The sequence below is a fragment of the Saccostrea cucullata genome, unplaced genomic scaffold, assembly GCF_032062105.1.
Source record: "Saccostrea cucullata isolate Sc308-1 unplaced genomic scaffold, CSIRO_AGI_Scuc_v1 ctg3517, whole genome shotgun sequence".
NCBI lineage: Eukaryota > Metazoa > Mollusca > Bivalvia > Ostreida > Ostreidae > Saccostrea > Saccostrea cuccullata.
The window spans coordinates 1-53,830 of record NW_026933014.1 but is presented as its reverse complement, the minus strand read 5'-3'; the positions used below and the strand labels follow the sequence as shown (position 1 = coordinate 53,830).

At 31.8% G+C, this 53,830-nt stretch overlaps 2 protein-coding genes across 2 annotated transcripts; both read left to right on the top strand.

The window, feature by feature from the left end:
• Nucleotides 1–22,766: 22,766 nt before the first annotated feature.
• LOC134237018 (multiple epidermal growth factor-like domains protein 10) lies at nt 22,767–26,235 on the top strand. The gene is made up of 6 exons (XM_062719101.1): nt 22,767–22,860; nt 23,943–24,083; nt 24,183–24,323; nt 24,469–24,603; nt 25,267–25,395; nt 26,111–26,235. Exons 1-6 carry the CDS (start codon nt 22,767–22,769, stop codon nt 26,233–26,235), a joined length of 765 nt encoding a protein of 254 aa, XP_062575085.1.
• A 3,200-nt stretch (nt 26,236–29,435) lies between these two features.
• Nucleotides 29,436–50,758, top strand: LOC134237019 (receptor-type tyrosine-protein phosphatase alpha-like). Its single transcript, XM_062719102.1, has 16 exons — nt 29,436–29,581; nt 29,842–29,929; nt 30,040–30,127; nt 30,330–30,355; nt 30,472–30,569; nt 32,113–32,241; nt 34,942–35,087; nt 38,395–38,530; nt 40,335–40,484; nt 40,719–40,812; nt 41,046–41,116; nt 41,402–41,536; nt 41,746–41,865; nt 42,185–42,333; nt 42,878–43,013; nt 50,258–50,758. Exons 1-16 carry the CDS (start codon nt 29,540–29,542, stop codon nt 50,327–50,329), a joined length of 1,680 nt encoding a protein of 559 aa, XP_062575086.1. The 5' UTR covers nt 29,436–29,539; the 3' UTR covers nt 50,330–50,758.
• Nucleotides 50,759–53,830: the final 3,072 nt, after the last annotated feature.

Here is a 53,830-nt window from a genome sequence, read left to right as displayed (position 1 = left end):
CACCCTGCTGTAAGCTGCGTTAAAGATTTGAATGATCAGACCTAGAAATACATGTCGTTGTGACTTTTATGAATAAAATATTTCTACAATTGTATTTTTTTTCTTTTCTATGTTAATGGAATAATAAACAGTTAAAGTTGTATCATTTTATAATAAGGGTGGAATTTAATCCGTTATTGTTAAAACCTGCAAAAATGAAATATATCAAAATAGGCGGGATAGAAAGGTTTTAAAAGGACGGATTCTTTTTTTCTGCTGGTGAGATGTTATTAATTTTCATTGTTTAAAACTTGTATTTCTAGAGCTTTAAAAGAGACATAGACACAGTTTCGACTAAAATTTTTGTAACCAATTTTATTATTTACAATTCCTAACCAATACAATTCTAATGATCAGCAAAAATTTGAACACTATTTGTTGATTTACAAAGGACATACAGAACTTAAAATTCTTCATAATGTAAAAAAGACTTGTGTCTTATTTTTGTTTTTATACAGAAAATTTAATATTTATAAGGAAACCAGATTCAGCAAATCACTATAAACAATCTAATTATTATACCCCCCGCTTGAAAAGCAACCGGGATGTCCGTCCCTCTCTTACGCTTTGGGGTACCCAACTCTTATCCGCAGCTCCACTCATACCAATGAATGAAATTTGATGAAACTTTCAGAGAATCTTTATTATATATTGCCATTGTGCATCTCCTACTTTTTTTCTATCCTACACATAATTTGGGTTTCCTTTAGCAGAACATGGACACTGCCATTAAATTCATATGGGAAGCGGGGGTATTATTTAGTAAGCTCATTGCTCACATTGCGCACCTCTAGTATTTAGAATTAACTTCCTTATTGAAGAAATCTACTTTTAACGAACATAAACAAGTTCATTGAAAACAAAAATCATGGTATGGTCCCTGCTTACATAATTAGGGTTTTGAGCTCTAAACCTGTCTCATCTCGACAACAGTTTTTCAAATTTTTGATGATCAATAGAAACACTCAAGTTATACATTTCTAAACAAATAAAAATGGAAAAATAAATTTAAAATTGTTTAGCTGCAACTATGTCCATGTCCCTTTAATAGGCTAAAAAATGTTGGACTTTCGTTGGTGTTTATAGGTGAAAAATGCAGTTGATCAGAAACTCAAATTCTTTCTCAAAGGTAAAACTAGGGTTTTGAGAAAAGTTATCTTCTTAACAAAAGTTTTGATGGCTTACCACACAAGTTAATGATAGCTTTTATTTGTCCTACTTGGGGCTTGTACCTGTGTATTTCAAATAAAATTTAAATAAATATCATGATTTCCAAGTAAATAAATGTAAATCTTTCACACTCTAGCTCAAATTCAGATAATACCTATGATGTAACGCTTTTGACAATTGTCTTCAAGCAATCCAAACTGCACTTGATTTGAAGATATGATAAACTTGAAAAAAAAGATTTCTTACAAGTTTTGTGTAAAGGATTACAGTAAATTGACAAAGCATCTGCTTGGTTTCAAAATATGCATTAGAGAGCCATTTTCCAAATTTGTTGCAATAAAACTATTCCTCTTTGACTCGTGATTTACTCTGCTAAATACTACTGTTTCCATATAGCATTAATAGATGTCGATTTTATTTTAGTTTTGCTTCAATTTTAAAAGCAGTATGTTCATAAAACAGGGGTACCCTATCGAAAAAAAACTATTGTAAACTATAGTTAACTATAGGTTACTATAGTACGAAGGTAAAAACTTTGGCCTTTTGAATTACTTTGTCGAAAACTTTGGAACTTTGATTAACTTTGTCGAAAACTTTGGAACTTTGTTTTACTTTGTTGAAAACATTGGAACGTTGATTAACTTTGTCGAATACTTTGGAAATTTGATTTACAATAGTAAACTATAGGAAACTATATAGTTAGAGTACGCCCCTTAAAAAAATAATTTTAAAAAGTTAACAGATATAAGGACTTTACAGGACGTAAATGCATAAAAATATCCTGTCCAAGTCAATTAATGACAGGAATGAATATTTTAAGTCAACAGTGAAAAAGATTATAATCTATTTTTAAAAAATGTCAACTTATTGTACTTTGTTTCATTTTGAGATCAAAAATATATGATTGTGAAAAAGGGGAATAATACGTTATTATTTATGATAGGAATAATAAAAATTGCTTTGACGATTAAGAAGAACGCATATATTTTAATTGTTATCACTACATACTTGGACATGTACCTTTATACTTGTTGATAAAGAATCCTTTTGTGACCATTCATTGAAGTATTTTATGGCTATTTTTTTAAATATAAATTTCCAAAAAAAAGTTTCAAGAATGCATAGTCAAGGTTTTAATTCGGGCAATTTTAGCAAGTCGGTTGGGAAAGGTACACCAAATATTTTTTTTAAAAGATATTCGATTATTACAATAATTTTACATATAGCTCTGCTTCACTAAGACAACAGAGCTTATGCGATAGTATGTGCCCATCGTTTGTCTGTATGCCTTTCTGTCTGTGTGTAAACAATATTTCAAAAATGCTACCTATCCTACAGTTTTTGATTGATCTAAATATAAAGTGGCACGCAGTAGACTTAAATAAGATATCGACATGTTATTTAGTGCATTGGCCTCTAAGTTCCATAGACTTTGCTGATATGGTTACTAAAAATAAATATATCTGCAATATTCCTTGTAAATACAAATTCTCCTACAGTTTAGGTTTAAATCTAATATACGAGGACTGGGTAATAAATAATGTCCTCGGTGTTTGGACAGAAACATAAAAAAACGTTTTTGAATGATTAAGACTTAATGATTACTTCGAAATATTTTCTTTAAATGAAAACACATGTCCGTAACATTTAAAACGAATTTCGTCTTGTTTTAAAACACATTCATGAGTATGGCCTTTCGTATACTGGGAAATTGCAGATCCTTTGATCTTCTGGACTTGTTTCTTCTTTCTAAAAGCTGTTTTTTCATGTTTGAAAATAAAACTTAAAGAATGAATAAAACTCCTATGCAAATCACCCAGAATTTTTTTTAAAATGCATCAATTTATCCACAGGGTATGTATACTTCTAAAGCATTTCTCATTTTTTAAGTATGCAAGTCTAATTTTGGTTAAAATGAAAGTAGATTTTTTTAACCTTAATTATACGTACATGTACATGTAGCTTTCAATTGTTCTTGTGAATGTCACAGGTTTCATTTTCCAAGAAAAGTTTGTTTCCATTTATTTTTAATATGAATAATATAAGTACAGTATACAGTAGAGTATAATAGAACAAATAAGACCCCGCCCCTAAATGAGATCAGAAACGGGTTAACTCTTTACAACTTACTAAACTGTTATGCAACATACACTTAATGTCCACGTCATAGAAATAGAAATTTACCATTTCCCCGCAAGCACCTTTTAGCGTGGTACACGTTTCTCTAAAGTTTAGCGTTAATAATATTCTGACGTTATATTTTAATACAAAAATAACTTTTCTTATTTTATGAGATTTTTGCAAGTTTAAAATAGAATGATATTGGCATTAAATTAAAGATTAAATGAACGTTTTAAAGTGCGTGAAAATGCGTGATTGCGGGGAAACGGTATATGCGTGATTTTGCGTTAGAAATAGGAAATGGTATATGCGTTAAAATGCGTGACTGCGGGGAAGGGGGTTAAGGGACGACCAATTGATTCTGTGGTGGAGGGAGGGATGGACTGGCAATTTGTTCTAAGTAAGATTACCTATTTACCTGCCGAAGAAGGATAGATGATTTATTTCTAATAAGATTAAGGATATTTTCTATTTTTTCTACACTGAAAAGAAGTGTAAGCCAAAAAAATTCAAAGTCTTACTTCTAATTCGGGGGGAGGTGGGATAGGGGGAGGGGGATAAACACTGATCATAGACAGACTATTTATTCATTTATTTCTTAATTGTCCAGTCGAAGACATATTATTCATTTTTAGCATTTTTTAGGGCAAATTATTTCCAAAAACTGCCACCCCCCCCCCCTTTAAAAAAATAATCGTCACCATAACAAATACAGGAGAAAGTATCCCCTCTGCCGTCCTTTTAGTTACTACAACTTAAAACTTTTAGCCAAGCTTAACATAAAAACAGGTTTGAAAGCCAATATATAGTAAAACTAATATGGGAAAAAAAATCTTGGGAATTTTTTTTATTAACATAAGACTTGTCTTGTATATGTAGTAAGAGAGGGCACAGAGATATTTAATAAAGATATTGATGGAGGCTATTGATTGCCTATTGAATACAATATATTTCCATTTTGCTTTACCGTCGACCCTTTACAGCTGTTTTATGGATGCTGTACACACAAACTTTATACCTACATGTGCATATGTCTTTGAGGAAATGCGGAAGGTGTGAAAGACGTGTTGTAGCATACAAGTATAATATAGAAAACGGATACACACAAGACAAGAAACGTAAATGATGTTTTATGCATACCGTTTTGATGTAGTGAAATACATCTCAGCGCAGTCTGCATATATATTTATTGAAAATTTTTGAGGTCAAGAAAATCAGGTACTACAAAGTTAGCTTCCATATTTGGTCAATGATGCGTTTGAAAAGTTTATTTAAATTGACTTTTTTAAGATTTCAATTTTCAATCAAAAAGTGCAAGGGCAAGGCGACAATCTAGAAAGTAAATTTATATCAATTCAATTATTGATTATAATTAATTTATTTCACTGTCAATTCAGTGTGTAAATGATGGACTAACACTTAGTATGAAAACGTCAGTCAGCATTTGACTCTTCAATAAACTTTATTTGCTGACAAGGTCATTGTATCGAACATAGAACTTTTTGTTTCATCAACTTGTTTGTCCATAATTTACCCCGTTGTTGAAAATGTCCCTACGTAGATCTTGCTCTTGCATATCTTATCAACTGAGATTTGTAAACCCCGTATACAGGTGATGAAGGTACATGTATATTGTTGCATAAGTAAGTGAAAATTGACGATAGAAAAGTTAAAGTCATCAAGTTTATCAAAGAGCTTGGTTTTAACGCCTTGTTTAAGTGAAATATAATGTATTTAAATATGAAACAGATGTGTCAGTCTCTGTGGTATCTTTTATCTCAAGCTCACCAGGATATATTGTATCGACATAAGAATGGAAATTTACCATTATTAATTGACAGTACGTCATCGATATATCTAAATGTCTAGATAAAGGCTGCAGCAAGTGTTTCTTTTCATGAATAAGATTTAGCAAAAATTCTGCTTCATATGAATACAAGAATAGGTCTAGATCTGCTAATAATGCAGCTCATTTTTTGTTTGCATTGCCCTTTCATAGTTTCAAATCCAAGTGCTATTTTTCTTTTGTAATACATAGGAACCAGAAGATCTAATCAGACTTCTGTTTTTAAGTGGTAGCTTTTGTATTTTAACATGTATGCATTGTATTTTGTTTTTAGACTAGCAAGCCTTTTAGCACAAAGCAGAAACGACTCACCATATTTTAAATTTATGATAAAGTGCTTGGTTTGACTTCCTTATCCGTTATTTAATTCTGGATCTCAAACGATATGAATTCTGTTACAAGTGCAAATCTAAAAATTGTCATATTTATATTTGGATTTATACAATTGTTTGGTTATGGTAAGTAAAGTTATTATTTTTTTCCCTAGAACATTCTAATAAAAGAGGTGCTTCTGAGACACACAAACACACACATCCTCACACACACACAAATCCTTGATAAAAATAAAACATTACTGATTTTCCAACAAACCTTCAAATTTATGTTTTGCAAGTTTAGAGTTAACAAAATGATTCTTTGGTTAATTTAATCAAGTCGTCCGTTACTTGTGAAATATTTTTCTCACATAAAATTCAATTCTGGATCACGTCGCACAAGTTCATAAGATGCCATTCACAAAACGCAAAAAGATCCCCAAAACGCAAAATTAAAATTTGGTGTGTGGTATTGTTTAGAAAAGCGATACACAGAAAATTGTCGTTCATCTTAAACATATTTTTAATTCATTTACAAATTTAGTCTTTAATGGAGCAAAAAATATCAATGACTTGTATAAAAAATATTAAGAAAGATGTCCTCTCCTCGTTGAAAACATCCAAAAGGTTTGCTTAATTTATGGTTATACAGTGGCTGCAACGTTATTGTTGATATTTACACGAACGATTCCGCACGATTAACGCACGATAAACTTGTTAATTACACGAACGATTCTTAATGCACACAATTCTACACAATACACGATCTTACACGATTGCTAACGCAAATGAATGATTCTTAACGCAAAGAAAAAAAAATAAAATATTAAGATTCATTGATACTCTGAAAAAGGGATACCTCTTAATGACATAATTGCCAATTATTCCTTTATAGATTTGTAGGATTAATTAAAGTGTCTTTTTGTCCAATTTTGTCCCGCAAGCTATGCTTTAATTGTTTGTATTTTACTTATAAAATACAGTTCTTTTGGAAAATCATTAAGGTTCTAGCACCATTTTATATGTTTATTAACCTTAAGGAATTAATAATATTTTCAAAGCGAAATAAAACCTAATACTTATGTTCAAGTTCAAATAAATATTGACAACGACTTAAAAAAATGGATGTTTCTTGAACTACACTGTAGATAAATATGAGACATTCATTATTTTAGACTAAAACGAATTATTTACGTTAATCTTCCACTTAAGAAGACTTATTATGAATATTTTTTTACAGTGTATTAAAAAACTAACATGTTAGCCAACCGTGAATTTTGTTTTAAATGGGTTTCATAATTTGCAGAAAAAGGGGGGGGGGGGGTAAGATTGAGATAATGGCATTAAGATGCATTAGACTATAAGTCATATCCATGTTTCAATTTGTGAATCTCTAAAATTCAACAATTATTTTACAAATCATTTTTTCCCAGAAATAATCAATTTAAAATAATTGAAAGAAGGCTCCAGACACTAAAATTATCAAAAATCCGACAATCATGTCGTGTAAATGTACTTCGAAATACAAAATATGTACGCAATGCTTATTGTTAATTAATTTATTCATTTGTAAAAATATCTATTTTCGATGTACATGTATTGATTTTAAAAATATCTTGACCGCAATTACCAGTTAACATAAAAAATGTACATGAAGAGACAATTCCAAAATATTGCAAGTTAGTCAAATAATCATATTTCTTTCCAGAAAGATATTCAAGCTTCTTTATTATAAACATATTTAGGTTGGGTGAATTCTGGAAATACAAAAATTGCACCCGTAAGCTCCGAAGCCTAAAGCTTGACTGATTAAAAATGTTGAATGTAACATATAAATAATTAAATTAACATACCATCTAAATTTAGAAATATTTTAATTCTGTGCATGAATGACATATGTTTTGAATAACCAATGGTATGATGTGTAAATTATTTGAAATGACACAGTTTGAGTAACATAGTAACTACATGTAGCATAAAGACTATCTTGGTGTTGGAGAAGTTATAGTTGTTTGAAATAATATATGAAACTCATCTAAAACAGTACACTTAATTGTTTTCATCAAACAAGTCACGGTAATAGTTTTCTTTTTTAAAAGGAAATAATTCTTTACATTAGCTCAGTCGGTAGAGCGCTCGCTCCCTGACCGGGAGGTCGTGAGTTCGAATCTCAGCCGCGACTGACATAAGTCGATAAAAATTGGCAACAACTGCTCCTTCATCATGCGCTGGCCACTTGAAGTAAAAGTTGCGGGTCCTTTGATAAGACCTTAAAAACCGAGTTCCCGTGTCACGGGAGGCGTTGGAAAAATAAAGATCCCTCACTGCTCAATGGTTCTAAGCGCCGTAAAGGTCAAAATTTTAAGCCCTTCACCGGTATATATATATTGACGTCACTACATGAGTGAAAAATTCTCGAATGGGACGTAAATCAACATACAATCAATGAATCAAAAGTCTCTGACAAAACTGTAGTGTCAGTGGATAATATTTATTACACAGGGAAGAGAGGAGATGCTTTTGCATTTGAAAATTTGAAATAGCAAAGAAAAAATAAATTAAATTAAAAAAATATATCATTGCTTTAGTCATGTTCTTAAAATTACAAGATTTATTGAAATCAGACCAAAATTGAAGGAAAAGTAGTATTTTGAAAAAAAATGTCTATCTTTGGTAACCGTGATAACATCATCGCAATTAAAAACCGATCAATAGAATTATTTCTTTTAGTGTAGTCTACTTGTGTGTTATACATGTATCAAAATCAAACCGAAACTGTAGGAAAAGCAGCATTTTGAAAATAAATCAAAGTAAATTTTATTTTATGTAATGATTATTCGTTAAAATAAAAGAAAAGATCAGGGATCAGGGATTTTTACATCATAGACTGATTTATATTTTTTTCTCTTCAGTGCTTCACAATTTAAAAGAAAATACTTCGTTGAAAAAAAATTAATCATTCTTATTTTAATGCAGTCCTACGTATATGGCGCTAAATTCTAAGATTTGACAAAACAAACGTTTATATGCGTAACGGAGAACAAAATTGAACAGAAGAAGATTTGTTAAATTCTTCACAAAATGCAAGTTAAAATTATACTTTGGAAGCTTTTACCTAACAGTTGCTTTGATATAAAGAAAATCCCTGAATTTTTTTATATTTATAATCAAGTAAGGAAAGTACATCCCCTTTAAAGATGATTTATCACACTGCAAATGGTAAAAATTGTTTTAAAAGGGAGACCCTTGTGTTACATGAGAACCTCAAATGACTTCCAATTTTAACAATAACAAATATTTTGTTTTTAATTCAGATGACTTATCAGTTGGCAAAACTTCCAGTCAGATATTAATGCGTCCTAATCCTCAAAACAATGCAACTTATTATATTGCAAACAACGCAGTTGACAGAAACCCATCAACATGCACGGGTAATCAAGTCATAGGAGGAACCTCCGTATACAGGAGTGTATGGTGGAGAGTTGACCTTGGGGATATCTACAGTATACACAGTGTCAGGATACAATTCAAGGATTATGGTCCAGATAAAGGCAAGCCTTTATTGCCATGAATCTTGTGATAGTATTTGTTTTTGCCCGCTACATGTATGCAAAATAAAAGCTGATTGAACATATTATACACTTATCCACTGGTTTTGAAAGGGATAGCTCTTTATCAAACCCGCGACAGGGAACTTTTCCGCGAGGACTTGCCCGAGGTGAATATTTCCTCTCAAGGGTTTGATTAAAGGGCTATCCCATTCACAACCAGTGGATAAGCATTTTACAGTGTATTATACTAATGTATTATATAATTTCTGAGGTTTAAATTCTATTTAGAGTAAGATAATACTGCAAGTATAATCCTGATGACGCCACAATGCTACTGGAGTCATTATGACATCATCAGTCATTAGATTTATCGCTTGAATTCAAAATTGGAGGCAAAAATTACATGATGGTGGATAGCAAAAACTATACCCCGGGGTATTACTTTGCTATGCGTGAACTTAAAAAGATAGCTATTTTACCTTCTGAACTTCATATAGGAAACATTTTAACAGAAGTATACTAATTGAAATTATCCATGTAAAATCCATTATTCTAAATATTAGTATGTAATCATAAAATCAGGTGCATTTTTGCAAGTTGATTTATGATTTTGTTTTTAATCTTGCCTCCTCAGAGGTCTGCCTCCGGCGTGTAAAAATATTTTTTTCAAAGCATCATATACTAAATACTGCAACAACACAGACGAGAACACTATTTTGGATCATTTCTTTCTCTTTATATTATCAGGTATTTTACCCAATCACCGCCTCAAATCTGTCAAGTTATAATACCCCAATGATATTATATTTGAATTATTCCCTTAGAGCCCCTACAATACATATTTCAGGCTGACAATCCTAGCCCGCTCTTAAAGATAGTTGTCAGGGATAGAAAGTGTAAACACATTCTGAAACCTCGGAGTTTTCTACCGGACAAAAGAACTCCCTACAATAAATGTAATTTCGGATTACAATGTAAAATACCGAAGTACATTTGTAACTATCACTTTTTTCCCGACAACTGTCTTAAAGAGTGCATTTGGTTTGATTTCTATTACAAAATGTGTGCATTACAGAAATTTCAAAGGGAAAATTCAAGCATTATATTTATTATTATAAACATTTTTGTTCCAGTCCTGAGACAAAGAGGACGATTTGCAGGATTCTCCATTTATCTTTCGAACACAACCAACAAAGAGGACTGGGTCCTTTGTTACAAAGACGGACCAGAACTACCTCCTTTGGATTTCAACACAACTTGCATGAAATATGGGCGATACGTCATTTATTTTAACGAAAGATTGAAGGGAATAACTTATTCCGAAGAATTTAGTTATACAGCCTTATGTGAAGTGATAGTAAATGGTAAGCAAGAACTTTAAATGTTCAGTTTATGATTGGTTGGTAACCGATTTTGAATAGAGTTGCACAAAAGATTCTTAACTACTGATTCATTGGTTTTAATAAGCCATTGTTACGACATACAGGACAATCACAAACATTTAACCCTCCAAGACCTTAGAGGGACCTTTTGTAAAGGAAAGTTAATTTTTTTCAGTTCTATATTTCATAGTTTTAAAATACGCAGTCTTTGTACTCTTTTTTCATAAATATCCGTACTTCAGTTTTAATATTTCAGCTGATTTTTCGTATTAGTCATCGACCACGAAGCCATTTGATTGCATATTGTTTTACGTCCCTGTCGAGAATTTTTCACTCATATGGAGATGCCACCATTTGCCAGTGGAGAGCTGCAAATTTTGTCCTATACTCGGCACTCAGGACCATTGAGCAGGGAGGGATCTTTTTCGTGCCAACACCTACTGCGACACGGGACCTCGGTTTATACGGTCTCATCCGAAGGATCGGTCTTCACGTCCCACAGTGGGATTCGAACCCGCAACTTAAGGATTGACTCCTTACTTCGCGACTCTAGAGCAGACGCTCTAACCACTGCGCCACGCGGGCGACCGAAGCCATTTGAAAGAAAGAAACAATTCAAACCAAATCTTAAATATATTTAAATCATTAATGATATTCGTTTAAAATTAAAGATTTCGATATTGTATATTGTATTATGATTGTTACTTATCTGTACATGGACTCTATATTCATAATCTTGTGATTGTAATTCCTTAAACCTATTACTATATTATATATGATGAATTGTACCCTGTATATTTTTTTGTATTTGATATATATAGAAGGCCGTCGGGTAGAATAGTGCATGCACCAACCAGGTTACCTTCTTTAAATAAAGTATTTATTATTATTATTATTATTATTTTTATTTTTATAAACATTGACTATCTATATCGTCCTCAGTCATAATTAAACGGGTTAAGGAATAAATAGATAATTCAAATAATCTAACAGCTACCAATCTGAAACAGAAACTTTTAGCTCACCTGAAACTAAGGCTTAAGGGAGCTTTTCTGATAACATTTTGTATGGCGTCTGTCTGTTTGGCTAACTTTTTCACATTTTCAACCTCATCCTCAAGAATCACAGAACCAATTTCAACCTTTGGTATATCTAAAGCAGAGGCGTAGTCACAAACTTAAAAGTGGGGGGGGGGGGCTCAACTCCAGAAATTCTTGGATAAGCAAAAAAAAAAAAAACAAAACAAAACAAAAAAAAAAAACCAAACTTAAAAGTGTGGGGGGGGGGGGGGGGGTCAAAACCAGAAATTATTTAAGAGCAAAAAAAAAAAAAAGTGAAAGTTCCCCGAACTCAAAAATCCTATTTCGTGGGGGGGGGGGGGGGGGGGGGGGGGAGTAGAGGCCAACTTTTTCAAAGGCAAGTTACTGTCAAATCCAGTTATACAAGGGTCAAAAAGTGGGGGGATCCATTCAATGAATATTTTCTATCGTAAAGGTAATGTTGGGAAAAATAGCTGGGATTTTGATCTTCTTTTAAAAAGTGGGGGGGGGGGCACAGACATACTCTTGCCCCCCCCACATCTGAAAGTGGGGGGGGGGGCTAGTGCCCCCGCGGCCCCCCCCCCCCTTGTGACTACGCCTATGTAAAGTATCTTGCCATAAAATATCCTTGGGAGAAGGGGATTCACATTTGTTAAAATGAAGGGCCACATTTTAAAGAAATAGTGAAACATTAATGGTATCTTTTAAAATCTTCTTTTCATAAAACACTGGGACAGGAAAGATGAAACTAATATGGAAAAATCCTCATGTCGTGCAAATTCAAATTTGATCATAATAATTATGGTTAACAATTGACAATCAAAGTTTTACATCGGAATAGATAGGATTTTTTGCAATATCTTCTTTTTCCAGAACCAGTGGGCCAGGAAAGATGAAACCTATGTGGAAACAGCCTCATGTAGTGAACATTCAAATTTGTTCAAATCATGAACTCAGGGAATAGGGCGGGGCCAAAATGGACGATCAAGTTTTACATAGGAAACATCTTTATAAATCTTCTTCTCGAAAATAGCAAAGCCATGATTGATCATATATATATAAAAGTATCCCCAGGTAGAGTAGATTTGAATCTCATATGACCCCAGGGGTAGGGCGGGGCACAGTGGATTGTCAAAGTTTTACATAGCCCTTTAAAATCTGATGATGAGGAACAGAAAAGTCATGGTTGGTCAGATTTATATGCAAGAATCCTCAGGTCGGGTATATTCAAGATTGTACAAATTATGATCCCCCGAGGGTAAGGTGGGCCACAATTGGGAATCCAATTTTTACATAGGAATATATAGGGTAACAATATGTGTTTGTAAAACACTGATGCCACTGTATGGCAACATTGCAAAGATTTAACTTTAATTAAAATTTTAAAAAGTAGGTTAAACTATAAGATCAAGGTCAAAGGGTCAAAGTTCTTGGTATCCAGTGAAGGGTCTTCCCACTAGAATAACAGGACACATGAGATCACTAGCTCTTAGTGTTCAAAAGTTATGGCCAAGGATAAAGATTTTTAATCAGTACAAAAAACTCAAAGGTCGGATTCAAAAGTTCAAGGTTATTGGAATCCAATGAAAGGTCTTGCCACATAAAATACTTATATAAGGTATGGTAGCCCTAGCCCTTACCGGTCAGAAGTTATGGCCAAGGTTAAAAGTTTTTTTTGAAAGTGGGTCAAACTCCAAGGTCAAGGTCAAAGTTCCTGGTATCCAATAAATTGTCCTTTTACAAGGATTACACATATGAAGTATGAAAGCCCTATCTTTTACCGTTCAAAAGTTATGGCTGAGGTTAAAGTTTTTTTTACAAGTTCAGAAATCTCAAAGGTTAATGTCATAAGTTCAAGGTTGTTTGTATCCTATGAAAAGCCTTTTAACAAAGCATACATGTGTGAAGTGGTGATGTCCTGGTATTTATTGTTCAAAAGATATGGATGAAGTAAAAGTTTGGAATTTCAGTGTAAAAGTTGGCCACAGTCCAAGTCAAGGTCATAAAGTAAAATTTGGTGTAACCCAAAGAAAGGTCTTGTCACAAGTAATACACATATGAAATGTAAGGGTCATAGCTCCAATAAATCAAAAGTTTTGGGCAATGTGAAAGTTTTTGCGGACATTCAAATAGAGAGACAGACAGACAGACGGACTGACACGACAAAAATTATATACCTCCGCAACTTCGTTTAAGGGGGCATAAAAATCATTCAAAATCTTCTTCTTGATAACAGCAAAGTCATGGTTAGTCGTATTTATATGGTAGTAGCCTCAGGTAGGGTAGATTCAAATTTGTTCAAATCATTACCCACGGGGTAGGGGCAGGACCACAATAGACGATCAACGTTTTACATAGTAATACATTGGAAAAATCTTCTCAACATGTTCAAGAACAGCAAAATCATGAATGGCTATGTTCTCAGGAAAAGAGTAGATGCAGATTTTTTAAAATCTTGACCCCAGGGACCACAATAAAAGTTCAAACATTTAGGGAAAAAGCAGTTACAGTTAAAAAAAATATGAAATCACCCTTAGTTAGTGTAGATTCAAGTTTTTGTAAATTCAAATTTGTACAATCATACTTTAAGAAGTTGGGACAGCTTATGCATATATATTGAATCGACTTTTTCTTGTTCCTAGTTAAAATATGGCCCATGGGTCTCTTGTTAAAGTTGCACTTGAAATTTACAACCACGGCTGTAATGGGTCAAACGTGCCTGCCAAATAACAAAGATAATGTGATAAAAGATATAAAAATAAATTTAAAAAAAAAATGTGATAAAAAGATATATACGTAGATAAAGTCATTTGTAAAAGTAATTTTACATCATTTATCTTCGCAAGCTTATTAGGTCATTAATTTAACTGTTCAGATAATTTATATTCATCTTGAAAAAAGCATGAACGATTAGTCAAATACTCCTGCATCTATCACAAAGTTTTTGAAATTCTTGTACAGGTTGTTCTAAAAAAGGAGTTTATGGAGTTAACTGTGTCCAAGCTTGCCCTATAAACTGTCAAGACCAGAGATGTCACATACGTTACGGAAGTTGTCAATGTAAGCCAGGATACACAGGACACATGTGCGATACAGGTATAACGGTAGTTCATTGAAAACATATTCACATCCCCCCTAAAAAACTTGATAAATATAATTTTAAAAAAATGAAAAATAGCATTCTTCAATGTAAAGATTCCAAATGTAGAGAAAAAAAAACATTCGCAATTTTTAAACGTATTGTATATATTCATATAAATTCTTTGAAGAATTTTAAGTAAAATAATTAGGCCTTTCAAGATTTAATATACAATTTTTCAAGGAAAAAAAAATAGTTTTTAAAATGAAATATCTTTAGAATCATTTTCAGCTTTTAGTTAAATTAAAAATGTTTCCAACTGATTTGAATGATTCTTCAATAGATATGTTATAAGATGTTTTGATAACTTTTCAACAAACAGAATGTCCGAATAGATCTTATGGACTAGATTGTAAAAACAAATGTGAAGGACATTGTAAACACGACAGTCCTTGCCATCATGAATTTGGAAACTGTACAGAGGGATGCGCTTTGGGATGGATGGGGACCAAATGTACTAAAGGTAATTTCTTTTATAAATTGGAAGTTTTATTCTTATATCTCATTACAAATGTACCATACATTGATTAAAATTAATATTTTCATTTAAAAGATTAAAAGTTTAAAATTTCAATATCTCATTTTTGTACATATTAATCAAAATGTATCAAACCAAAAACCATATTTAAAATAAAAGAGAATCAAAAGGAAGTGATCTTCAGGCAAATTAAACCAATGCAGTATAATATTTTAAAAATCGAACAAGCGCTTAAAAATAACCCGCGTGCAAAAAAAAAAACCCCAGCTATGCAACCTTAATTATTATTGCAAAGTAAGGCAAAAGTATTTTGACGGAAGATAGACGCTAAAAGCTCTGATATGTTTTATTTTCTCGTTAAAGATTACAATGAGGAAGAATTTATAAGAATTTAATTTTCCCAAATCTTTTATTATAACGTTAGGTCTCCATTTGAATTTCTCAGACCGAAAGGTTGTCATCTCAGGTTAATTTTGAAAGTCACAACGCCAGAACAAAAATATTAAATTTATCTTTTTACATGCGACTATTGGAGATTTAAAGAGGGACGTAAGTTATTCTACGTCAAAGCAACGTTATTTGAGGTCACACTGCCTACCTTTTTTTTTTAATTTTACACCGATGGCTTTTAATTAAATATGTCTGCAGCTGTATATACTCCAGTAACTACATGTACCATTGTTAATAGCCAATATTCTACATAATTTACGAAAGAAAATAAATTTGTAATAATAACAGTTTTATTTGATTATAGTTAAGAGTTATGGATAAGAATGCTTTTTTACGATTGATAACTGGTAGCAATTTCAGTTGAAGAAACACCACGCTATTGTAAGTTGTAAAGATGACTTAGATTCAGAAAGAAATGATTATAAATTTATTATTTAGCAAATTAAATTGTCAAACTATTTAAAACTAGATTGTTCCAAGGAAAACGCATGTCTACACACAAAAAAAAAACATTTACTCTACAACGTATTTAAGTAAATAGCAATTCCAATCTTAACTTCATTTACTGATTCCCAGTATATTTTTCTCTTTTATTGATAACAAACAATGATATGGATAACACACAAATAAACCACATTGCATTGACATTTGATAATTATTTTTACATAGAATTCAGAAAAAAGAAAAGCTATAATCAATTTGAGACAATAATAAAAATGAAATTTATACTAATAATGATGATAATAATAGATAGGAGAAGCTATGACAAATTTGATAAATATACTGAACAAAAAAAGAAAGGTATATATCTAAAAGTGATTTTGTTTTACTTAGATTTGAAAGTAAACTTTTTACAACGAAAGGTCTTATATAGGAGACCTAAGCAACAGTCTATTGTGATAAAAAAAATCCTGATCATTCAAGCGTAACACCTTTAAATTCTAAGTGAGTACAATGGGTAAAAGTCCGTGCTCGAGAAAATCAGACCACGTGTATCCGTATAATTCTAGGTGTAGAAAATCCTTGTCTTTAGTCGTCAAAGAAAATTAGAAATTTGGTAAAATTTCTGCGTTTGTTGAAATGCCCCGATTGTCTAAAGATAAACGTGAACGTTCCATAGGGATGCTCCAAGCAGGCATGTCCCAAAACGCTGTTGCAACGACTGTTGGAACAACTCAAAAGACAATTAGCCTTCTCTGGAGACGTTTCCAGACCACTGGATCTACTGATGACCGGCCCCGAAGTGGAAGACCTAGAGTTACCACCCTTAGGGAAGATCGTCAAATCCGTTTGCTTCATCTACGAAACAGATTTTTGACTGCGGTAGATTCTGCTCACAATGCTTTAGGGAGGAGGATTAGCCCTCAGACAGTGCGAAACCGACTGAAGAGTTGCGGTTTGAGAGCCCGTAGACCGTACAGAGGGACAGAACTAACAGATCGGCACAAGACCTCGAGACGCATTTGGGCACAGCATCACTTGCGATTTCGATTGCAGAACTGGTCCAGAGTACTCTTCAGTGATGAGTCCCGTTTTAGTTTGAAATTTGCCGATGGAAGAACCCGTGTCTGGAGGAGATGTGGAGAGCGTTTTGCTGGTTGCTGTGTGACGGAAGTAGACAGATTCGGGGGTGGTAGTGTAATGGTTTGGGGAGGAATTTGTGGAGGACACCGCACAAGACTTGTTGTAGTGAATGGTACGCTGACAGCTCAAAGATACAGAGATGAAATTCTCTCTCCAGTTGTACTGCCGTATCTGCGCACCAATGGTCCTGGTATAACATTCCAGCAGGACAATGCAACAGCACACACAGCTCGAGCAACCAGAGATTTCCTGACTCAAAACAACGTGAATGTTCTAGACTGGCCCTCAAAATCTCCGGATCTCTCGCCAATTGAACATGTTTGGGATGAGTTAGGTAGGAGAGTGAGGATGCGCAGACCCCAGCCAAAAAAACTCTTGCAACTGGCGACAGCACTAGAAGAGGAGTGGAATAATATCCCGGGACACGTAATTCGACGATATGTAACCTCTATGCGTCGCAGATGTGTCGCAGTGCTGCATGCAGGCGGTGGTCATACACGGTACTGACTTGTGAAATGCAATTAAAACCCCTGGGTAGATCAGAGACTTGTTATTTGCCAATGTGTGTATTAAAATGACATTTTTAAAAAGAATATTGTCAGACAGTGGTATCTTGTTATTTTTACCAAATATTGTTTTGATTCTATAACTTTTCATAAATTTGAAAATAAATTATTTCTGATATACCTTTCTTTTTTTGTTCAGTATACAATCATGTATAATGGAACTATAAAGAATACAATATGTTCCTATGTTAGCATGATAGGCCACTTTCAACACTTTCAAGAGTCCATAATGCCCTCATGCTACTAAGACTCCACAAGTGTTTTTGTTGACCTGCTGGTAACATATTTTTACATTTACAAATTGATAAAAACTTTTTTCAGCAATTTGTGAATCTGTACATTGTCATATGAAAATTCATATGCAATATACTGATATGTATTTAAAGATGATGTGACAAAATTAAACAAGGAATCTTTGTTACACGTTGTATCTGTCAATCTACTCTTCAAAAATTTTCAAGGCAAAAAAATATCAATATATTCATGCCATTGGAAAAATCTGTGTGTTCATGAAAACCTATTACAATATGTTTCCATCTTATTTTGAAATCTAAATTGTACTTATTTGAGTCATTACAGTTAAATAGAAGATGTATTATATTTTCAATATCTCCACAGCACAATATTTTTGTACATTTAGATTCCATTTGCTCACACTCAGGTTATTGTTTAATAATTTATGAAATAATTTATAATTAAATTCTGCTATATGCTTATCAGACTTTTTCCTGATTTTCACATGATAAATGGAAGTTCTTTGATACCTGGGAGTATCAAACAATTCACTCCAGTAATTTTCCGCTATTGGTCTCTTTTTTTTCGATGAATATTTTAAAGAAAACAGATGATTTATTTGTTTATTTATTTGTGTATACCTGTTTCCTTTTAATAGTACAGTAGTGTTGCGGCTTATATTAATATACTGTGCCTTTTCACAAACATATATCTTTGAAAATTTATCAAAAATAGTCTTCAGAATGAGGTATTTACACAGGATATTATTGTTTAAAATTTTATCATATAAATACCTAATATCGGGGAATATTCCATCTGCGTCATACAGGTCTTTTATGTACAGAATTCCTGATTTAATCCAATTTTAAAAACAAATTGATTTGCTTTTATGTGTAAAAAGTTTGTTTTTCCATATAAGAAAAGATTGAAATTCGTCTGTGGATATCTTTAGAAAATCTTTAATCATTTTCCACTCATTGAACGCACAAATTGATTCTTTATAAAATATGGGAATGTTTTTTAGCTCTTCATCTACATTTATTAGAGTAGTTTTCAAAATATATTCTAATGATAATGTTTCTCTATTGAATTGGTAGTTTAAGAATGATACAAGTCTAGCACTTGTATTTAGTAGCCTTGGAATCCAAGATGCCTTGGATGCCTTAAGTTTAGATTCAATGTCTATGATATAATTAATGTTAATACCTCCTTGTTTTTCATCCTCAATAAGTGTATTTCTTTTAATACGGTCTTTACTGTTCCATACAAAGTTAAAGATTAGTCTAATTATTTGTTTAATAATTTCTCCGGGTGGATTGGGAAGAATGGTTGCATTATATTGCAATTTCATGTGTTAATTTTTTTTCTTTTTTTCAAAAAATTGTTAATTTTCTCTTCTCCCACGATTCTAATATCTGTGACATTTTATCTATTTTTTCTTACCATTTTTTTTTCTAAACATAATCTTTTGTTGTGTCCTACAAATATCCCTGATGTTTTTACTGAATCGTTGGTCACTTTTATCGTTTCTATACTATTGCACGTATTTCTCAGTGGTCCTAGTAATAAACATTCTGATTTATCAATATTAAGATTTGGTCCTGCTACTTTCGAAAAAATGTGTACCACTTTAATTACATGTTTTACAGATTCTATATCTCTAAGAGGATTTGTAGAATCGTCTGCTTGCTGTAGCATCTTAATTTCATTATTATTTTCAATTTTAAAATCGTGTATATCCTTCGAAGAGTTGATGCGCATAGCTAATATTTCTTCTGTTATAATGAATAGTAAAGCAGATATTGGGCAGCCTTGTCGTATCCCTCTAATCATATTACATGTTTTAGAAATAAATCCATTATTTTTTACTCTACATTTGGGGGTTTAATATAATATTTTTATCCATTTCATAAAATGTGGTCTAAAATTCAGAGGTTTTAATGTTTCAGACATTAAAGACCATTCAATAGTATCGAAAGCTTTTTCAAAGTCTAAGAAAAGAAGAATTCCGTTTTCATTTTGATCCTCACAATAATTAAAAATATTCTGAATTAATCTGGCGTTACATCCAATATATCTACCTTTTATAAAAGCTGACTGGTCATTGTTGATGAGTTTTGAAATCACTGTTTGTAGTCTTTTGCTAGTACAAATACTAATATCCTACAGTCACAGTTAGTCAGACTTACAGGTATATAGTTTTTCAGAATAGATTTGTCCCCTTTTTATGAATGAACCTCATAATTGACTATTTTTGTGTCGAAATTAACTCTTCAGCCTTAAATGATTTTAAAAAGGCATCGTACATGTAATAGTATGTTTTATATCATTCCAAAATAATTTATAAAACTCTACTGGTATCCCGTCTAGTCCTGGTGATTTATTATTTTTCATATTTCCTTCAAAGTGGGAATATCATCACAATAACTTTTTTCACTGTCTGTCAATTTTGATGAAATTTTCTGTTTCTAAAATATAGTTTGTGATTTCTTCTTTTTAGGGTTTTTAGATGTATAAAGATTTTCATAAAAATTACATAGTTATCCTAAAATTTCATTGTTGTACATGACGTTTTTCCCTTTTCAATTATTTTTTCAATCACGTTATTTTGTTGCTGCTTATGTTCTAAATGCAAGTAATGTGGTGTACATTTCTCACCATATTTGATCCAATTAGCTCTAGATCTGATGTATTCACCTCGTGATTTTCTCTCATAAATCTCGTTTAATGCTTTTTCAAGCTTTTGCTTTTTTTGGTTATTTATTTCATGAAAGGGCCGATTTTCAATGTCTTTGATTTTTCTTTCTATCATCTGAACTTTTTGTTTCAAGTTTCTGTTTTGTTTTGTTTTGTTTTTTTGTTTATGAAGTCTATTGAAAATTTTTTTTATTAAGTATTTCAAAGTTTCCCATCATACGTGCGGACAAACTATTTCTTTTAGTTCAGAATCTTTTTCTTTAAGTATTTTTCAGAGTTTACAAGTATATTCTTTATCTAATAAATTAGATGAGTTCATTTTCCAATATCCTGACTCTCTTTTATTTAAGATCAATGTGAAATCTACTACTTGGTATATTTTGTGCATTGCACCAAGTGAATCCAGATTTGTTTTCATTTAAATTTCTTCATGCATCAATCAAGTGAAGTTGTTTAATTAATGAACAAAATAGAAGTGTACTAGTATCAAAACAATTATTTTTTCATCTAGTTTACAAATTAAATCTCCGCCAATAAATAAATTGTCTTTATTTAGAACATATTTTCGTACCCATGATTTAGTTGTAATAAAAATATCTTTTCTATCGAGCACATTTTTAGGAGCATAAAGGTTTACTATACAATTTGTACAGTATAATTCGTCCTTACTTTAAATATTAAGTAAAATTTTTCGACCATCAGATGATCTATGACAATTAATGAATTCAAATTGAAAACCATTTCTAATAAGAATAGAAACTCCTTGACTAGAGGATGAACTCAAAAAACAATAATAGCTGGTTCCTAGCCATCTAACATTATACACAAATTCTTTTGATTCAATATAATGGGTTTCTTGAAGTAGAACAATATCAATATCTAGATCTTGTAGTCAATCATATAAAATTGTAAGTTTCTTATAATCATTCAAACCTCTTACATTAAGGGAAAACATTTTCAATCGATCAGCGTTCATTATTATTAGTTCACAAAAATACCTTACTCGCTGTCAGGTTGCTGGCTGTCGTTCTCTCCACAGAGGCTATCGGGTGAGCGTTTGGTTGGGCCGTCTTTCAGCTGACTGACGAACGAAGTTATCTCTTGTTATGAATTTTCCGGCGCTTTTCGTGCGGGTTTTCTCGGGACTGAGAAACTACGACTTGGGCGATTTTTCTGGCGGTGTTTCTGAGCCACAGACATGATGAAAACCTGACCCAACTCATTTAAGCAAGGCCATGTTTTTGGTTTGGTATTCAGTGTAGCATGTTCATCGAGTCCACTTCCCCAGAAATCATCATAGGTGATTCCCTATGTTTTGATTGCACGAGAACAACTTCCAGAAAAAGTTTAAACATCGATAAATTTTTCAATAAGAACTACTCTTCTGACCAATCTTCTAGGCTGTTGTAAAAATAATGAAATGAGTAACTTCTAGTCTGTTTAGCTAAATTATGATTACAAGAAACTTAACATTAAATGAAACGAAAATGTCGACAAACAGGACCGAAAGACGATAATATTATGTATATGTCACCGTCGGATCACGAGTGTGAATTTTAAAAATCGCTCGAAGTTCGATCTAATACGAAGCAAATCAGCTCAGTTTGTATCGTTGTACGTGATAGGGAAAAGAAACGTACCTCAGACTCTTGCCTTTTAATTACACTGTATATAAGCATCAAATTCATATTTTCACATCCTAGGCCTACATTCTCCCTCAATCCTTGAACATATCAGAGTAAATCGAGGGCTTGTCGGTCTGCAACTTTCGCGCCGAGAGTTTTCGTTAATGTCAACATGGTCATGGTCAAGGACGATTTATTCTGGAGAATACTCTTATTTCTGATATATACGTCTTAATCAACATTCGATGATTTTTTATAAGTTTATTTATTGATTGTTTTGACTATAAGTTGAATTTCTATCGAAATTCATCTCAATTACTTTTCTCTACGGCATAAGTATTCCTACACGGCATATAAATAATGGGTTGTATGGAGACCTCAAAGTGAAATGATTTTAAAAATTCGTAATTGGAATTATAAGAATTAAACGTTCTTTTTCAGAATTTATCGATGTGTAAACTCTTCGCACTTTTATTCAGTTTGTGAGTAAATAGGCATGAGTTTACACATCGATAAATTCTGAAAAAAGAATGTGTAATCCTATATTTTACAAGACCTCTAGTCTTGTTGAACCAGACGACGACTTTCTCCGTAATTTCCGAGGCCATATGACGTCAAAGCCTAGTATGTGTCTCGTGCGGTTTGACGTCTGACGGTAAAAAGAGGTATAAGTCGGCAAGATGTAAAATGATATCGTTCTTTTTGTCTCATGATGCATACAAAGTCCACAGCAATAAAATGTTTGATTGCATGTTTTGTTGGGATCAGTTTTTTTCGAAACGTTACATCCTGTTCAGATGTTTTTGTTACTTTTGTCCCAGAAATCCCGGGGAATATTAACATTTTCCGACTTTTTCTCTAATGGACATTTAAGGAACTATGGCTCTTTAGTTTGTAAAATTACAACATATTGCGCCTTCGTTCTACTTGCAGGATTTTAAACATTGTTGAATATCAGTAACTGTGTCAAATGTCAAAACTACAACATTCAAATGGCGATTGTCAAATTCAAAGAATTGTTCTATCTGCCCTGAATATATCATAATGCGTTTTGAGGCGTAAATAACAAAATTTGGGGAGAAGATGGTCAAATGTTAAAATGAAACTCTGTTTCAAATACGACTGGAAGAAATTTTCAAAGAAAAAATTATCTATAGATATCATAATGGTGTATCATTCCCGGAATAAAATCAGCTAGTTTCTTTGAAATCGAGCGTACTAATGTTAACGATAACATAAGGAAAAAACATCACATTTTCCCGGCGAAATCGCATAATCCTAACCTGAAGAATAAAAGTACCAAGGTCTTGCACTAAAGAACTTTAAAATGAAAAAAAAAAAAATAACAATAAGATTTCTCGCAGAAGACTTAAAACCTGAATAAGATTAACTTCGAGCATAGAGATATCTGACAGTTCCTTGTTAAAAAAAATAGCATCGATCCGCCGAAAGTTTAAGTCTAGAAATAAAGATTTTCCTGCATTTCCCTAGGCTGTGAGGTAAGAACATGATAAAAATTTACAATTATTTATGCCTCGATTAGGAAATGCAAAACAGTTGTTCTGACCAAATACAAATCATTCCCATTATTTTTTTTAACATTATACAATTTTTTTTCATAAACTTTACCTGTTGAAAATATTTTGGAGTCTGGAAGATATTAATACATTATATGCTAAATGGTAAAAGAGATATTTTAATTATAGAGTGTGAAGATGGAACCTTCGGCCCGGGCTGCATTCACAAATGTAGTGGGAATTGTAGGGATGAATCACAATGTAATAAAGCGACAGGAGTTTGTGACTTTGGCTGTAGTCCGGGCTATACAGACCCTTTTTGTAACACGGGTACGTTTGGAGAAATGTGTTTTTTTTTAATCAAAATTAAGAAAAATAACATAAAGTTGATTCTACTATCGGTAAAATTGAAATGTTTGTTTTGGACAGCATGTGTAGATGGGAAGTTTGGAATCCAATGCAAAGAGGCTTGTAGTGGTCATTGTCTTAATCTCACAAAATGCAATCATATAGATGGAAGCTGCAGTAAGGGTTGTGAAAATGGATATACAGGAGATAGGTGTAACAATCGTAAGAAATAAATACAAGAGTATCTTCATCCTTTTACTTTATTTTGTTTTGTCATTAAAAGTACTAGGTTTTTGATTCAAAAAGGAGGAAAAATGTTCTGATAACAAATTCAGATTTTATAACTAATATATACTATTTGTTTCAGCATGTGAGGATGGCTTGTTTGGTGTAAATTGTTCTCAGATATGCCCAATAAATTGCCAGCAATCTCAGAAATGTAATAACAGAGACGGTTCTTGTATTTGTTCTCCTGGATGGACTGGACAACACTGCAACAAAGGTTAATTATCTATATGAAGACACTGAAATTTTGGTTTTATGATGTGTTAGGTAGGAAATAGATTCATAAAATTTTACTTTTACTGGATAGTGCAAGATGAGATCAGTATGATAGGACCTATTTGCCTTACATGCCAAATAAAAATTTAATTTTACAAAAAAAATGTGTTTATGACGCACTATGGATCCGGTGGCAACAAAGTTAAAAAAAGCTATATTAGCATAAAGGTCACAGTCAAGGTCAAAAGGTAATTGACCTTGGTGTCATTAAAAAAACATGAATGTTGAGTTTGCATACCAAATACGGTCTTTATCTCCTATGGTTAAAATGTTATGGCGAAGGTACGAGAAAGCTATTTTTAGCATAAATACCACAGTCAAGGTCACAAGGTCATTTACACGTACCTTGGTGTTATTTCAAAGAGTTTAATTTGAGGAAGTCTCCACCTTTCATTGTTCCAAAAATATGGTAAAAGATATAATTGACAGAGGTGACTAACATTTTGAATATAAAACGGAAAACAATATGTTTTAATAATTTTTGTGATATTTGCTGCTGAATGAATCATGTAGTTATATGTCAGTTTCTTTTATATTTCGAGCATCCTCTGACTTTTTACTCCTTTTACTTTGAATGTTTTGAACAAATGTGTTTCATTTAAAGAATGTGAACCAGGATTTTACGGCCAAAATTGTCTGAGTATCTGCAGAGATTATTGTCTTAATGGTACGTGTAATAGAACTGATGGTAGTTGTTTAGCTAAGTGCAGTAATGGAACTTCGTGCAAAAAAGGTGAGTGATACAAACACATTGGACATTTTACCTCTTTTTTTAAATATAAATAAACACTTGACTTATCAGTTGTAAGCATATTATTCTTACCAATAAAAAGAACAATTTTGCTTAACTATGAATTAATTGTGAAATGAACATTCCTGTCAAATTCATTCATGGAAGTTGCATGTATTTTAAAATTTTATTAGAATACACCCATGCTATGTTTATAAGTTTTATCTTTTAAAAAAGTTAAACTTAAGTGTGGAACAAAGCGTTTCAAGGTCAAATGTGTCAGATTGTTACCAGGAAATAACGACAAACAAGAATTATAATGAAGCTCATCGAAGTGGTAAAATATTTAGAATGAAAAGTCTGGGCATTTTTATCGGACGTCAACTGTTAAATAATAACACGCCCATTTCAGTAGAAAAGAGAAAAAATACTCGTAGGACTCTCAGCTCTTCGAGACTGGCAACAAAATTTACACTGAAATGTAGATTATAATAAAGATAGTTAGAGAGTCTCTGTTACAGACGCTTCAATGTCGCGATTAATTAAAAAAATCTTCAAAAAACCATATCCCCGTTTAGGAAATGTCTATTCAACTAATACTGATTGGTTCTATGTTTTGTTTGATTAGAGAATCTGTATTGTTTTAAATGGACTTTGAGCTTAAATACTGTTAAATATTATCATATTTTATTTAAAGATATATTGCTTTATTTTAAAGGAGGAGAACCCAGTGTTTTGCTACCAATTGTTCAGTCATCCAGTGCCCTTACTGTGGGTGGCGTTTTAGGGGCATTTGCTGTAGTTATCATTATTGTCCTGTTAACATTCTTATACCTACGGTAAAATCTTATCAATTTAATAAAAAAAAATATAGGAACTTTTAATTTTTTTTAATGTTCTATGAAATTTGAACAAGAAAAAAAAAAATGAAAATTCGTTCACTATGATTGTAATCAAATATTTTACACTTCGAAATATTTATTAAAGATTAAAATTTGTCTTTATAGATTAAAAACTAAATTGTCAGAAAAGGATAAAAGAAAGGGAATTATAGAGAAAAAAAATTCTATTTTGGAACTACAGCAAATAAAAGAACCCAAAAAATGTAAGTTAGTTAAATATTTTATATTTCTGTAATATTTTTCCATCCGCCCGTCAATCTCTATTCCTGTATGCCTGTTAGTAAAGCGTTCGTTTCCATTCGACATCTGGGAAAGCGTTTGAGCTTTTACATTTTTTTTACATGACAATTCTTTTTTGGTCTACATGGGACGCCTATTGACTTGGAAATCAAAGGGTTTACTAACTTTATTAGATCCCAGGTTTTGTTTGATGCAATATGAGCTGCATTTAAAAAAAAAATATTTGGTGTTAAAATGTACAATCCAAAATACAGTTTTATATAAGAAATCTATTGTACAGGTCGACAATAATGTAATTTTGATTTAATCAAAGCTTATAAATAGTTCTTCCATTGCAAATATGAAAAACAAAAGTTTAATAATGTTATTTTTTCAGTCATTGAAATAGTTTTTTACAATATGGGAACAAAAAAATCCGACATCAAAGTTGCAGCTCATATTGCTTTAACATTTTGACAATGCCGAACGTGAAAAAAATATGCATATGTGACCTTTTGTTTCCATTAAATTTGAAGCAAAGTCAACACCCTCGTTGGTATGGTAGTAGGATTCTCGCACTAAGCATATGAGAACTTCCGCATTGAAACCCGATTGATCCCGCAAGAGTTGCACAGATCAGTGCAGTATACAAACAAACCTGCAATAAAATGTTAAGAGTGGTAATGCAAGATAACCAGCACGAATACGGGTTCGCATTCCACGCCGATACCCGTGAAAATAAAGTTGTCAGGTGTAACGAAAGCGAAGGGTATACCCTGGTGCTGATATCGTAGAATAGTAATATCGAAGATGGTGTATGTCTATTTACGAGTTGTGTTCAGCTTTATTGGGGACACAAATTCACAAAAAAGAGATGTCTGTTCAAGTAAACTTCTCGAAACGAAATACAGCGAACTCTGAACAAGGCTGAAGCGTAAAAAGTGGTCGGCTGATGGAAATCTGAATAAAAATAGTGACTTGCGGCAAGATTTACTCACAGTGATGAAGCTCTTGCAAAAATTCCTTGCTTGCTAATAAAAGTTGGTTTACAGCATTTATTGTATCAGTTTGCAGGTTAGAAATTTAAAAAAAAATCAGATGCAAAAAGGGATCTACGTCTTGCACTTTATAATTAATTATCGTCTATAGTCAACAAAACATTATTCTGATAAACTTGTGACAGACTCTGTGGTGTTAATTTCAAGTTCACTTAGATATATCGATTCACTCTAGGAATGGACATAATTATTTTTAATATTAATACAATATCGCCCATATATCTAAATGTTGAATTCAACGTAACAACCAAAATTTCATCCACTCTTGTTTGAGTTCTTTAATAAATTATTTAAATAGTTTATTTTTCTTTACTCAAGAATTAGAAAAAAAAACGAGTTATCCAAAACAATTCATTCGATGATAACAAGTCCTGAAATAAATAAATAGTTCAAAATATGTTTCATTTACAAGATATTCTGCATATGTTATGCACGTGCTACAATCTTTAATACATATGAGATCTTCGATTAAGGAGCTCTTCACATATGAATTGATTTCTGTTGCATGCATTTGTTTCTAATAATAGGCTCAATATCCGAAAAAATAAGGGTCCAAAGTATTTCACTTTAATTTTGAAAATATATAAAATATTTTAATTATTTTATTAAAACCCCTCCTTTCTATATTTTTAAAAGCCCAGTGCTTTTACTTTCTATTCATTGATTAATGTTATAAAATATTGAAATAATAAAGTTATAAATAAAATCTACATAATTCTTACATAAATTTACAAAAATATACTAATTTCAAACAACACGATAATCCTGGTGTGAAAGATCCGCCTCAAGAGTGGGCTCTAATATCGTAGTACTGTTTTTCTATGGACTTCAAATAAAGTTTACTAAAAGTTGCACAAGTATTGAGAAAAGATGTCAAGGAAGGGCATTAAAAGAAGTTCGTATTGTATTGTTTCTTCAAATGAATTTAAGCGAAAACCATCACATTTACAGTCAAAGACAAAGACATGTATTTAGTGAATTCATAGTATTGAGAAAAGTATATTTACTTACCGTTTTTTTTCCAATAGGGTGTGTTATCCAGTGCTAGATATATCATGACATGTAAACATGGTTAATGGCCAAAAGTGGGTAAAAGAAATTCCTATAACAAAATTCACTATTCGTTTCAAAGCTGCACGTTTTCCATAGAAACAGCTGATAATCAGGGTAGATCAAACGTTAGAGTCATACAGAATTCCACATACGGTCAAAACGTTTTGATGATTTCATGAAGAGTTTAAAACTCACCGGGTATAACTACATATTTGATGTATATACAAATCGTAAAAGAATATCCTCTAGACGATAGTGAGATGGTACATGTGCCTTTTCTTATCAAATTTGCATTTGGGGGGAGGGGGGTACATTTTTCTTGTAAGTATATATGTTTTTTGAAAAAAAAAAAATAATATCTGTGTTTATGGAGATTTTATACGTAATGATGTATTAACCTATTAGCCATGTTTTTATATCATTTTTTAAAAACTAAAACTCATATTTATTCTAATACGTTTGTAAATATATTTTTTTTATAATTAAATAAGTCGAAATTGTATAATTGACAACAAATCATGATTAAAGAAAGGATACGTATAGGGCACTTTTGTCGCTTCGAGGTGATACAATGTACCTTCCATCCACAATATTGCATGTGTGTTATACTTGGTTATTTATTGGCGTCAAGTGAATTTGAATCAGATCATTTGGGACCAAAATGGCGTTTCAATCTTTGTACACCATGTTATGACGTTGTTGAGAGCCCCCTCAAACTAGTTTCTTTCATTGTTATCATTGTCTTATAAGCGTTCAGCTTATACTTTTAAGCAGAATAATGCTCATATATGTATTTCATTTTTAGCTATAAATAAAGAGAGAAATAAATCTCCTGATGTTGTTGAAACAACGAAGAGAGGTCCACCAACAAATAAAACTATTCTCACAAGGAATCTGCAGGCAATAATATCCAAAATGTCTACTGCTGAGAATGCTGGTTTCAAACATGAATACCATGTAAGGCTTCATCAAAATTAGCTAAGCGATTTCTACATCAGTTGCATTTTAATATATACATGTAAAGGGCAAATGTTAGCCAATGTTTCTATTTTTCATCAATCATTGATATATTAAACAGAGATAAAAAAAAAACAAAAAACAAGATAACCCTTTATGTAAGCGCTGATCATTCTTATTGAAACACAATGGAAAATCTGTAAAAACTAAACATAACAACGATCTCTATATTCCCCTTGTGATGCTTGTTTTCTATATAGGAAATACCAAGAGGTGAATTGTTTTCCTGTGAAGAAGCTAAAAAGCCTGAAAATAAAGCTAGAAATAGATATACTACTACATTTCCATGTAAGTTTAAAACCACAGTATGCAATGAACAAACAAATCTTGGTCTTTATTGACTTTTTTTACAGTTGTAAAAATTAAATTATTTCTGTTTTGTTCATGTTCGTTCATAGACGATCACTCTCGAGTTGTATTGAATACCTCATCTCCAAATGAAAGTGACTACATCAATGCAAATTTTATTGAGGAAAGTATATTTATGTACATACTTATAACATTTATCTATTAATAAATTAAATCTTAAACTCTGAATCGTAACATGATTTATAAAAAGTATTTTCTTTTATTCATAAAAGCGTTTCCTGGTATGCTATAGATGATTTGTTTTGAAATGACTTTTTTACTTGTTGTTAAATTTGCATATCTTTTAATACTTTTTTTCACGTCAACAGGATGCGCATAGTAATATAAAGTATATTGCAACGCAAGGTAACTTTATTTTTGGTGTAAAACTCACGGATTGAACAAAAGCATCTCCGTAATTAATTTAACTTGGGAGAAATATGTGTGATGTGCAATTTATATACATAAAATACTCATTTCAGGCCCAAAGCCAAAAACCGTGGTGGACTTTTGGAGGATGGTGTGGCAGGAATATGTGAACACAATTGTTTGTCTGACCAATCTTAAAGAAGGAACAAAGGTTTAATGATTAATTTTGAATAGCAAAAAAATCACATAAAACATTTATTTTATTTTGAATCCTTCAAGGCTTAACCCTACCCCAGTTGCATAATTTGAACAATTATGAATCTACACTCCAAAAGAAAGCTTTAAAATAAGTTTTTTTGGTCCAGACATTCTTGAGAATAAGATTTTTTTTATATATATCTCTTTGTTAAAGTTTGATTCTCTATATTGGCCCAACCCTACCCCACGAAACAATTATTTAAACATTCTAGAGTCTTCAATTTCCAGAAAGAAAATGTCCACATAAATTCCTGCTTTTCTCTCCCAGTGGTTCTTGAGCATAAGACAGGAGTTGGCCCTTCATTTAACAATTAAACTCCTGTTTTTACTCTGGGATATTGTGTAACAACTTTGATAAAGATGTACCCTATGGGTCTTGAAAAGAAGTTGAAAATGTGAAAAGTTTACAGACAGACAGACAGACGGACAGTTGATAGACAATAAACAATGAAGGAGTTCATTTTACTTTCAGTGCATGAGAGTTAAAAAGTTAAAATCTGTAATGTTAACCTAAAATTATAATAAACAAAAATCTTATACCGAATGCGAGCACCTAAAGAAAGGAAAAAATATCATTTTTTTTTATCATAAGCTCTTTTCGAAACCTTGTTTGTAGATATTTGGTTACCTGGGGGTCAGGTGTACATGCATATGATTTCGTGCATTTTCCTTCCTCTTTGATACGAATTCGAAAGACTGGGACATTAATTATTGCATCACACTTAATACCAACTACAAATATTTTTTTCTACCCAAGGACTTCGAGAGTTCAACTGTTTGTATGATTTTATGTAAACTATGTATTTTTTTATATTTGTGCAAACATCATAAGCATTGTAGGAGGCATGTAAGATACTGTGTGACAGAATATTTTCAAACAAGGAACTACTTATGTATAAGGTCGTTTTTAATGAAAAGGTTTCAATACATTTACGGTATTTAAAAACTACATGAACTTCAAAGTAGGCAGGGAGATTAATAAAATTAGAATATACACTTGATTTAGATATTCATTCATTGAATTAAGTATTCCAAAATGAAACGATCTTTATTTACATTTCAACGATTAAAGATTTTCAAATCAATTTCTTTTGAAGATGGAATGACTTAAAGACTTTTTCCTTCCAATCCAAATCTCAATTCATCATTTTTCCTCTTTCCTAAAATATATATAGTAGTGTATCTTATTCTTCATTCGTTCAGATTTATCAAGTCAAAATCGCATTCTGACTTTCTGGGTTTTTTTCCTTTGGGGGATTCTTTAACATATTTATTTAAATGTACTATACTTAAGTACACTAAATACGTTAAAACTTTATATTTTTAAACAAAATTGACTTATGAATCCGAGATTCAACCCTGTTTTCTCTTAAATTACAACTGTATAAGGAACAATTTTCTTCATTGTTATTTTAGCACCATTTTGAATAGATTTTTATGCCATTTTTAGTCTAGAGGAGAATTGTGTGATAAATAAACCCTGTATTTTTTTGTAGATTAAATGCACTCAATATTGGCCGAATACCAACGATAAAATGCAGCATGGTAATTTTATAATCAGAAACCTTGAAGAAAAAGTATACGCCAATTACACCTCCAGACGATTAAAAGTGTACAACAATATGGTAAGATTAATTGATTGATAGAATATTGTTTAACGTCCCACTCGAGAATTTTTCACTCATATGGAGACGTCATCGTTTGCCGGTGTAAAGTGTACAACAATATGGTAAGAAGGACTTGTGTATAATTAAAATAATACAGTATGAACTCACATGAAGAACTTTTATATTTTCTATGCAGATTTCATCCCTAAACACCAATAAACACCTGCTGTTAATCTTCTATCGTATTGTAAGTTTTGATATACTGAGGTAACAGATAGATGTCTAGGTACTGAATTTTTTTCGATCTATTGATTTTAAACAAAATAACAATCAAATATTTTTGTAATTTATTGAGACCTAAAGGATGCAGTATTCCTTCTGCAATTAATAAAATACATTAAAGACAATTAGAAAATACATCAATATCGCCAAATTATCTGATACATCAACATTTTCGGAGATGCCAAAGTTGAAAATTTTTCAGTTGTTTCACACGATGAACATCTAAAAAATAAACTAAAAAAACGAATTCAAACGACAGATTTTTTTAAAGGAACAAACACAATAAAAAAATTTAATTATCTTTCTAGTAAAGTGTGAAACAATTCAAAGATATTATTCTCTTTTAATCTGTCACTTATCAAACTAAAATAAAATCTACCTACCTAGTTGCAATATTTCAATACTTTTTGCAAGGAAAGTCCTTCTTATAGTTTTTTTTTAAAAATAATTTCCTCAGACATTTTTTTCTTATTTATAACTATTACTCCAATAAAGGCAGTGTTAAATGCATCTCATATCCAATATTTCTTCAATATTCCGTAATTTTGATTGAAATTCATATCATTAATATCACACAATTGGAATCAAAGAAAGCAAAGGTTAGAATTACCATCATCGAACCGATATGCGTAGTCTTAAAATGATATCCACGCTAGCACAGGCCTTTAATACTCCATGTTTAAGGGAAAATACTATTTTACAATAATTGCGCATGCTCATAATTGTTTATCTTAGTTTTAATGTAAATCGATGCAAAGATATATTAATGATTACAGATTTGTCTCGATCTTTTAGCGATTTTCATCAGCATATACTTTAAATATTTCATTTTTTTCTGCATTTTATGCATGACACTTGCGATTAGTACGAAAATGTGAAGTTTATGTTTGCTTTGAACAATCCTATACACCATGTACATGTATGTAGAATAATTGGCATAGAAAAGTATGGGATTATTCTAAACACTTGTTTGGTAGCTTTATAGTGAAAAACGACTTACTAGTAGAAAGTTTTAACGTTAAAATGATAAATGTTATACGGACCCGGTTAACGATATAATGCCGTTTATTGGCAATGGAGCAAAGAAAAAAAGGGAGATGACTGTAACGCAATGCAGAATTTTAACATTGCATGTGATTGTTTTTTCATCGTCGACCGACATTTACGAAAACCCATTTACTAAATGTCAACCGACCTACGACCGACATTAAAACTTTCCGCTGTTGTTCGGTCGCTGCAAGGTTGGCTGACAGACTATTCAACAACTGCTTTAATTTGGGGAATTTATCAACCACACAGAAAAATTATTAAAATGGGCCGACAGACACAAAATTTGTCCGCCGACGAAAAAAAGAATATAACATCGGCAAGACAATGGCTGATGAACAGCAGTCTGTCGCCCGAAGAATCCTAATTTACCTTCAAAAACTGCCGGACGTTGATCGTTTTTGGAAATACGACTGGGGTGAATATTATTGGGGTTTTATATATATTACCCCCACCCTGCAATTAAGGCTAAATTAGTGCCGACTAAGCGTCAAACAACAATAATCATACATATACATGTAATTTTTTAAACATCCGGTCGATATCGACTTATTTTATTATTAATGTTGTTAATTGACACCCCCTCCCCAAACAAAAACAGTCCAAGGACTTCATCTATTATTAATCAGCAATATACAAAGATTAATTTCCAGTGAAATACTATTCTATTTTTAAAAATTCCCCATTGCATTTCCATTTTAATTTTATAATGTTTAATGTTCGTATGTATAATAAGACTAGAAAAATGTTATGATAAATGACGTCAAATATAATACCCCCCCCCCCTTCTGAATTGACAACAAAACGATTCGAGCAAACTTTTTTACAACGAGCTTTAAAACATCCTAATGATATTCTTTTTATCTTATAAACTATTACCAATCATAAAATAATGATGGTGACTGAAAGTCTGGAGAGTAAAGTGAAAAACTTGTCAGTCATATAACAATTCAGTAGATTTTCAGTCACATATAAGTAAACAGTATAGCACGTGTGTTTTAAACAGTATATTGGTAAAATATGACATATTCTTTTAGTTTCCGATTATCGTCTGATTATATGTATATGTGGATTTAATTGAGCAACAGCCTCCATATCGCATTTTCCCTAGAATCAAAATTGGAAATCTACATTTTTAAACCTTTATTTACTTGTTTGTCTAGTTGTCTAACGATATCTCCACAAAAAGATATAATTAGAAGAATTTTGAAGTGGATCTTGAGTTTTTAATAGTTCACAGTGTTTCGCATAATTACGCAAAAATAAAATCGCGAATAAAAATTTATTCACCTTTTAATTCCCATGCAATGGCATTAAGAAAGCAATTCATAGATCAGAACAAATTCAAAGTAACAGAGATAAATTTAATTCTTTTTAAATTAATTGAAGGAAAGAAAAGACCGTGAGATACTGATGTTCCATTACACAAGATGGCCAGACCACGGGGTTCCTGATCCTCTCAATCTTGTTGTGTTTCATCGTCACGTGATGAGAACGTCACCAAAAACGGGAAAATATACATTGGTGCACTGCAGGTTATATTGTGATATTAATTTGTGAATTTCATTTCATGGATATACTGTAGACGAATTTTTTTCCACGGGGTTATTATTCCGCGGAATCTAAATTTTTGTTTATTCTGCGGGTAGAAAATTTCGCGGATTTCTTATACTGCATATGCCTTACATTCATATTAAGTAATACGCTTGGACAAATTTTTGCGGAAAACATGTGACGCGTACATGACGTAAATAAATACACACTCTCTCTTTCTTTTTCTCCCCTTCGCATTGTTTAAAAATTACACTAGGGACATGTTCTTACGACTTCCTCGAACGGAAGACTTGTACCCCATAATGGAATATTACTAATAAATGGAAAAAGTAAAAGATGAGATTAAGTTTTGTATACATTGTATACTGTGGATATGTGATGGCATTAGTGTCCACTGTCAGAAAAGCATCCAAGTATGAAACACTTTCGGGAGATTCAGAAGTGTGTTTCTTGTTTTTTTTTATTTAAATTGACATATTGAGATTATAATTATCAATCGTATCCTGTAGAAGGTTTTGAATAAATTCTAATTCATAAGAAAAACAAACAGCTCTGATGATTAAGGAGCACAGTGAGTGCCTTTCAAAATTTCACAGAACCAACATCAAAATATTTTCATTGAAAGACCCTGTTGTAATGGAAATGAATTTCAAGTGATAAAAAAAATCACTTATTTCACTTATAAAACCTGCTTAGTCAAAAATAATTTTAAAAAATCATTTTTTATTTTGATAGTTAAAAATTGTTCTGTAGATACAGCAAACGAAGAGGCTATCCATATGGTGATTTTTCAACTATGGTTTTGATAAAAAAAAAAAAAAGCACCGATTAGACAAACCCTTGCATATTTTATACAAAAGTGGACTGGAACTTTGTATTCCTATCTATTTATATATTGACCTCTTCCTTACCCTTCCTTAGCATTTTATAAATTTTAAGATACAAATCAATGTTCCATTTGATTATTTTGAGAGGCAAAGCATCTGACTAAATAATATTAGTTAACAAAAAAAAAAAAAAAAAAAAAAAAAACAGTTACTGCAGATTTTTTTCTGGTAATATGAAGAGTAAAGCTTTTTTTCTCATAGTGCATTTTAAAGTTATTCTTAAATTAAAACATATATAAAACATGTTTTTATTCTTCAAATTACTCTGATGGTACATTAAATAACAAACTCAATCGTTGCCATTTCAACTTTTTCAATATTGACGTATTAATCAAATAATAAACAATGATATATTTCTTTCGAAACTGGATAAAGCAAACTACTGATAGCTATGGTAAAGCAGTCGCTAAATCCCTGACAATAATTGTAATTGTGTTCTAATTTAACAAATATCAAATGTTTTATTTTCTGTACCTTTATTTTTAAATAATAAATGAGTTTTAAGGCGATGTTTCTTTTGGAACTTTCAACAAATTGCAATGGTTGTCTTATTTATAATCACTCAGAAACACGCGTATTTTATATCAGATAATTCCATGATATACGAGGGTTGTCCCAAAATTTCGTAGACTGAGTTCATATCTTGTAAAGAAATTAATGTATCTTTATGAAATTTTCAGGATGCATAAAGCGTGTTCTTGGCAGATAAATTACGAAGTTTTATTATGTTTACTTGAAAACTTTTCGAGTAATAACATTTAAAGTGATACAGTTCTCTAACACCCGGAGCAATATGCAACGTCAAAAAATACAAATGTCAACGGTTCAAGTGTTTGGAGAAAATATTTCAATTACCAGAATCAAATTTTTAAATTAAACGAAACGGTTATAGTATAAAAGTAAAATATCTTAATTACTATGATATGATCAAACATTAAAATATGTAAACAAAGTATATGCATGTACAGGTATGAAATAATAATAATTTGAAAACGCTATATTTCTACGGGCTTTTCGTCTGTTTTCTCTAATGGATTTGCACAATGGAACTCTTGCCCATTTCTTAGCCCTGTCTTTTATTTTAGTTACTGTTATTCACATATACATAGAGAAACCGTTTCAGTCAATTTAAATACTAGAAACGAAAAAAAAGTTTCCTAGTCTAACAAACATTTATGACTGATACATTTCTGTAAGATTAATTCAGGATCAAAACACTTTATCATAGTCTAGTGCGCCGCCTGGGCCAACGCAGCCGCCATTTTTCAAAAATTCTGATTTCAACCCCATGTATATAAAACGTTATAAAATTCTTATTTATCAAAGCATTAACACCAAAATTTGAGGAAATATAGTTAATAAAACAATATTAAGATTTTTCATTTCCATTAAAAAATATGGAGTGGTAATTACTTTTCCGACGGATTTTAAATGTGATATGTCAAATTGTAATTGCAACTTTTGGGTATTGCGCCGCCTTCCTACACCATACAATGAAATATGCCTTTTAAATTGGAATAATTTGTGTATTTACTCCATATTTATCCATAAATTTATTAGATAGTGTTTGTTTGATCTATATACGAAGTTTCATTAATGTATGACATAGGGTTCCTACAAACCAACGCTTGTCTACGGAATTTTGGGACAATCCTCGTAGAATTACATAAAAGGCAACCAAGCAGAAAGCTTTAAATTAAAATTAAGACCAGTTCCGGAATTGTTTTGTTTGCAAAAGCGACAAAAAAGAGAGGGAAAAGATGGAATGTGGTTTAAATTAATATAACCATTGCTATGTATATCTTACATTGGAAAGAATTTAAAGGGTTATTTTTATTCATGTATTGCTACTGCAGTTTCAAAAATAATTACATAATACACACTGTTATTTTCTTTTATAATATTTACAGTTGAATGATCTCTGTCTTTGTAATAATATATGATTTAATGCAAACTTTATAAAAGAGATGAAATGGAATCAAATAGCAATATCTTGCAGTGTTTATCATTCTGTAGATTTATATAAATTAAAATGAAATCAAAAAGCTTGTTGATTTTAGTCTTGTAAAATCATAAAATAATTGAGGCTGATGAACTTCTTAAGATTTCAATTTGTTTTCCTATTTACAATTTTTCTCGCTACTGCATCTTCATGTACATTTTCATGTACATGGAAATAGACTTGTTTATATTGAAAAGCAGGTTTTCACACCATCATTATTGCTTATATCAAGTCCAATATCCCTTTTCCCAAAAAGTGAGTTGAATTTAATGTCCTTGCAAATATTGCTAGTTCGTATATTTGACTGACTGCTAGTTACACCTTTAAAATATAACCAGAAATATAGACAAATGATTATTAAATAACCTTAATGGCAAATTAACATGTTTTTTTTTTCAGTGCCGGAATTGGAAGAACCGGAACATTCATTGCTTTAGACGCCCTCTACCGGGAAGGGGAGAGAAATGGTAGAATCAATGTACCGATGTACGTCAGAACCATGAGAAAAAACAGAATGAACATGATACAAGGGGAAGTAGGTTTAGATTTCTATCTCATTTGATTTTAATACCAACGTCTTCTTGAAATATCAGTCCTAATTTGCATTTTCCAAATTGTCATCATAAAAATTGGTCTTAAATTTTTTTCTTTATTGCCCAAATCGAAAATGTAGCTGTTGTTTCTGCCATTTGAATTTCTGTAGATATGTTTATTAATAAAGTAGTGTAAATGTATGCGTAATTTTTATTTTAAATAAAGAGACGCTTCTATGGATGGATTTCTTCCTGTGCATGTACAAACATGCACTATACTTTCCGCATTCTATTTATTTTTGAGGAATTATTTTTTTATTGCATAATATGAGCAAGTCCCTTGTAAACAATAAGCGTTTGTAACATAAAAGTCTTCTTGATTACTTTCTTTCACTCAGTAAAACAAACTCGAAGAAATATTTCCCTTTAGATCAACTATCAGCAGGAGATGAAAAGTGATTAGTTGTAAAAATTTCCTTACTCTACCCATATATTTAATTTTATTGTATTCTTCGCGAAACCCTTCCTTAATTAAAAAGGGAAAAGTTAAAGGTTAATTATCTTTTCCAATCACCTCACTGTTTCCATGCAAGGTAACTTCCCTATATTGCATGTTCAAACATTTCCTTGTTAATTAAGATCTTTCAAAAGACGAATTAAATCATTTGGAATTTATTGCGGAAAGTTCCATATTTACAAAATGTTTTCATATTTAAACATGTCTTAATTTGTAGATATTCAATTTAAGCTTTTCGAGCAATGACACATTTAATAATGAAAGAAAATCAATTTTACCTACTATTATCTTATTTTTTATTTTATTTTTATGTCAAATTGTCGAGTCTATTTTATGGGAGATGGTAAAAATACGAACACGAAATAAAGAAACCATGACCCTTTTAGTGATATTACATATACATGTTTTTAGCAACGAGGTATATTGCTGGACAAATTGACCGTATTTTAAATATTATATACAATAACAGTTCATTATGATAGATGATTGTTACAATCAAAATAAAATCAGATATTACATCAAGCTAAATGAACACGAGGACCATCTAGTCGCAAGAAAAAAAAACTTGCAAATAATTAAAAGTTCGACAAAATATTGTGTCATCGATCTTTTTCCCCATATTGATTTTCTCTCTACTAGAAAATAAAAACATTACTTTCTTGCGGAGTATAGTGGCTTTTAAGGGGTTTTTTTTTTTATTTCGCCTTTCAAGATGTTCTGTATATTCCCGTTAAATTCATATACAAGCAAATTCTAAAAAAAAAAAAAGTGGTCCGTCGCTTTCGATGTCTTTGTGGGTGAGATGTCATTTTTTTATGACATATTGTGTCAAATACGAACGCCCTCTGTCATTAAAAAAATATAACTTCATGCTTAATAATATGTGAAATACGAGAGTCCTGGAATCTATTGTTTAAAAAGTTATGGTCAAAGTAAAGGTTTGAAATTCTTGTGTATTAGTGGGTCAAACTCCAAGGTCAAGGTCAAATGTTCAAATCTGATGGTGCCCAAAAGAAAGGTCTTAACACAAGGAATACACCTGTGAAATATGAAAATCATATCTAAACTCAATCAAAAGTTCTGGGCAATGTTCAATTTTTTGTGACGGTCAAACTGACAGATAATTGAGATTTTATTTCCCCTCTTTTTACGAACGGGGGATAGATGCATGTGACTGTAAATTAAAAAAAACAAGAACTCCATTCTAGAAATATTTTATACACTGTTGATGCATAAGATATTGCACTCGATTCTGAATTTTAAATCTTTTAGCTTTTTTCATTCATTAGGATCAGTACAGAGTTATATATCTTGCCCTTTGTGAGTCGTTCAGTGGGAGATCAAGATGTTTGACAGCTGAAAAACTATCTCAAGGTGAAAATTGCTACTCAAGTTGTGGGGAAGCTACAACTTCAAATCCTTTGGCCTCAGAGTTCCAGGTAGAATAGATTTATCTCACTGTTAGAAACACAATGCAAATATTTTCATTTTATAATCAAATTCACAACAATAGATGTAATTCGTCTACGGAAATGGTTCATATTTTAAATACATTTGATATTGATACTATTGTCTCACACAATTTTGATGATACATGTGTCTGTCCTGTTTTAATCGAATGCAAATTACCATCAAAAACAATTTCATTTTACAGTGAAGTTTATTTCTTGTAGAGTCTACAGTCTCTTCGGATAAAATATACAGAGAAAGATTACGAACCTGGACAAACAAACATATCGGCAAACTACACAGAGAGTGTTCTGCCGGGTATTCTCTTCATCAATTTTAAGTTTCATGTATTTCAGTCAAATTTTAATTTTTAGTAGCGACATTTCTCTAGAAAAAAAATAATGTAATAAGTGGCTTGATTTTTGAATTTTTAGTCATTTAATTTTTAAATTTTAATAGAGATAACCTGAGAAAAACGGGAAATAGCATTTGATTGTTTCTACATAAAACTTTTCTCAAATATATTGATCATTTGTAAACATACATTTCAGTGGAAAAATTCATGTGTTATCTGTCCCATACAAAGGGAAGAAACAACTACTACAACGCCGTTTTGCTGCAGGTATGATTCTTTACGAATATAAAGAATGTTTCCTTTTTAAGATGAATTAAAATCTTTCAAAAGGTTAGAGGGCTCACACGAAAGACGTTTTCAGGATCATTTATCTTAATTATAAGGTAAAACAATGATGATAATTGCAAATCAAGACAGAAAAATTGAACATATTATATATAATCACTCATTTACATGACTGTATCTTACTTATTGTCGAGAAGGACGCTAAACAATATACAATCAATCATCGTTCTTATTAAAGAGAAAATCAATAATATATTTATATTCCAGTCCTACACAGAGAACGACAGTCTGATCAGCGCCCAGTACCCACTTCCTGACTACACTGAGGACTTTCTCAGACTCATCAGAGACTTTGACGCTCGTGTTGTGGTTTTCCTTGGTCCTTTGAAGGAAATAAAATCTGTAAGACAGCCAAATATACCAATTTAAGAAACAGAAAGAAAATGTCAGTCGATTTTGATGTAAAGCAAATAGCATAAACATTAGAGAAATTGTAGATGATAATTATCTTGTCGTAAAGGAATGGTTTCCGTAGTTTTCGAAGTTTACTTAAAACATATGAAGATTTTGTGTAAAATACATACAGTAACAGAAAAACTGTTCTTTTTTAGTCCTCCCTTTGGGTTCCAACAAAATCCGAAAATAAAATTGTGGGCAGTTTTGTTCTTAATTTTGCAACATCAACCAATTCGGTGAACTTTACAACCAGGAATATGGTTCTGCAGCCAAGGGTTTGTTTGATTTATATGTCATTTGTACTAGTGAATACTGTGAAAAAAACAATTTCTGTAAGGAGGTGGGGGTTAATTTTCACCGTTTTCGAAATATATGAAGAGGTCCACGAATTCTTTCCTCATATACCCATCACAAAATGGAAAATGTAACATTCATAACTACTCAACGATTTATCATCCACATCCCAAATTAAGCAATATTTTATCATTTAACAACAAAACATTGAACCCACGAACATACATGATTTCACAGTAGTTGTTTCTAACTTTGTACGAAAGGCCATGTGTGTCATAAAAGGAAAGTTTTATATTGTAGGGAAGCAGCGACATTAAAATAACGGTGTTGGAATGTAAGACTTGGAAAGAAGAAAGGTTCCTTAGCGACAAAAGAGTGCTGCTAGACGTTGTCAAGGAGGCAAAAGCAGAGAAAGACAAGGAAGAGGGGAAAATATTGGTTTTGTCCAGGTACCGTAAATCTGAAAATGTTTTACTTTGATTTTATTTTGCGAAATCTTAGTCAAAATACTGTTGATTAATTTTTACGCTTCAAAATTTTGCGAATGACCACTACTTTGTTTACATTTTCTTATTGTTGAGTTATTTTTAAGAAAAGTATTTTTGCAAATGCAATGAACTCGCAAATTTGCTAAAAATTTATATACAGCAAAAATTTCCAGATTTACAGTATGTCTCAGCTTTATGTATCTTTATGGGCAATTTTTTCATCATATTCTGGTGAAAATTTACCGCTGATAACAATAACTGGTAACAATCAATGAGTCGCAGGTTGTTTTTATCAACCTCAAATCGTTAATATCCAAATCTGCCTTATGCATATAATTCATTGAAAAACGTTCCAAATAAAGGACTTAGTACACCATACTTCATTAATTATATGAATGTGTTTGATAGCGATGGTGCCACGCGTTGTCGGTCATTCTGCGTTGTATATAACGCTCTAGAACAACCCTATATTTACAATAACAGTGATCTAATTATATATTGATAGTGATGGCGCCACACGTTGTGGAACATTCTGTGTGGTATATAATGCTTTCGAACAACTCTCCATGGATCAGGAGGTTGACATCTTCACCATCACACGACAACTTCAGATCCGTAGACCTGAGTTTGTTTCCTCTTTGGTAAGAAGTTTTGTCTTTTCAGTGACTGTAATAAGCGTTGCATGGGTAAACATTTAATAAGTTTTGGTAATTTTTTGTTACGCAACATTTGAGATTTTTGCATAAACGCGAAACAATTAATGTGATCAACAAAAAATATATATGTAGATTATGTTCGTCTTACTAAGGTTCAATTAAGGTAGGTCACTCGTCAGCTTTTTAGCTCACCTGAGCCAAAGGCTCAAGTGAGCTTTTCTGATCAAAATTTGTCCGTCGTCTGTCGTTGTCGTCGTTGTTGTTGTCGTTGTTGTCGTAAACTTTTCACATTTTCATCTTCTTCTCAAGAAGCACTGGGCCAATTTCAACCAAACTTAGCACAAAGTATCCTTGGGTGAAGGGGATTCAAGTTTGTTCAAATGAAGGGCTACGCCCTTCTCCAAGGGGAGATAATCATAAATTTGTTAAAAATTGGCATTTTTAAAAAATCTTCTTCTCCAGAACCGATGGGCCAGGAAAGAGGAAACTCATGTGGAAGCATCCTCAGGTAGAGTAGATTCAAATTTGTTCAAATCATGACCCCCGGGGCAAGGGTGGGGCCAAAATGGCCGACCTAAGTTTTACATAGGAATATATAGGAAAAATCTTTAAAAATCTTCTTCTCCAGAACCACTGGGCCAGGAAAGATGAAACTCATGTGGAATCATCCTCAGGTAGTGTAGATTCAAGTTTGTTCAAATCATGACCCCCGGGGCAAGGGTGGGGTCAAAATGGCCGACCCAAGTTTTACATAGGAATATATAGGAAAAATCTTAAAAATCTTCTTCTCCAGAACCACTGGGCCAGGAAAGATGAAACTCATATGGAAGCATCCTCAGGTAGTGTAGATTCAAGTTTGTTCAAATCATGACCCCCGGGGCAAGGGTGGGGCCAAAATGGCCGACCCAAGTTTTACATAGGAATATATAGGAAAAATCTTTAAAAATCTTCTTCTCCAGAACCACTGGGCCAGGAAAGATGAAACTCTTGTGGAAGCATCCTCAGGTAGTGTTGATTCAAGTTTGTTCAAATCATGACCCCCGTGGCAAGGGTGGGGCCATAATGGCTGACCCAAGTTTTACATAGGAATATATAGGAAATATCTTTAAAAATCCTTCTGAAGATCCACTGGGCCAGGAAAGATGAAACTCATGTGGAATCATCCTCAGGTAGTGTAGATTCAAGTTTGTTCAAATCATGACCCTCATGGCTAGGGTGGGGCCAAAATGGCCGACCCAAGTTTTACATAGGGATATATAGGGAAACCTTTTAAATCTTCTTTTCAAGTACTTCAAATCTATGATTAGTGATATTTATATGGAATCATCCTCAGGTAGTGTAGATTCTAGTTTGTTCAAATGATGAACGCCTGCAGGGGGGAGTAAATTCAAGCCCGATGTGCTCAGGTGAGCGCTGTGGCCCCTGGGCCTCTTGTTGGAAAAGTTCACGCAGAACCTCTTACTTCAAAACTATTTATCAAAATTCAATTTTTATAACATATTTATTTTCAGCAATGTTAATGTTTGAACATTCAACGGAAAAACTGCTCAAAACACTACAAAGAAGCAAGATTTATAAGGGATTATTTTTTGTGGTGGAAGGATATTTAGCAGATAATTCTGCAAATCTGCACATTTATTTAATTTAATATCTTGGAACTTTAGCCTCACATACTTTTATTCGGAGAATATTTTCCATTATGATATTATAATTTCAGAACAAGTTTTACACCTTCCTTCTACAAACTTTGCTAAAAAATGAATATATGTCAAATAGGTAAATGTAAAATTTACGCCATTTTTTGCCAGTAAATCACATATGTTGAACAATACTTCAAAATAAACATCACTGACCCAAACTTTTTCTTTATTATTTTAAAGTACTCGATACTTGTGACTGATCAGAGCATAAGTCGTAAAAAACTTGATTTAAGAAAATGTTTTATTGCCTATTTTGTTTTTTAATACTCCAAAATATGTTACGTTTTTGTGCAAAAAGGTCACACAACACTTTCCGCGCATTAATTTGTAAGATTTTTTCAATGATAAATATTATTCAAAATATTTTACGTGAAATAAGATCATACTTTTTGTCATGGTAACATCTAATAAAATATAATTAAGGTTTTAGTAATTAACCAAAGCGTTAAAGAGCAAAGTCCACGAACCATCAAAAAATGCCTCTTGTTAGATATGAACGCAATTTTTATCATAGATAGTGTAGACTTTAAGCTTTTCATAACCGTTTTTTTTTTTCAATATCTATTATACTTTTTAAAAACGAGGTCTTGCAATATGGCAATGTTTTAATAGAAAAATGCAACTGGAACGTCATTTTTTGTAATGTAACGTCACGTCAATTAGCGATAGAATGGCCTTGATATTTCAATACACAGACAAATAGGAATTCAGGACTTTTAAAATGCAATAATTAAAATCAATTTTATATTTATGTTATCAACTTCTAAATCAATAAAGATGATAATTCTGAATGGATAGAATTAGAAAAAAAATATTGGAAATTACTTCCGCTGCGGTAGTTTTAGAACCATAAAATAATTGATACTGCAGCCTTTTATCAAAAATCTTGCTTGAATGTACACACTTCGGACGATATTTTGATGCGTTGAGTGACGATACTGATGAATATGACTGAAATACAATTGAATCTTACTGACTTTTGATTGCACAATCCAACAAAGAATCTGATTGGTGCTTTTTTATTGGCCTCCCACTTCAAATGTAAAGCCGAAAATATAGAATGTTTCGAAGTAAAATAGAACAGCTGTAGAAAACGGGCAAAAAAGTGGTATATTTTGAACTAAGAATTTAATAGTCCTTTCACTTTGCCTTTGCAATACCTTATAAATTATTTTGAATGTGGGTAATCTGTAGAATGAACTTCAAATACGATATGTTCCAGAGCTGACAGTAGTCATTTTATATCAGGTGCATGTTCCCGGGGCACATGAACACAACCGTTGGCGTTTATCGTTTTTTTTTTTCTTCAATGCACCAATAAAAATAAAACGTACTTAGATTTGGTAAATGTTGTTACATTAATTATTTTTAACATGAATTATAAGTAATATTACAATTTTTTTAATGAATAAAATTCGCCATAACAGTAAAAAATTTCACTTCCCGCAAAAAAGAATTTAACAAAGATCTAGATTTTTCTGGTCGCATGTTTATTGCCATGGCGACCGTTGAAATGGGAACGTAGTAGCACAGATGCATTGAAAACATGGTATTTTTGACAGAATTGACAATAAAACAGCTAGTAAACTTTTGACTAAATCCGATATTTTACGCGTTTTACCACCTATGATTATGACTTTATTTTTTTCCCACTGAATAACAAGTTGTCCGCTATCAGCTGGGTAATTACATGATTTTTAGTAATACCCCATTTTAAATTTGTGTTTGCCAACGCAATGAAATAGCTCACTTATGACTAAAAATGGAGAAAAAATTTTAATGCACTGAAAAGTCGCACAGAAAAAACACCAAGTGTAAAATGTCCTTTATAGGAAATCGGCAGAAATACATGTAGGATGAAATTAAATAGTGCGTGCAATCGAATGATATCCATGTATCGCCTGCGTAAGGACATGCTAAAAAAAATATTATAGTTTGTTGTTTGTTTGTTTTTTTTCATGCAGAAAGTCAACAACGCTTTCCGTGCGAGAGTGGGCGGGTCCTTATCAACCAATTAAAACGCTTGTTTTACAAAACGAAATCCCTGATTCAAATTGTTCAATTGTCAGATCCGACACAACGCAACGCTATTGCCGGAGTGTTTTCATACTTTGAAGCGAGATTTGCGATTAAATTTATATCTAAATACCAGTACATTACATTAATGTACACAATAGTTGAAAGGACCTTTTTCTGTACATTTTTAATAACTTGGCAAGCACTCGCGAATATTAGGCCTCAGCTGTTAATACATTTTCACAGGCAAGCGAGAAATATCCGCGGGATTCGCGCACACCTCAATCTAACAGATATTTTTTCTCATCTTCGCGAACCAGCCAATCGCTGGGTCATGTTTAATCCAGTAAAATAATTTATGTGTGGAGTACGGTATTTGTAGAGTGTTGGTAATACATTGTTATCGATAGACTTACATGTAATAATTTTATTATGTCTTTTTTAATTGTGCATTGCTAGCTTATCGTTTATCACTTTCCATTTCATTTTCGCATTATGATTTCAATGCGTTTGTAATTCTTATAAATACCTGTCAAAATAAAAAGTGAAATACAAGTACAGTTATTAACATTTTACTAATACTTACAGGGATAGATTGATTTTACCCCAAAAGACTTTATTATAGACAGCATTTACAAAATGAAAGTGTAAAATGGTCTCAGTTTTTTCTTGAAATAGAAAACACATTTATAGTCGCAGTAAGCAATATCAGAAAAGAAAGGGGGAGGCTTACACAAAAGACGAACACATACAAAGTTCTATCTTTTAAAATAATTTATTCAAATTATACAGTTTTGAAGTATATTTAAGACAAGTCCTGTAGTTCACAATAATGCTCAAATAATTGTATGTAATGAACGTATAAGTATAATTTATGTCAAAGCATGGAACCCCCCCCCCCCCCCCCCCCCACCGGTGACCTCTTCTAATCGTATAGTAATAAACTACTAATCTTCGTAGTAGCGGATCCAGCGATTTTCCGATATTAAATGCAGTAGAAGACATAGTCCCCCTACTCCACCCCCCCCCCCCCACCCCACCCTAAGCCATAACAGTGCAGGGGCAGTTTTGAATGTTAATTTAATTTAAATTTAAACAATATTTTATTATGTAAAGTAAGCTTACATAATTGGATTGGACATCAGGCATGGCCTATATAAGTCCTCTCCAAAAGTTTTGAATGTTGTTCTACATGCAAAAAAATTATAACACATAATAATCAATATTTGATATGAGAAACACTATAGTGGCCAAAGAAGGATCTTTAATTTGATGTTCTTTTATAAATGATAATACATGTAAACACTATCTAAGGTCATATATTTTAAATTCAGCTCTTGTTTCTGAAAACAAAATTGAAACCACTTCTTCAAAATACTTTTGAAGAAAGTTAAAAATTATCTTTCACGTTATGTGAGTGCATAAAAATTATCTACGCGGGTTTTATGTAGTGAAATGAATGGATTTTTTTAGGTTTTGAAATAAAAAAAACTGATTAATATATAATGCTGCTACATGTGATACTTATACAAATATATGTATTGTATGCATCGACGTGGGGATTTGTTAAAGCGAATATATGTGCATTTTATGTAAACACACACACGAGATATACGTTGAATCCAGTTTACAGAGTTGTTAAATTTTTTAATAATAGATAATTTCCCGTTTCAATTAAATGAATTTAACAAAGCGACAGAAAACTACATGACTTGTATATCTTTAAAAAAAAAAGAAGTTTCCCCATTTCTCCCTGCCATTGATTCCCAATGACTGCATCTATTATGACGTCACAAATGACGTACCCCGAGTAACGTCATGTACAACTGTGAACTCATAAGTTTGTTTTCCTTTGATTTCAGAAATGTAATTTTTAAATTCTTTGCCATATTTATTGCCTTCAACGAACAATTGACTGCTTTTTTCTATCACCATGTGTTATCTATTTATTCGATGTCCTATGACCTACCAATGAACCACTGACTGTCACTTTAAAAAAAAATACCGATTCTCGATAACAAAGTTTAGATTTAACTCTATTTTCTTATACTCGTCACAGTCATAATTAAACATAATAATTGACATGAAAATTTATATTTGCGATAGACATACATATAGTAAGTTGAAAGTTGTACTTGTCCGTAAATCAATCTAATTTTGGAAAAAGAAATGTCGATAAATCGGCATTTTTAACGGATATGTTTTTAGACTGAAGCCATCATGCATATTTATTTCAGTAGTCAGACATGTCTATAGGTGCCTCAGTTGACATTTTTTTTACACGTGTGATATATGAGTGTCCATCTACTTACATAACCAATATTATACACCTTTCTAATTGATCCTTTAAAGTTTGTATAAAAGACAGAGATAAATATGGTGGTTCATGATCATCGCATTTTTACACGCGGTGACATTGTATTTTATTTTTTTTTCACCATGAGCACACTCGTTACCGCAAAATATTTTCATTGGAAATTATTTGTCGAACAGTTATAATTATTTTTCTGTTTCAATATTTTGCGGTAACGACTGTGCTCTATGTGAAATTCACGATTTACTGTGTAAAATTTGAGCAATTTTCCGGAAAACTTCGAACCATGCTGCGTTTAAGAATTTAGTTTGAATTCGTAACATCCGGTTTTGATGAAATTGTTGCACATGTGAAACGAGTCATTGTTCTAGATTGATAATAACCCAAAACATATTTTCTAATCCCCTTTTCAAAATTTACATATTTGCTAGGCCAAATAAGGCATTTTGTGGATTGAATTCTTTTAAGTGCAAAAAGGTTAATTTCATTGTACCTTAGATCAGTAAGATGAACACTGACCACCTATTTTCTCTGCAATTTTGAGTCACGCTATATGGGTACTTATCCAAATTATACTGCTCAATAAATCCTAGATGTAACAATTTTCACGAGCGACATACCTTAAGGCAATTCACTTATGACTTTCACAAATAACGGTTGTGTTACATGTAATTGTTTTTAATTTATGGATACATTTAGTTTCAGCAATATTATATCTCTGCTAGAATCGCTAACAAATTCACCAATTTTACACAATATTCAGATTGCTATATATTATAAATCTTGTGAGCAAGATGTAAATTAGCTGAGGATTGTTAAGGTATTTCTCAGAGTTGACTTTCACTAGGAATATTACGTAGAGTATTGCTTCATGCAATATAAAATTAAAAATTTTCCTATTAATACATAGCAGTCAGCCTTAGTTCTTTTAACATTTACTTTAATGGTATAACAATTATTGAATTAAGCTTTTTTGTAGCCAATATCAATGCTTTTGAGTAAATATTGAATTTTTTGGTACCTATTTTACTTATATGCACATGCATAAACCATTTACTTTTTTATTGCTGTTTAGTCCTTTGTATAAATATATTTGGTTATATAATTCAAGAATCCGAATTAAAGGGTAAGTCAGAAACAACCACTTTTATATATATATTTAAAGCACTGTATTTTAATATATTTTCTTTAATTTTCAGGAAGAATACCAACTTTGTTATGATGTCGTTGCTGAATATATGCAAAATGACAGTGTGTACGCAAACTGTTAGACAAAAGGAGGGAACTCTAATAGCTGTGAGAAGACTGAAGTGAAAACTATCTCATAATAATGATGGATTTCATTTCATGACATTTTGCAAATTTATAATATATTGATAATGCATATAAAACAGCGCAATATTTTTTGCAAAGTAACCCCGACCAGCGCCTTCCCCATATTTCCCACTACAGAGAAACTATAGACTTGCTCACTGAACTGAAACTGCAATTATATATTTTTTTAAGATTGTTTAAATAGACTGTTATTTGTTTTTGCCCTATAATTGTTTAAGCTTGTATTTTTTAACACGACTTTGCATTTTTGTGTTTTTATAACAATAATATTATGTAGTAAAATGTCATTTTTCTGCTTTTGATTTTCAAATAACTGTGCTTCTAAATAATGTTCATGCAGAGTTTAATTTCCGCTTTAATTTATTTCGAAGGTTTGTATTTTTAATGTTATTGAATTAATATAGTGAAACCTCATTTTAAAATGATTTTGAAACTATTAAAATCCTTTAAAAAATTTAAAAACTTAAGTTAAAATTAATTTAGGATTTTAATGTTAATAAGAACACTTTATTTCAAAATATGACAATATTGATAATGTACAAACTTAGATTACAAATCAACACAGGACTTTAGAATGCCTTATTGTAGAAGAAATATTTTGTCGTTTACACTTTTTTATCTTATTTTCTTTATTTTTTAACGTTGTTTTGTAGTTGCTGTTTACAAATAAAACATTTTTGAAAAGCTTTTTGTCTTCGTTTTATTACCGGCCGCCAGGAGGCGGTCGGTTATATGATATGAAAGTTTTAAGTCGCCGTGCGTTCCTGCGGAGTTAGAACAATCTGAATAAAAATGTTTAACATTCATGTAATAGAATATTAAGAAAGATTTTTTAAATATTAAACAAAAACGCACAATAATCATAAAATTAAAATTTTATAAATAATGGGTTTAATGTTTCATCCAATCCTGATTGACAAATTTCGACGTAACTGAAGTGCGGAGAAATAACAATCGGCAATCCTCGGCTGACTCCGCTACGCTCCATTCAAACGTTATGTGCGAGGTACGAGTCATCCGAGGAACTCCGAGTGGAGAAATAAGCACACATGTTGGGCATAGTCTAAAGCAAGGTCCGCGTTATTTACATGTATAAACAAATTTACTTTCTCTACTTCAACAGGATTTGTTGTATATATAATTTAAAATGACGTGTAAATATAAATATACAATGTACTTTTAAGTTTTCAAAAATATGACTTAATCTTAGTTTATTATCAGACAGAATATTAGGAGATTTTTCTCCAACAGACAAGGACAAAGCGTGTTTTACAATATGCCAAGCCTTTTCCCGCCACATCTCACACCAAAACAAGATAAAGAAAAAATGTAGTGGCGGATCTAGAGGGAATTTGGCGGTTTTAACATCCTCTGAGCGAGCGAGGAGTCCCACATAGTTGTTACGTTTTATTTAAAGTTAAACTATCTCTAGTTAGATAAGTTTAAACGTTAGTTTTGATGGTTAAGTGTTAAAACTACTTAAACATCAAAGTTCCGCCAGAGTACGTTTGTACAAATGAAACTGAGTGCGGGGACGCAGAGGACTATGAGTAAGTTGCTTAAATACATTGTACATGTAGCAATGTACAGGTATTATGTACTGAAGAAAACCCTAACTGTTTCCATTAAGAAAGAGGATTTTCTATTCGTGTCCTCTTTTTTCAATGGAAAATCAAAAATGAGTACGAGTCAATTCAAGAAATGAAGATTATTTTTATTCCATTTTCGTATTTGACACAAAGAGAAATTGGTGAAGCCACCACTTTTTTGCAGCAAAAACAGATTCGAAGTTATTGAAATCTTACATCCAGGCTAAAATATGGTGATTACACCATTTTATATGATTGAATATATCTGAGATGAAAAATATCAACAATGATCTTGGTGGTTCCACCAAATCCGAAGTCATCTAAAAATGATTTGACAAGAATTGGTAGTCACCAAGATTACACAATATGGTTTTAAAAACATTTTTCGCAAATCTTTAGTGAATACACAATACTGAACAAAGCTGGTGGAACCACCAAATATATTTTAAACCAATCGCTTAAATGCATTCATAATTTAGGAGTTGGTGAAGCCACCAATTCCCTGTCGTGAAATAAGTTTAAATCAGACGTAAAGGCGAAACCATTCTTTATATTGAATATTGTCCAAGAGATTAAAAAATTTCAGACATGATCTTGGTGGTTCCACCAAAACTCGACGTAAATTAATGATGAGAAAAAAAATCAACAATTTGAACTGATGCTGGTGTAACCACCAAAAAATGTCAAGGCAATTTAAGTGCACAATAACTTCAGTAAATATACGATACTGAACAATGCTGGTAGAAACACCAAAAATATTTTAAACCAATCGCTTAAATGCATTCATAATTTAGGAGTTGGTGAAGCCACCAATTTCCTGTCATGAAATAGGATTAAATCAGACGTAAAGTCAAAACCATTCTTTATATTGAATATTGTCAAAGGGGTTAAAAAATATCAATAATGATCTTGGTGGTTCCACCAAACCCGAAGTCATCTAAAAATGTTTTGACAAGAATTGGTGAAGTCACCAAGATTACACAATGTGGTTTAAAAAACATTTTTCGCATCTTTAGTGAATACACAATACTGAAAAAAGCTGGTGGAACCACCAAATATATTTTAAACCAATCGCTTAAATGCATTTATAATTTAGGAGTTGGTGAAGCCACCAATTTCCTGTCGTGAATTAAGATTTAATAAGACATAAAGACAAAACCATTCTTTATATTGAATATTGTCCAAGAGGTTAAAAAATATCAACAATGATCTTGGTGGTTCCACCAAACCCGAAGTCATCTAAAAATGATTTGACAAGAATTGGTGAAGTCACCAAGATTACACAATATGGTTTTAAAAACATTTTTCGCAAATCTTTAGTGAATACACAATACTGAACAAAGCTGGTGGAACCACCAAATATATTTTAAACCAATCGCTTAAATGCATTCATAATTTAGGAGTTGGTGAAGCCACCAATTTCCTGTCTTGAAATAAGTTTAAATCAGACGTAAAAGCAAAACCATTCTTTATATTGAATATTGTCCAAGGGGTTAAAAAATATCAACAATGATCTTGGTGGTTCCACCAAAATCCGACGTAAATAATGATGAGAAAAAAAATCAACAATTTGAACTGATGCTGGTGTAACCACCAAAAAAGTCGAGGCTAAATGCACAATAACTTCAGTAAATATACAATACTGAACAAAGCTGGTGGAACCACCAAATATATTTTTAACCAATCGCTTCACGAGGCTTGGGGATGGCAGCCATCTTTAGACTATTACTATTCTCTTTTAAAAGGAGAGCTCCATATAAAGACATACAAAAATGATCAAATTTTAAAACTAAAATCTTTGAATTTTTTCTGTGCTAAATGATAGTTGACAGCTAAAGATACCGTATC

What these genes read in the sequence shown, in the direction of transcription:
- LOC134237019 (XM_062719102.1), top strand. Translation starts at nt 29,540, where the DNA reads ATGTCTACTGCTGAGAATGCTGGTTTCAAACATGAATACCAT. An exon ending in ATTGAGGAAAGTATATTTAT is followed by an intron (nt 30,128 to 30,329) that starts GTACATACTTAT and finishes GGATGCGCATAG; the next exon opens with TAATATAAAGTATATTGCAA. An exon ending in TGAACATGATACAAGGGGAA is followed by an intron (nt 38,531 to 40,334) that starts GTAGGTTTAGAT and finishes TTCATTCATTAG; the next exon opens with GATCAGTACAGAGTTATATA.
- LOC134237018 (XM_062719101.1), top strand. Translation starts at nt 22,767, where the DNA reads ATGTGTAATCCTATATTTTACAAGACCTCTAGTCTTGTTGAACCAGAC. An exon ending in CCATATGACGTCAAAGCCTA is followed by an intron (nt 22,861 to 23,942) that starts GTATGTGTCTCG and finishes TTTTAATTATAG; the next exon opens with AGTGTGAAGATGGAACCTTC. An exon ending in AGACCCTTTTTGTAACACGG is followed by an intron (nt 24,084 to 24,182) that starts GTACGTTTGGAG and finishes TGTTTTGGACAG; the next exon opens with CATGTGTAGATGGGAAGTTT.